Source organism: Papaver somniferum, chromosome 4 (assembly GCF_003573695.1).
Source record: "Papaver somniferum cultivar HN1 chromosome 4, ASM357369v1, whole genome shotgun sequence".
NCBI classification, from domain to species: domain Eukaryota; kingdom Viridiplantae; phylum Streptophyta; class Magnoliopsida; order Ranunculales; family Papaveraceae; genus Papaver; species Papaver somniferum.
Window position 1 is genome coordinate 130,299,538 of NC_039361.1, and position 72,089 is coordinate 130,371,626.

The following is a 72,089-nucleotide window of genomic DNA, read 5'->3' on the forward strand; positions in this document are numbered from 1 at the left end:
GTGAAGTCCAAAATACTGACGGACCCATCACTGGGCTAAAGGGGGCTATAGCCCGGGGAAGATTGATATAAATTTTATTTTTAGGATGAGTAATCTGTATGTTATGAGAATCCAGCTCATTCACTAGCCCTACCTTATAAATGATTTTGGGTCCGTCCCTGGTCCAAAATGAGTTGGAAACTACTTGGGGATTACTTTATGGAAAAATTGTTAGCCTGGAATGCTGCGTGTGTAAATTATTCACACAGCTCATAACCATATTATAAAAAATGTCTACATAATGTTGCATGTTGTTATTTATTTATATGAACAGAATTGTAACTGTAATAGAAGGGAGTCTTTTTCCAGAAAGACCTAATATATTGTTGAAACCTCTACATGTGGTTTATGACTCATATGCTATCACACATATCACTGTACCCGTGCAAAGCATGGGCACATAATTAGTTTTATTAGGCCGGCCAAGCGAAGCAAGGAAGAACTTTATATGTGGTGACATTGTATCAATGTGAAGCATGTTTTTTTTTTTTTCTGAATTTGACACAAAAAAATTGGATTTGGTGTCCATGGTTAGTCTGTTTCATTAGACAAAACTGTCTTTCCTTTTAGTCCAATTACTATAACTCCTGATGTATCTTATTTTTTTTAAAGGTACAATCGACAACCAAACTTTAATATAACATATTTAAAAATCCGTGTCTTGGAATTTTATAAATTTTATCTCCTTGGAATGGTTTTAGAAAAATCTATGCAATGAATACAAACACCAATATCAAAATTTAGAGTTCTTACGAAAAATTCGGAAATGTTTATCATTTTAGGCACAATTTTCAAAATTAAATGTATATCCATTATGGAAACCACCACAAAGGATACATGATACTTTATGTAGCCATATTTTGGTTTATGCATAACTTATTCTCCGTTACAACTAATAAAACGATGTACTCCCTTCGTTTTAAAAAAAATGATACTTTCACTTTAGGCATAATTTTCAAAAATTGAATGCATAGTCATTATGCAAACCATCATAAAGGATGCATAACACTTATGCAGCCATATTTTGGTTTATGCATCAGCTAATCTTCTGTTCCAATAAAAATGATACTTTCATCCCGTATCAGGAAAAATGATACTTTCACTCCTTGTCAGAAAAAGTGATACTTTCGGTCCTTTTTCATTTTTTTACGTCGTGACAGGAAAATGGTACTTTCGTACCGTGTCTGAAAAAATAATACTTTCACGGTGATATTTTTAATCGGCCGCCCCCGCAGCAACGGTCATCTAGTATATATTATGGATACATATCCGTGTAAAATGATTTAAAAAAAAAGAAAAAGAAAATTGGTGTAAGATTTTGGTGTCTTTCCCGTCGTCGGTGGAGGTTTTACGCAGCCAATGAACTCGATCTCTCTGATTTTGCGGACTTTTGGTACTGTTTTATTCCATTTATCAACATGTCTTATTCCCATACCTACCTAACTCTAAATTTTCCAACCTCCCTATTTATTTGCATTTAAAAAAATTAAAGATTTTGAACCAATCATTTTGTCTTTTTGAGGGTCTGGTCAGTTCCACTGAAATGCAAATCAAAGTAAGACTTTTCATCTCAATTTTATAGTAATATATCTAGAAGTCATCGTATTAATTAAGAATGCGCGATTAGGGAAAGAGCAGTGCTATTCCACGCAGCTGCGTGGAGAAGCGAAATAAGCAAGCAACTTATCGGTTGTAGGATCGTTTTGCTAACCGTTCGATCATAACTAATAGTAAAGCTTTTCCAGCCGAAAACAGCTAGCATACTTATATTATGAGAGACAAGTCCTTTCAAAAAGAAATCATTTCAAATTAAGTCCCCTTTCTCTATCAAATCAATTTAGTTAGTTCCCAGTGAATAAAAATTTAATTGATTCGGAGATGAAAGGCACATCAACAAAGATCAGACAACATTAAATCTTATTTTCTTTTGGAAGCAAAATTATTAGTTCTTATTTCTGAAAAACCCATTTGATGGATTTGTAAAGAACATGTTTCTGTTTACTTATTTGATGTCATTCAGGTTCGGAAAATTTGATGGATTTGAAAAGAATAAATTTTATCTGTAAAATTTTCTCTTTACTCTTTTTGCTAAACCATGGATATCTTCTATCTCTCTGACAAAAGCAATACATTCCTTTTCTCCCGTCTTCCCTTTTATCTATAAGATCTCAAACCAGATCAAACAAGATTACTTAGATCCAAATCAAAATCCATCATAATATTAAATAAGTCATCACGTTAACTAATTCCTCAAGGTTACTAGAGGTTTTCTTTAGTCGCACCTTCCTTCGTTCCGTAGTCGGATCGAAAGAGATCGAAAGAGAATGGAAGTTTAACATAAAGATATGTACAGAGACACCAGTACAGAACTACAGATGAATAAGAAAAAGACATGAATTTATTTGAAAAGGACGTACTTTTAATTACAAAAAGTATGCTAGCTATTTATTAATGAAAAAAATTGACTAATGTTAATCCGACGGTTGGTGAGAAGATCCAACGCTTATTAAGAAGTCCGGCACAGCTGCGCGGGACAGCACTGCTCGGAAATGAAAAATAATTGGGGATACTAATTAATATCCCCATCCTATTTCTCCCGCTAAGGGGTGTTTTTTGGGACAAAGATACAAAACTACCCTTTGAATTAATTAAAAAATCTAAGGAATTTACTAAATCACCCTTATATCAAAATACTATTTCCTTTCCTTCTCTCTACCGGCGACCCTTATTCACGGAAAAATAAATAAAAATCTAAACCTAAAATCTATTCCAATTCCTCTCTCCACCGGCGACCCTTATTCTCATGAAAAAGAAATTTGTTTGAAATTCTCTGCGATTGATCATAAAATTATACAACCTCAGAACAACAGTTCTTAAAAGAAACTCCTACCTAGAAATTGAAAGAAAAAAAATACCTAAAATCAACAAGTAAGCATAGTTGGAAGAATTGCTCTTGATCATCATCACTATATTTTTAATCTCCAAACAAGCACTTCCAGAACCCCTATCTAAAATCACAAACTCCATCAGAAAAGTTTCAGCTGTAGCTGTTGTCGGCTTGAATTCATGTTGAAGACCACGCTGTTATTGGTTTAATGTTGAAGACCCTGCCGGCAACAAGAACCAGCATTGAATTTCCTATGAATGCCATGCCGGAAAAATGTTCCGATATTATATCAATGCCGGTACCAAGTAACTAAAGAAAAAAGAAATTTTCTGGATCGAATTTGATAACTGTCGGCATTGTTTATGATGAAACATCTATATGCCGGAAGTGTTGCCGGCATGCTCGTATTTTTTATTCAATGCCGGATTTAGTTTGACATGCAGTTATGTTCTTCGTTGGGTTTACGGAAGGTACTAACTGACATAATGTACTACGAGATAAACTGATACAAACACGGTAAACTTTTGATTGATTCTTTCTTGGTTTCTTGTATGGAAAATTTCTTGTTTGGTCCTAAGCCCATAAGGTTATTTATAGCAGGGTCCAACTAGATTTTACTCTTATTATAAGGTCCAAAGTTATTTGAAAACATGAAAATGATTAATATACCCCACTGTTTAAGTACGTGTAAAATAACATACTTCTACCAAATCGGGATTTTATTTATTTGGAGGTCCAAATTTAATTAAAACATATAAAGGACCATAGATTTGAGTACATAACTGCTACACTGTTTACAAATTTGAATACATATATGCTACACTGTTTACAAATTTGAGTACATATCTGCCGCACTGCTTACGAGGGTTTCTGATTCTTTGGAAGGCGGTCTTGTTATTAAAGACTTCTAAGCACCTAGTACAACTTGCACCAATTCCGTCTACTGTTAGTGAGAAAAAATCCAATGCCCCACTAACTGGTTGAACAATGAACCCTAGGAAAGCTTGTCCCAGCCCATGAGCAAAACCGAGAAGACCATTTTTCCTTGCATTCTCAACAGGCTTTGTTACAACCCCAGACACGCCGAAAGCAAACCCTTGAGCAAGGGCTTCAGTTCCTTGAAGAATACTGTCACCAACCACAGTTATTCTTCTAGACCATACCTGATTCCACGGTGAAACAATGCATTATTTAATCCCCATTACGAGTTACCTTTATTCATCTATGAATAGTATCAAAATATACTAGTTATCTGCTTCATACGTAATTGCAGAAACTTCCCATCTGTTGACAGCTCAGCAAAGCCTTTACTTAAAGAAGCCAATGTTGAGCTTGTCATACCAAGAACATCTACTGAGAATATCAAATGTAAAGGATTATGGATCAGATCCCGCCATATACGGTTGACAATGGCTGGAACAACAGAGCTTTGCCTCATGAACCTATTCCGGTGCATGACCTTTCTTAAATGAACCTGTAATGAAAGAACGGTTTAGTTACCTACATGATATGTTATACAGATACAAATATCATGAATAAGAGTCTTGCAGAACTTATAACTCATTATTCAAGATCCCAAACAACAAAATTTCCTTGTTAGAATCAATGATAAATGAATTAGAAAACGTTTTACATCACATATACTGTAGGATCATACCAATTAATCTCTAATATTTCTTTAATACAATATTAAATCATAGGAAAAATAAAGGAAAACCTTTATGCACTGTAAACACAGAATAACTATACAAAATTAGCACATATTTCAGTATTTCACACACGTACTCATGGATCAAAGAAATAAAAATGTGGCAAAACTCTGAATACAACAGAATCATAAGAAGTTTCTATCAGTACACCATATACGTACTGCGTATTCATGAACTAAAAATCAACTTCATGTAAAGAAGAATTGATGAATTGATGAATATAACATAATCAAAGCACATATTTCAGTATTACACATACGTACTCATAGATCGAATCCAAAGACAATGGCAAAAGTATGAATAAAACAAAATCAGAAGAGGTTCCTATCAGTACACCATATACGTACTGCGTATTCATAAACTAGAAAATCAACCACATGTAAAGAAGAAGTGATGAATCCATGAATATAACCGAATCAAAGAACATGTTTCAGTATTACACATACATACTCATGGATCGAACCCAAAAACAGTGGCAAAACTTTGAATAAAACAAAATCAAAAGAAGTTTCTATCAGTACGCCATATACGTATTGCGTACTCATGAACTAAAAAATCAACTGCATGTAAAGAAAAAGTGATGAATCCATGAATATAGTCGAATCAAAGCACATATTTCAGTACTACACATACGTACTAATGGATCAATCCAAAAAATGGCAAAATTTTGAATAAAACAAAATCAGAAGTATTTTATATCGGTACGTCGTATACGTACTGTCGGTTCGTACACAGTAGCAAACTGTAACGAACCTAAAAACCTAAAAACGTCATGAAAATCAATTTGATCTTCATAATACAATCGAAAAACAAATCAAAAGAAGAAAAACGAACAAAATAATCAAAGAAGATGATTAGAAAACATACCTGGAAACACAAACAAATCTTCTCGTCGTAAATCATAACGATGCATCTTCTTCTTCTTCTTCTTCTTCTAGGTTTCTGTCAGTACATGATATACGTACTGCTGCTTCATATGCAAAAACAAACTGAAACACATCTAAAACCAACAAAATAGAAGTGGTATAAGTATATCTAATAACGAAATGAACAAAAAATATGATTATTCGTCTAGATCTAGTAAATAATCAAAAAATCAAATATGGGGATAAAAAAGCGTAATCAATCACAACAAGGATTAGATCGTGAAACCCTAAAATAAACATTGTAAGAGAAAAATCTCCATATGATTTAATAAAAACGAGAAAGATTGAAGAATAAAATTTGGATTTGTTCAGAACCCATTAGCAGCAGCAGTGAGAAGAAAGAGAAGAAGAAAACGAATATGAAATGTAATGTTCTTCTAGTGTTTATAGACCTGTTAAATAGGAAAGGTTATTTGTGGTATTTTTAAATTTCACACACCTGATCTCGCACGTGTACAGGACCTGGACTTAAAAAATTGGGTCCATTTTTCATTTTTCTTTTAATTATGGACCTCTGGTTATTGGGCTTTAGTGGGTGGACCTGCCACTAACTAATACCACTATAATAGGATCTATAGGTAATTCCTACTTCTTGTATAGTTGTAGAACGTTGAACAATTTGTTGGACCAAAAACATGGCATTCCTATTTTCGTAAATTTAGGGGATTGTTTCTGGATCAATTAGATTGATTCTTTCCTGTTTCATGTTCGGTTTCTTTTTAGCAAACTGGAATTATACCATGACTATTTTCTCAAGGAACGACTTTTTATTGAAAGCACTATTTTGAAACGAATGGTATCTATTATTATGTATTGGAGATCAAACTAGCCAAGACCATTAATGGTACGTTGTGAATGATATTGATGCTTTTAAGTAACTTGCGAATTAGTTTTGTTACTTGACCGAATTGGGAGTGTGCACTTCCAAATCCCCTGTCTAGAATCATGAAATATATCTGAAAAGTTTCAGCCATTATCGGTAATGAATTTATATTGAAGACCCTGTCGGCAACTAGAACCGGCATTGAATTTCCTATGAATGCCATGCCGGAAAACTGCTCTGATATTTTTTTGCAATTTCATATTAATGCCGGTAGTGAGCAAGTAACAAAAAGAAATTTTGTGGATCGAATTTGATAAAAGTCGGCAATGGTTATGATGGAATATCTATGCCAGAAGTGTTTTCGGCATGCTCGTGTTTTTTTACTCGATGCCGGCTTATCAAACTTTAATGTGTAAAAATAGCCCCCTCCGGAAACAGGCTTCCAAAACTGCCACCCTTAATTGAAATATACAGATAACACCCTTTTGGGGTTTTATAGACATTTATACCCTTATTTAGAAAAGGTCCAGACCCTATTGATTGAGTCAGCTACCATCTCAGCAATTAAATCTGGCATAGTCACCTACCAACTCAGCAGAGATATTTATCCCCGTCTTCTTGTTTTTTCCGTCAATTTTTTTTTCACTTCGTGATCTCCGTCTCTCTTATTTCCTTCTTTCTCAATTTTCAAAGTTCCATCGACTTCTTCCTTCCATCAACATCTTCAGAGATTTCTCAGTTTTTCAATTTCGTCTCAGATTCAATCCGCTGCATACCCATTTCGCGAAGAACTAATATATATATATATCTGAATATGGATTGAAAAAAGAAGGAAAAAAAGAGGTATGATTAAGGGTTTAGAATTATCTGTCATCAATTTGAATTGAGGATTCAATTTTGGGTATGTATGAAATGAAAGTTTAATCGATTTCGTTATTTTAGGTAGATAGGAACTTAGTGCGGTTTGTAGAAGAAAAAAGAAGAGCAGAGCAATGGATTGGGAAATTTTGATGTTTTCTAGATTATGAAATAGGTATTTTCATCAACTTCACTTACGATTTAGGGTAACTGAGCACAAAAAAATAAGGTATGATTTAGGTTTTAAAATCTCATTTTTCTGTTCATGTCGTTAGAGTATTTGGAACTGAGACAAATGAAAAATTTTGCGATTTATTCCGTGGAAATTAGTATTTTGCTTCAGTTTTGATTTTGATCTCTTAGGTTTTTCAGAATAGATTTTGTTTTTTTTGTTTTTTTTTTTGTTAAATTAGGGTTCATACTTTCATCACTGTAGCTTGTTGTGAATGAGAAATTTTTATTTATTTGTTTTAAAATTGGGTGTATTATGTTGGGTTTCTCTCTAATTCTTGTTTATCGGATACTAAAGATTTTGTAATACTTGTGGATCATGTGCTCAGAGATAGTTGGAGTTGTTACTTGAATCCTAGTTCAGAGCATTGACGTGGTCCACCTAAGTTTAAGTGCAGGTAAAAAACTCTTGTCATTCATTACATAATTAGTACTCTTCCTTGTTTTCCTATGCTTTGTCATGGCCACCAAAAGCTTCATTGTTTTAGATTCAACAATAGCTCTAAATCATGAATTTGTGGATGGTTGTAACATGTTGTATGAATAACTATTTAACCACTGCTAGCTCTAAATATGGACATTTCTTGGCTTAAATTACAAAATATATTAACCCAATCAACATATAATTAAGATAGAACCAAAATCCCAATTAAGTTACACTAGACTACTGAGTAGTGTATTCCTTTTACCTGCACATTCTCATCCCAACCTGCTAACAAGAGATCGACTTTGTTCCCATTATTTTGTAAATTAGATTTGTTGTATGATTCCAACTTCATCGAATCGATTGGTTTTCTTAGCATAATTGGTGGCCTTTACACGGATGGTATGATGGTGTTTGTTTGATACAACTTCATTCATGGGTGTACCATTTTAGGTTTTGCTATCATATGGTACTTGATATATTGTTTCAAAAAAACTCTCATACGTATTATTGTACACTGCCAATGGATGATATTCATTCAATGTATGATGGCAGTTTTGGAAGCTTGTTTTTTGCACAAGTTGTAGTTTCAATCTAATCTATTAACCTCACTTGCGAATTGTTTATAATGTCATAATAATGTCATGATGAGCATGTAGTTTTAGGTAGATAAAACTTAGTTTTTCTTAATCACTATAACATTGTGTGCGGAGTGTACTTTGAGTAACTAAAGAATATGAATTACTACTATGTTATTACTAATCCTGACTATATTATTTTTGTAGGTTCCAAGTTATGGGTGTAGGAGGGAAGAAGAAGAAGAAGAAGTGTTCTCGAAAAGTGAAATCTGCGATTCATGTGGATGAAACAGTGTTGGATGCCACTGTTGAGGACAAAAGAGTGGTATCTACAGATGGTGTTGAAAGGTAGATAGGTGACATTTAGCCTGTTAAGGCTAACCATTCATTTTATGTGCTGTGTCTGGTCACTTCTTTTTTATTGCTGGAGATTCACATAAGATATTTCCTGAGTATAATAATCAGTAAAGATCGAAGAGCTGAATACTTACTTTTAGATATAGTTTTGAATCTACTTCTTCTAATAGATGATTGTATGGTATAGTGTAATCGTGCCACCGTTGAGCATTCCCTGTCAAATGCTGAAATGTATGCATTAATAGCTATATGTTGTCCACAGGTATGTCCTGGGAAAGGGAGATGATAAAGTAGTTGAGCATGATCACTGGTACCTGGTGGATAACCTCGTCGACTTCAACTCTTATCCTTGGGCTGAAATAGCGTTCAGCAGAACTATTGATAATAGCAATTCTGCCTTAGATTATCAGATTAACGCTAACAAGCCTGTTGGAAGTGAGGTGACTTACAAGAGTCAAGGAATGGCCCATGTCCTGGTGGTAAGAATCAGTTGGGTTGATATTTTCTAGTTGTCTAATTTTTTGTGATTGTTGTTTTAAAGGTTTTCCTTTTTTCACCAAGGTTTGAGGTCTGGAAGTGTTGCCGAAATTGCTTGATAAGTTTGGAAGCAAGACTATTTTTGCAAATTGGCGCCCCCATATGCATAGTGTTACATGCGATTTAGTAATACACCATGAGCCTCTACTTACGATTTTGGAGGAGTCAAAGGTATAAAGTAATAACTACCTTAGTTACTTTATTTTTGTGTTTGCTACATTGTTAATTTGGTCGAGTGACTTTATAAAATTACAGGGTGAAATGTTTGATGACATTATGTGGCATAAAGAAGATGCAAAGCGTTTTGTAATGTTGGGGTTATGTGAAGGTCCCTTGGTAGATGACGAAGAAGAAGTTTCGTTAAAGAATGAAAATGTGGTGGAGAAAGAAGATCCGTTTGAGAAGGGTGAGGAAGAAAATATGTTAGAGTCTGAAAATGTTTTTGTGGATGAACAGGTTCCAGAGGAGAGCAGCATGGATGATGAAGAGGACGAAGAAGATCTGTTAGGGAAATGAAAATGTGGTGGAGGAAAAAGATCTGTTTGAGAAGGATGAGGAAGAAGCACGTGTGGCACATCCTCGCTCCCAACTTGATGTTCTTTGTTCTAGGACATCAACTTCAGTCATTGCTTCTTTCGAGTCTTTTGTGAAAAATGCAATGATTGGTCATACGGAGGATTTGAAAATGACGGTGATTGGTGAAATGAAGGTATTTAAAAGTGCAGTGAAGGGTCAGTTGGAGGAGTTAAGTGTCCAGGTAAGTAATAGCCATAAAACAATGTTGAATCATGTGGAGTGTTTAACTGCCGAGATCAAATCAATAAAGGATAAGATTGGTGGAACCAAGACGTACAATGCATTGTCAAAGACAAAAACGGTGAGTTAATTGGAAATTCATTGTATTAAGATAGATAGAATGTCACATATATTCTGATATTGAAGTTTTATTGAACTGATATTTATGTTGTTTGAACAGGGGACTCCACCTGGAGGACATAACGAAGAAGGATATTTTGATGGTGCGGCAATGCAGAAGCCAGATGTGACTCCTGGCAATGGATCCAACAGTATTGAATTAAATCCACCATATCCGTGCAATCCTCCAAATAAGGAAGTTGATGTGAGTCGAGCTGTTGTAAGTATTTGTTGCATTTCTAGTTTTGTTGCTACATTAGCACGTATATATTTTATACTTTTTTCACAAAACTATCGTGGTATGACTTTTTGACTGTGTCGGATATGTAGGTAAAAAAAAATTGTAACAGCTCAACGGGGAAAAAAAGAAAGCGTCAGAAAAATAAACCATGCACTGGCCCTTCTGCACCCATTATCGTTCTTTCTGATGATGTTACAAAAGGTCAGGGAAGGGCTAGGAGGAAAATAAACCCTGCACCTTCCCTGTTGCCCCCGTATACTCCTACAGGGAAAGTGGCGAAAAAGAACGCAAAAAAGGTTCCGACAAGCGAAGAGCCTGTTATCATGAATTATTTTGAAGAAGACACATTGGATCAGCAAATAACGAAGCAGGATATAGATGATGTGAACAGATTCATAAACCTCGGGTTAGCCTCATCCCTAGTATACCCTTTTGTTTCTGTGTCTTATTGTTTCTCCTCCCTAGTATACCTGTTTGTTTCTCTGTGTTGTTGTATATGTGAAAACTAACAATCATGGTGTTGCCTTATAATGGATCTTAATTTACCACAGTATCAAGGAACATGGCGATAACTATAATGGTGATGGTACATCATTATTGTCTTGCTCTGAGTATAAGCTACTACTACGTTCAACTGGTTGGTTATGCGGTAATGTGAGTCATATTGCATCATTTGATATTGACGATTAAATTTAATAATGAGAACATCATTTGGGTTGTCAGAAGTTTTATGTTTATTGGTCTTCCTGCAGATTATTGACAGTGCATTGGTGCTTTTGCACAAGTCTTATCCTTCTAACAAATCCACTGGTACCTGGTCATACTTTGAAAGTCACTTACCGGTAAGTTTTTGTGCAGAATAGATTGGATATTTTCTACTTATTTATATTATTGCATGAATACATTGTGACTGAGTTGCCTTGCTCGTGAAACAACAACATTTTGCGAATGGTGATTTTGCCCAAGTTGACAGATTCAGACTAGGGTTAGCAGGACGCCGTGGTTCACCACCTAGTGAGCATTTACCCTCTTGGGATAAGGTTGATGTCGTATATGTTGTAGTTTGTATTGAAAATATTCACTGGGTCGCAGTCTCCATTCAAGTAAAGGAGAAGACAATTATAATTTATGATTCTCTTAGACCGAATCGTAATAATCGCTCAAGCAAAATTCACCTGGAAGTCGGTCAAATTCGTGATTATTTGGAGAAAGCATACAACCGCGGTCCATGGTGGTGTAGATATGACTTAAAAAACCCTAAGCAAAATGATACGTGAGTCTTACTTGAAATCTATTTTTATCCTTGAATTTTTAACCTTATATTTGGAGAATTGATCCATATACTATTTATGCAGTAACTCTTGTGGGGTGTTTGCTTTCAAGTTTATCGAGCATATGGTCAGGAAGATTCCTGTTTGTGAAGTCGAAACTGCTTTCGCTACACGTTATCGATGTGAACTTGCGGTGCAGCTATTCAAGAAACAATTTATAGAGGTGAATGGCACAAGTGGTGAATAGTAACCTGTAATCATATGATCTTGTAGTATAATTCCTGGCCAGCATGTTGGTCCCTGTTTTTTGGATGTGTATAGTTGAAAAAGATGTCAACTGTAGTTCTAAATCTAAGTTAGTGGCGATGGACTCTTATACCCTGGATATATCTGTTTATATTTTGTTGATCATGTTATGATCCTTTAGTTGTGTATGTATAGCGGCTTGTCTCTGCTTCTAAAAATTGATGCTTAGATATTTTATCTACTCCATGTTCTTTGAAGGGAGTTAGCAGCATAGTTCATATTTTCATATTTTCATCATGCATATCCTATAATCTCTTTTTCTTTTCAACATGCTTAGTTCGTCTCTATCTCTATCCTGAGAGAGATCATCTCAGGATCCTATAATCTTTTTTTGCTGATTTGTCTCCTTCTTTTGTTGTCTGAGTTTCCTCTACCTCTTCCTAGTCTCTCAGTCTTAATTAACCTAGGACGTGCGACAGAATGATATGTTTTGCATGCAACCTAGTTCTGTCTTCATTTTTCAAAATTAATTGTGGCTTTCTATCCCTTCCCTGGTGGTCTTTTCAAAAAAAAAAAAAACACAAAACCAAGCTTATGCGGGTCCCATGACTACTCTTGAAGTCGGATCCGGGTCGGACTCTCCAGACCCGGTACCAAATACTGATTCCACATCTTTATCTGATAATAATATCTCTATTGCAAGAAGACTATCTTTCTCTTCGCCTTTTTGGGGGGATTCTCTTGAATCCCTAATTTCACCTTCTGTTCTAGTGAGTCCTGAAAGATTCTTATCTAGGAACACCTCTATTTATAGATAAAACCAAAATAATAATGTTTGAAAGCATAGTAGAAAAAAATGGAACACAAAGAAACTCTGCTTTTAGAGATAAAATCCCTTCCTCTAGCTCTTGGATGTGGAAATGTATCTACAAAGGAATAATTTTAGTTGAACAAAACAGTATTTAGAAAATGGGTGATGGAATGAAAGTAAATATATGGGAGGATAAATGGATTTCTGTTTGTGTATTTTCAAGAATATAAGAACCCGGGACGATAAGAACTCGTATAATCCTAGTTAGTAATTCTGCGAAGCATTCCCGAATAGTAAATCATATTTTCATCATGCATATCCTATAATCTCTTTTTCTTTTCAACATGCTTAGTTCGTCTCTATCTCTATCCTGAGAGAGATCATCTCAGGATCCTATAATATTTTTTTGCTGATTTGTCTCCTTCTTTTGCTGTCTGAGTTTCCTCTACCTCTTCCTAGTCTCTCAGTCTTAATTAACCTAGGACGTGCGGCAGAATGATATGTTTTGCATGCAACCTAGTTCTGTCTTCATTTTTCAAAATTAATTGTGGCTTTCTATCCCTTCCCTGGTGGTCTTTTCAAAAAAAAAAAACAAACACAAAACCAAGCTTATGAGGGTCCCATGACTACTCTTGAAGTCGGATCCGGGTCGGACTCTCCAGACCCGGTACCAAATACTGATTCCCCATCTTTATCTGATAATAATATCTCTATTGCAAGAAGACTATCTTTCTCTTCGCCTTTTTGGGGGGATTCTCTTGAATCCCTAATTTCACCTTCTGTTCTAGTGAGTCCTGAAAGATTCTTATCTAGGAACACCTCTATTTATAGATAAAACCAAAATAAAATTGTTTGAAAGCATAGTAGAAAAAATGGAACACAGAGAAACTCTACTTTTAGAGATAAAATCCCTTCCTCTAGCTCTTGGATGTGGAAATGTATCTACAAAGGAATAATTTTAGTTGAACAAAACAATATTTAGGAAATGGGTGATGGAATGAAAGTCAAAATATGGGAGTATAAGTGGATTTCTGTTTGTGTATTTTCAAGAATATAAGAACCCGGGACGATAAGAACTCATATAATCCATCCTCAGTTCATCCGAGTGAGAGACTGATGCAGAACAAGGATAGTCACACCTGACAGTTACAACTTTCAGAAAATATCTAATAGTTATTTTCAGTTTCTAGTTTCAGTTTCTTATCTTGTGTGTCTAATGTGTGTGTTAGCTTCCTATAACTACCTACTAGTATTTAATCTTAGGATCCTGATTTGTAAAACGTTATTGATGATTGTTATTTTAAAAGGAACTAGTTTTCTGTTTGTGTATTTTCAAGTGTTCTATTTGTTGTTCTTGTGGATTCAAAACACAAATATCTTGAGATTGTACCTTGTGTGCAGGATTCAGAACAATGTTTTGTGGATTCATAACACACCTTGTGGATTCAAGGATATTTCTTATCGTTACCACTGCGTCAATTGGATTCAAATAAAGCTTTGATCCTTGTTTCATGGCTTCTAACAATGATAGAGATGGTGGAAACCGCTCGACTGGAGATGTTCGGGAGAGTGCTGCGACGTTAGGGCAGATTGCTAACACTCAAGCACAAATAATAAGGTCTGTAGATACGTATAATCCATCCTCAGTTCATCCGAGTGAGAGACTCGGGTCTAACTCATGTAATATACGAAACCGGGATGATAAGAACTCATATGATTCATCCTCAGTTCATCCGAGTGATAGAATCCAGTCTCACTCGTGTAATATACGAAACCGGGATGATAAGAACTCATATAATCCATCCTCAGTTCATCCGAACGAGAACCTCGTGTCTAACTCTAGTAATCTTTGAACCCGAGATGTCGAAATCCGATAGATTTCATATTCAGTTCATCGAAATGAGAACCTCTGTTTTAACTCTAGTAAACTTTGAACCCGAGATGTTGAAATATGATATATTTCATCTCTATTAATTCGAAATCTGACAATATGAAATATGATCCATATCTAGACGTGGACTAAAATATACACGACATTTATTAATATACTTGGTCATAATGAAGGTTGTTAATACCCCGAAAACACTAATTGAGTTTAGCAAAGAAACACAATTTAGCAAAGAAACACAAACTTCATGATTTGTATGAACAAAATAGGTTTATGTGAACCATTGGATTCTTAATCCGTATGAGACACAATAGATGGTTATTGGCCATCGATTTAGGGAGAAACCCTAAGTGTCGCGAATTTGCCCTAAAGATTCATAGTAATTACAACCGTTGCCACCAATATAAGCAAACCATAACCCTAATTATCACTTTTACCTGGTGTATCCCCTCTCTCTTCATCAGTTCATTTGCAAACGAGAACCAGACCAGCCAAAATATCTCCTCCTCTCTTTGAACTCCACCATTACCAACCATTTAAGCCCTATATGAAAAAACCTCATTAAAATTCATTATGATTATTAACCTTCAACATCTCTCCATTGTGCAGCAGTTATGTTTGATTTTACAAAATCAGCAGGTACAGTTAGGGTTTTTATCAAATTTTTTTCTCTTCTTGATATTTTAGTGGTCGATTTTCTTAATGGGGGTTTAACAATTATTTTTTCTGGTTGGTTTCCGGTAGATCGAACATCTTAAGTTGCAGTTCAGATCTTCTACAGGTAGATCTCAACATCTTTAGTCGCAGTTCATATCGGGTATACTTGATTTTATTCGATTTAGGTGATTTTTACCTTTTGTATAATACTGATGTTAGGTTTGGCTTGTTGATTTTAACCATTTTTTTTTTTGGTATTTTTATGCAGATGCATGGAGTTAGGTTTTAATATGGGATTTATCGGTTTGTTTTTAGGTTAGTTACTTAAATTGAATGCCTTGAACTTTAATTTGATATGAAAGTTATGTATTTGTGTGCTTTTTTTGTTGTTGTTGATTTTGCAGGTTGAGAACCTAAAGAAAGAAAATTAAAAAGAAAATGAATGTGAAGATGAATAGAGAACATAGTTAGGAACATGGAAACACGCCCAACTGAAGCTGAGAAGAAATTGAAGGACTCCAATTTGAAGCTAGTGAATGTAAGGACTTCAACTGAAGCTGAGAAATTGATATGGAAGTTGTGTATTGGTGTTGATGATATATATATTTTGTTTGTTTGTTGTTTTTGAGAAATTGATATGGAAGTTGTTACCTTATTGGAAGGAACTTTGTAACTACTAACTAGTGGCCAGTTTCCTGTTAGACCTGCATATGTATATACTTCCTTATTGGAAGTATATATACCTTATTGCTATATATACTTATTGTGTGATGATTGTTGAGTGCCCAGCATATAGTTACGCGTTGACCAATATATGAATTATAGAAAATATACTATGGTTTTTCTGCTAACAAAGGGATATCTAAATATAATTTTGATGGGTGTTTGACCCCCTTTGAGATGGTAACATTTTGAACATTATGTATGCATTAGTTTTCTTAGAAAACTATGTTGAAGAAGTTGAATTATGGTAGATAAATACCTTTCTATATTTTATGAAAATGTATGTTCGTCTGATTCGAGATGTATTTTGATAGTTTTGTTCTGGATCAAACCTAAGTTGATGGTTTTGTTTGTTGTCAGTTGTGCAGTATGAAGCTCGCTGAATACAAAGGGAGAGCAACAAAGTAGCAATGGAGAACTGCGATATTGTTCGTAAATTTATACTCTGAAGTACTATCCTGCTACATTGCACTTGCACAACAACTTCAGTTACTACCAAGTAAACTGAACAGAAGATAAAAGGTATACTAAATTACCACTCATACACATTGCTCTAAATAAACTTTTTTTACCATAATACTGCAAGAGAAAATGATTGATTTTACTACCACTCCAGTTACATATTAGTCCCCTGTAGAGCAGAATACTTCTTTCGATTAATCAATCTCCTATTAAGTGCGTTATTCTCAGGTCTTATAGAATTAACACATTTGACCAGATCATTGTATGTATGGTGTAATAGATCTCCAAGAGGTGGAAACGACGTAACTGGAAGACCCAACTCAGCTGTTTCCTTTCTTAATCTACGACCTTCTTCAATCGCATCATACCATTCCTCACAGGACATAACTCCATTGGCAGAAGTATCCAGATTTGTTAAAGACATACTTGAAGAACCCTCATCCGCTGGTTTTGGTAGGTTGTTGGCTTGTTGGTTGCTTTGACGTCTTCTTTTTGAAGGAATTTTAGAAAAACATTTTTCCAAACATGATTTGCTCTCTGATCTTGAACCCATGTGATCGAAGTGGGTAGTTTAAATTGTAAGTAATCACTCCTAAGGGTTGGATGCCATATATATATGTATAGAATTGTAGACTGAGAAAGCATCTTCCTACCTCACTCATATCTAAGTTGTTTGATTTTCCTTTTGTTTATAATTTTTTTTTCTTTGTTATGTTAAATGACTCACCCATTTGCTTTGAAATTTGAATAAGCATTTACTTCCCAACTCCCACACCCCCACCTGCTTTGACTTAAAATAAACTACAGGCCTCCACAATAATTTGTCCCTTATTGGACCATTTTTATGCACAATTTTTAATAGTGATAGAGGTAACGGTTTGTCCCCTTATGGCATGGAGGTGCTGTGGCTAATGTGATGAAAATAAATTGGTTTTCACTTTTCAGGTACAGATGAGAGGATTTGAAGGGAATGTTGTCAATGTGTGTAAGCATTACCCAAGAATGGGACAAGCTTTAAATTTGCTTTTTTCTTCTTCCTTATCTCTTTTATTTCTGAAAGGTAACACAACCCGTAAGATGCCAGCAGAAGACTAATTGGGAAACGTGAAAAAAAGAAACAAAAAAAAACTTTTTGACTAATTGTAATTAGTCAAAAACAGCTTGCTTTTTTCTTTTCAGTTACACATGAGAGGTGAACATGAGAGGCGCCAGCTATATTTAGTTGGCATTAAATTCTACATGTTTGCCAACATAAGTATAAATGGACATCATTCAGATTCGTTTGTGCTTAATAATCTCTAGGGTAAAGAAAATCACTGTTATTAGGTACATTTGTTTACAAGTTTTTATCTCAAATCATCTGAAAACAATGGCAGGATCCTCTCAACAGTCTGACGTAACCTCACTTAATTCAACTGCCCGAACAAGAAATCAATATACTACCATATATGGGAGGAATGGTGTTGTGTCGGATGGTGATGAGTTTGTTGACTCTAAAAAACCTATTGCTAAGCGTGTAGTAACTAATTTCTACACAACAAAAAACGGTAGCCAATTCTGTAAGGAGTGGTTTGAGTTAGTAAAGGAGGATCGCCAGTTACGTGAAGAATGCAACAGGTTAAGGATCTCAGTCCCGGAGTCATGTATCATTCCTTATCATGGCAGCGGCGTATGGATCAAGGAAGATAATTTTGGACAGAGTTTGTTTCAAGATCTTTCCCTTGTTGAGCTGATGAATGGTGCAATGAAGAGCGATATTCGAAGACACAAGAACGCAAAACTTGAAAAGAAAAGTGATGAAGAATGGTTTAAGATAATGTCTGATTAGTTTATTTTATATTTGAAGTCCTTTTTATTAGGTACGATGGAACTGTTTTTACTTCTAGGTTGTCCTAGTTATGGCTATATAATTTTCGTTGTTTCAATAAGAAAAGTAAATGAACATTAGCACGTTTAAAAGAGTGCATCACCTAGCTACCAATCACTAAAACAACATGGTAGTAAATGATTTTTGATTCTTGTAATCAGTTCACATGAAACATGCCAGTAGAACTTACAATTAATAAACATAAGATAACTAAGGAATTCCTTTTCAAAGTGTAATTCCCAAATTCAATTACAAAAGACCTACTTTCCGAAATTTAAGGTTTAATATCAAGTCTGAGAAAAACTAATTTACCCTGAGGATGAAAATATGACTAAATCCACTCTACTAATGATGCCGCCTAAACTATTTCAAACAAACATAACAAGGTAAGCAATGTCAGCAACCAAAATCACTCCAGTTCTAAGCCTTTGGACAACGTTTGCTGTTAGCATAATGCCCTGTCTGGTGACACCTTGAACAAGCTCTTTTCTTTCTAGGTTTTTCAATTGCAGACCTTTTCCTCTTGATGCTCCGACGACCAACTTCCGGTGTAGTTTTTGGAGGAAGCACCACCCATTCTGCCACCTCCGCTGGGACATCCCAAGTTTCTGGGCTCAGCACACCATAGATTTTAGGTTCATACATAGATCTCCAAACCGATGTTTTATAATATTCCCCACAAAGGCCTTCTTCTTTTATCTTATATGTCTCACACACTGCAAGTACGTGGGGACACGGAAGATGCTGATAGTCAAACACTTTGCACGTGCAAGACCTTCGGTCAAGATAGACGGTGTGCTGCTCTTCATAGTCACCCTCGTTCACTTCATATTCTTCCCCATCGACATGGCAAGCCACAAACCTTTTTGCCACAGCCCACCGTTCTTTGATTATATCCCGTGCATGTTGACTCAACGGATCTTGCCGATCACGAGCTAGTTGTCTACGTTCGCAGAACCATTCCATAAGGAACCTGCGAATGTAATCGACTAAATGACAGATTGGAAGACCTTTAACATCAGTTATTCTTGAATTGAAAGTTTCACAGGTGTTTGTAGTCATGAGAGTAAAACGACCTGTTCTAGCCTTCACCCTGGCCCACATTTCCGGTCCAAGATCCACTACAGATTTTAAAGCAGCGGGGATCACTAAACCTAGGTCTCTCATAGCAAGTTCATACTCATCATTGCTAAACGCTTTTGCAGCTCTTGTAAATGCCACCGAAGACGTGGCGTTGTGGTAGGTATGTTTGATATTTTCTGCAAGGTCAAACATTACAGGATTGACCTATAAGTACAACATGAAGCATGCATATATATATATATGTCTGAAATGTATCATACAACAGGGTGGATAACAAAACTTGTTTGGACTCTACATATATGCAATATGATGCTATTGATGCTACAAAACTTGTTCTGCCACCTCCGCTGGGACATTATATGCAATATGATGCTATTGTCATTGACTTCATAACTCTATCTAGATACGCACACATAAAGACCTACAGTCTGATAAGTTATACTAAACACAAATCAAGGTTAACGTTGTATCCATTCAGATAACTAACATCAAATCTATTTAAACACAAAACTCGTGTGTTTATAGTATATAAAGTCTTGTTAAATACCTGAAAGATGGTGGATGCAATATACTTGATTAGCACAAGGAAATGCCAACCTTATGGCTCTACCGATCGATGGGTGCCTGTCTGTTGCCACAACAACATCTTCATTCATAGCATACTTATCGCCAAGTACTCAAACTAACTTTCTCATAAACCATTCCCAAGATTCATTATTCTCTGAATCAAAAACAGCAAAAGCAATAGGATAGATCGACTCGTCGGGATCCATTCCAACGGCTGACAGTAGAACTCGTTGGCGTGGCCCTGTAAGATGTGTACCATCAACCGCAAATGCTGGTCTGAAATAGTTTTTGAATCCTTCAATACATACTCCAAAAGCAAAGAAATAATATAGAAAAGAATCATCTGAATCAGTTACAATCTCGGTAACATTACCCTTGTTACGAGCACCAAGCATGTGACTATAACCAACGAGGTGTTGGTACGATTCATCAGGGCTACCTTTGATCAGCTCAATACCACGCTTGCAAGCGCTGTATCCCTGCCGGTAATTGATAACCACTCCATAATCCCTTTTTATGTCCTTAACCAGTTGTTTGGGCGTAAATGCTGCATCTAGTTCTTTGAATTTGTGCTTGAAAAGCTCTGCAATTCCAGTAGCGGCCGCTTTGGTTCTTAATTCAGGGTCAGTCCTTTTGTTGCTTTCACAAGTATGCACATCGTTTGCAACTATGAGTTTCCACCACCCACAAGAATCTAAGGTAACTGATCGCAGACGCCACTCGCATGTCTTCTCTTTGCATTTGGCAATAAACCTATGGCTGTCGGATTTAAAAGCTTTGTACTCAAAATTTCTTTCTACTTTGGCTATTGCAAGTATAAGTTTCAGCTCCCCCTTGCTTTTGAAAGTGTTACCCACACATAGATCATTGTACTTCATATCCTTCGGCGGTTTAAGAATATCCAGAACCGACGCTGGAGTTGTTGTCGCATCATGAAGACATCGGAGTTTCTTGGCTGATGGAGTTATTACTGGTTCAAGACATCTCCTAGCCTTTGGACCACTAGTACTCGCTGAAAAAATAAAACATTCAACATTAGTGTGACTATTTGGTCAGAAAAAACATAATAAAAAAGTACAATAACAAGAGGGAAAAATAAACGTACCTTTAACACCACCATCTCCCTTGATGGTTTCATTCTTGGACTGATAATCCTCACTGGAACACGACGTGAGATTGTTAGGGGTCAAGGGAGTGTGGGTAGGGCTGTCAATGGGTACCCATTACCCGGACCCGGATCCGGTTCCGGGAGAATAGGATCCGGTTCCGGGTCCTAAAATTGGACCCACTAACCAATTAGGACCCGACGGGTAATTATCCGATTAGACCCGTTAATAAACGGTTCCAGACGGGTCTTACCCGGCGGGTACCCGCGGGTAACCGGGTATTTGTGTAAAGGGGTAATTTAGTAAATTTATATGGAAAATTATGTCATATATAAATACTTTACATTTTTGTAGAAAGCAAATCTAGTTCCGGGCCTTCCGGCCTTCTACTCTTCTTCCTACGGCCGCAACTCTTTCTACTGAGTACAAAATCTGCAAGTGTTCAACTAATTTTACTTCTTTTCTCAAAAATTTTCACTTAACATTAGTCCAAGGCATGTCCTGCTAGCAATTACTAGCCTATTGCTGCTGCTTCCCGTTACTATAGTAGAAGAAGTGTAGAACCCTACCTCAGATTTGTAATGGTAATTCATTATTTTCTCTCTGACCTAATAATTTCTAAGCATGTCATCTAATTCTGTTTTGTATTAAAGAGTGATATTGTTAGTTAATACTACGGGTGATGACGAGTTTCAGTATTTTGTATTCAATCTGAATTTAGGATTCTTATAGAATTTGGGGTTTTCCCAAATTTTGTTCCCACTCTATTTCTGTCTAATCCAATAGTTTGATGATGAAATATGGTCTTGATGTTGGAAAATCCATGCATTTTTTTTTACGAGGATCCCAAGTTGATTCTGTTAGATTTGGTATTACGTCTCCTAAATTCTAATTTGATGGCGACATACACAAACAACATCGATAATTTGCCACCAAAAAACACCAGCATACACTCAAAACTTATAACAAGCAAGTATTTTTAGTCACTTCTCTTCTTGTTTACCGTCCACATTCATTTCTTCTAGCTAGAGCTTCTTCTACTGTTAAGCAACCGTTCCCTAGCTAGTCATACCACTCTAAGAACTAGTAAGTTTCATCAGCAAATCACTTAGTTAAATTTTTCATTTGTATTTTGTTTGTACAATGATTCTTGAACTTATGCTTCAAATGATTTTAATTACTCTGTTTGGTAACTTTGGTTAATTTTTCTTTTTGTTTTTGAATTTCGGGAATATTCAGTGGGTGACACTAACAACGTTGAGTCTACTACTAAGACGGTGCTCGTCGATGAAATTCCATCCCTCAAAACATTACCACAGTGACTTCTGCAAAAAAATTGCCTATGTTGGGACAAGGTATGCACCATCGCTTGTAGTTCACAGTTTGTCGATTTCCTGTAAAATTTCTCAAACATCTTCTGAGAAAAAAATTGATAAGTGACAACAATTTCATTTGGGCCTAGTTTATGAAGTTTGCAAAGGTAAATGGGCTGTTTAGGCTTGCATCTAGATTTAGCACACTTTTGCTTTTTCTCATGCGTCCAATTATTGGGCACACTTCTGTTACGTAACACCACGACATTATACAGAGGGTCGTTCAAGTTTAATCATTTGCTTATGTTTGAATATTTACCTTAATGGAACTTGGTTTCTGATCTTTGAATTGTAAGTCTTCTTACTGCATTTACAAGTCTATAATGATATTGTCATCTTTCATAGATAGCACAGGCCAGGTGTTTCTGTTGAGACACTGTGAGCAGTTGAATATCGAGGCAATTTAAGGTAAAATAACCAGCTAACCTTGGAATGCACAAATTTGATTGCGTTACTTTTGATAGATTTTTGGCTACTGCCTATAGTTGGTTCATTTCGGTTGCGTTTAAACTTTAAATCCATATAATAAACATTTGTTAATGTACACTCAAAACCAATCGTTTTGTTCACAAATTTTTGGCTAAGAGTATTTGCAGACATTTCTTCTTATACACACTCCATTAATTCATCATTTCATATTGTAATCATTCCTCTTGCTAGACCTTCAGAAGGTATATAGTTCCATTTGTTTCTTTCATTACCCAAGATATGGCAATGAGCCAATTTGTCACTTTCATCATTTTTGTGTCTTGTATAACCACTGTTGCTGGTCTATGCTTCTTGATTAGATTTTTGATATCATCCATCTTATCAACTGCATTCATCCCTCTTGCATTCCAGGTAATAATTTTAGGATACATTAATCAAACTCAATTCCACAGAGATGGCAATTTGTTTTTGTTGTACCTGTTCTTGTTCACCAGAATTTACTAAGTTCATCTCATGTCTTACCACAATCTCCGCAAAAATCTGTTGGACTTGTTGAGTTTTGCCAGAATGTTGTGCTCCCAAATTGCAGCTTAATTCCATAAGTAGTTTTCATTGCACATTGGATAACAGATATAGTGCTGTTTGGATTCTTCTGTAATAGGCTTGTCTTTACGTAATGTATTTCCTTAAACTTGGTAGAGAATGTGATTTAGTGATAATAACTTTGAGGTGGTTTCTGAATTGGGAAAAATTGGGAATATGATTAACTGTTTTTGTTTCTCTTGCAGGAACAATTGGGAATATGATGGTGAAATCTTTAGTGAACTGGTTGGAACTTGGAACTTCTTTTTGTTATATATAGGCATAGCCAAAGAACATGCGAAGTGCGAACTACATCCTTCTTTTTTGTATATGTACTTGTGAAGGAAACGCATTTATCTTTTGGGGCTTCTACACTTTATAGAATGATATGTCTGTCAACGTTTGTGGTTACAATACGAAAGATTATATTATCCATTAGGGCTGGCGTTACTTGTAGTTATCGGCTAAAAAAATGTCTGCCAACTTTTGTATTTATCATATATAATGGCAGATTCTTACTTATAGCTAGGAAAGTAACTTTGATTTTCCTAAACTAAGGATTCTAGGCTCAAGTTTACTATATTCTGTATGTATGTTAATTTTTCAGTAGTCAGGAGCCATAAAATTGGGAAGTCATATAAGTTTGTTGTTTACCCGATGGGTACCCGGACCCGGTAATTACCCATGACCTTTACCGGGTCCGGTTCTGGGCCAACATATTATGGAACCGGCCCTGGAACCGTTAGGACCCGGAACCGACGCTGATATGTCGGGTCCGGTTCTGGGCCATGTATTACCCGGGAGGACCCAGACCCGTTGACAACCCTAAGTGTGGGGAAGCATCTTGGATCCGCTGTAATCTCCAGTAGTTGTTTTGGGGTCACGGGAGGAATATCTACTTTTACTTCTTCTCCATATTTGATTGTGTAAAAGCTTGGGACTCCACATGTCTGGCCAACATAAAAAATCAACATTTCTTCACTAACAATCTTAATCCTTTGCTTAAATGAGGTTCCCGGGACATCTATGAGGCCATACACATCAAAACAAGGTTTGTGCACGAAACCTAAAATATCCATTGCTCTCTTCTTCACATCCTCAAAAGTGTACTTATCAGGTACCCCCGCAAGATGTGTGATACCTTTGTAGTCATCATTACCTTTTTTGTGCACCCATTCACCATTGCAGTGGATGAGAACAGCTTTGCTTATCATTATGGCGACGACAATTTAGGGTTCTAAAAGCAACTGCATTTCACAAAACATACTATCAGTTAGTGGATGAGAACAGCTTTGCTTATCATTATGGCGACGACAAATTAGCAACTGCATTTCACAAAACATAACATACTATCAGTTATAAGATCATCCTGTATCATGAACCCTACATAAATTAAGTAACCAAACCACAAAATTAAAGATAACCCATACCTCATTTCACTGTAAACTATATAAATAAACATGGATTCGAATCCCCAATACATATTTAAGAACCCTAACTTTGAGTTTGAAATTGAAATTAACCCAAATTTAATATCGAATTTGAAAGAGCTAAAAGTTAAGCTCACCTATAGATCATTCCTTCTCTATCTCAGTTGGATGATTTGCTTTCATCGTGTAGCAGCTGCCATGAAAAAGAAAAAAAAAGATGAAAGAAGGAAGAAGAAGAAGATGAACCGCTAAAAAAAAAAAGAATGAACTTGGGTGGGTTATGTAAGGAAAAGAGGGGTGTAACGGGGGTGTAAGGAAGGTGAAGCGTTAGGGTCCCGTCAAAAAGTAGGGTCCCGGCTTAGATGGTCTTGACCCTAGTAAAAATGTTATCACTTCGTTCATCCCCGTTGTCACCTACATGGCACCTACGTGGTCGAGTTGAGAAAAGTCTTTAGAAAGGTCCTGACCCAGGTAGAGAAGGTCCTCACCACGTTCGTTCTACTTGTCATCTACATGGCGCCTACATGGCACCTAGGTGGTCAAGTAAAAGGTCCTTATACTAAGGTCCTGACCTCCTTCAAAGGGTCGAGAACTTTCAAATCTTATTTAATTCCATTAACAAGATTATTTTATTCATAATCCAAGAATCCAGTATAGGGTCCAGTTAAAGGGTCCTGGAACTTGACAACAAAATATTAACAAAAATTATCTTATTTTAATATTTCTTTCTATTAGAAAACTAGAGTGGGTCCAAAAAGGTCCTGTCAGGAGTCCAGACCCTGTCTAGGGACCCTAAACAATTAAATACCATTAAAAAAATGTGATTTCCAAATTTTCATTTCAAAAAATAAGATTTTTTTAAAATATGTTAGGGTCCAGTAGGGTGTCCTGACATTTTCATCAGGACCTTTGCACTGAAAACCACACGAAAAAACACTTACTTTAAGTTTTGAAAGTTGGAAATAATATTAAACAATTAAGGGTCCTCTAATATCAAGGGCATAAATATCATATAGTGACATTTTTGGTAGATTTGGGTTTAGGATGGCACTTTTGGAAACACATTTCCAAGAGTGGCATTTTTAAGAATTGAGCCGGCTTATCAATCTCCATACAAGAATTAACATGAAGTGTTGCCGGCATGCTCATGTTTTTTTAGTCGATTCAGGCTTTGTAGGAGTGAGAGTAAGGTCGGTTATTGTATTTATCTCTGTTTTATTTAGAATTGACACTGCCAACCACTTTACGTTACTGTCAAGAACAATGCAAGCAATGAGAAAATGCATTCATTGATATGCTCTATGTTTTGTATAATGTGATCTTTGTTGTCTGTCTGATTATTTAAACCTTATTTCAACATGTTCAAAAGATCTCTCAGCGTCTGTTTCGATCTGTAACTCTTTGGTTCCTCTCTATATGCAGTTATCTACCTGATATGGGCCTACACTCCTGAACCTTGCTTCGTTCTGTAGGGATCACTTACTATCCTAGCAGGTATTGACTGCGAATCGACTGGAATGCATTCATAATCTGCTTTCACAGTTGACAATTGCATAAACGGCTCATCTCATCTTTCCAAATTAACATTTGCATGAATGGCTCTCTGTCGGCATGGATAGAACTATGAAGACCCTGCCGTTAAGGAGGTTGCCGGCATGGTATTCATACTTCAACCATACCGGCACTCTGTTTTTCAGGTGTGACAATGGCGGATGCAAGATCAGATGAAGATTCAACATACCATCCTTGTTTTTCGATGACTTGAAAACTCAGTGATATCTCTTTGTTCGCTATCATTACTCATTTTAACCAAATTCATGTTACCTCAAACAAAAAATCTTCTACACTCACCCAAATGAAGTCATTATGATTTATGTTAATCATCATCAAATAAATCTATTAACTTAACTAATTACAATTAGTTGAATAAACCTAATTAATTAGTGAGGGGAAAATTAGGAATTACAATAATTACATGGATAGGGGGTGCCTATGATTTACTATTTAAATCCCGTACTTGTCTTTTTCCTGTATCCCCAAATTAGTTTATATGTCCCCAATTGCGCGTTGTTAATTCATCAAAGCAAAATATATTTTCCTAAATAAAATAAAGTAGACATCCTTTGTGGTTAGGAAAATTTCTTGTTTGGTCATAAGCCCATAATGTTATTTATAGTAGGGTCCAACCGGATTTTATTGTTATTAGGAGGTCCAAAATACTTTGAAACATGAAAAAGACACCCCTGCCCTTCTAACAAAACGTGTGAAGCATCCGCCTTCTCCCGATATCCTATTTCTCCTCTTCACAGAACCAATATCAGAAATCAAAACCCATTTCGAAAAAAACATAAAACGTAAATCAAAACCGTAAATCATTTGATGAAATCTATTGAAACGTTCAATTGAGTGTTTTTAATTGAATCATAGAAAACAAACAACTAAAAAATCATCAATAATCACTCGTATATCATTTATGATACCTAATTTCTTATCTAGGTCAGAAAAATACCTAGATTCCATCTAGGTCAAAAAAAAAAATAGAGAAAATGAGATCAAGAAACAATACGGGGAAGATATTACTGCTCATAGATCGGAAGAAGGTGATTTTGAAGAATCATCAAGACGAAAAACCAAATCCTTGAACAAAAAACAACAACAAAGGAGTATCAGCTTCAAAGAAGAAAGGTACTAGATGTGTTCTATTTCAATTTTCTTTGTAATTTGTGTTTAAGAGACAATGATCCACCAGTACATATTTCACATACTGGTGAAAATCGTGAAAGTTACATGCAACTTGTTATTTTAGGTTTCTAAGACAATGATCCACCAGCACATAACTCTTATACTGATGAAAAAAAAATTATGCTAGAAACAATCATGAAAAAGTAACATGCAGCTTGTTATTTTTGCTTCCAAAGACCATGATTTACCAGTACATATATGCTATACTGGTGTAAATAATTTATATTGCAAAAAATCATTGACGCTTGATATGTTTGGTTTATGAGACAATGACCCATCAGTATATATCTCCCATACCGATGAAATAGGCATTATGATATTTCCATTTATGATTGTATATTTGTTGGACATTATGGATTTGAGTACATATCTCACATACTGATAAAAAAAAAACTATGTTTATGCTTACATATGTGATTGTGTATGTTTTAGACACTATTTATTGGAATTACATAACTTCCATACTAATTAAATAACTACTATTATGCTTTAATATATGATTGTAGGTGTGTGTCATGCACTATAAATTTGCAGTACATAATTCTCGTACTCATTAAACAACTTTGTTTATGCTTTAATTTCTGATTGTATATATACATGTTAGACATTATGAGTTAGTACATATCTCTCATACTGATAAAAAACAATGTTTGAACATCACAGTAAGCTTTTGTATATAATTGTAGGTGTATGAAGCACTATAAATTTCCAGTACATAACATCCATACTTATAAAAAGAACTATATTTATGCTTAAATATATGATTTTGTGTGTTTTAGACATTATGAATTTCCAGTACATAAATGTTATAGTGAAAGAAAACTAGTTAATTTTGCATGTAAGGTTGTCATGAAATCCAGTAAAAAGTTATTTAGATCTTGTCCAACTGCGTTACATACTCATTTTGACAGGAAACCGACTTTTACAATATGATCCAGGAGGTAGTGGTGCCGAGAGACATAGTTCAGTATTGACGGTGGTGGTCTTGATATTGGTAGCACTGGAGTGGAAGATCTAGTTCTATGTTTATTTTTTTTCCTCTTTGTTTGTTTTCTATTCTTCTTTTTTGTTATAATCTTGGACCCTTGATGTAAATTTTGGTTGCTAATCTACCTGCAATGTTGGGGTAAGATAATTTTATATACTCTTATGTTTAACCGTGTAGAAGAACATAAGTAATACAATGAATAATACTATTTTTTATTTAATGATTCTATAGATTTTGATTCCATTATGTTATGGCTTACAAAAACAAAAACTATGTTGATTTTTACAGTATAATCCTATAGTACGTATATGTTGTACTTAAAAATACAAATTTGACATTAAGAAATGTCATGTATTGGTTGTACTAAAAACTAAACTAGATCGATATCAACTAACAATTTATATACTTGAGCAAAAGCTATCAAGTGTTTTTGCCTAAATACAGATTAAATAGATATTCAAGAAATGGGTACATTTGATATATGATGAGCAAAACTTCAAATACAAGAAATGAGTACATCTGATATATACTAAGAAAAATCTCAAATACACAGTAAAAAAAGAAGAGTACATATGATATATACTGAGAAAATTATGCATAATGGCTACACCGAAGAAAAAAAACTGATTGAAAATACTTTCATTCACTTTTGACTCCACGTATTAAGACCGTTCTCCATAATTTTCACAATGTGAACCTGTAGTAATACCCAGTGCTCTTCCAAAACCCCAGCTTAACTTGTTTATCATCGTTGGTGATGTTCCCTGGACAACAATTGATACCAGAGCATTATTGAAGAGAAAACAAAATATTTCAGCTAATGAAAGAAATGAATACAAAACCTATCCATAATGTTAAGAAGGTTATTCTTCACTGTCATCAGTACATATTGACTACACTCATATTTTCAGTGGATTTTAAGCATCCTAACATATATTGCATTCAAAAACACACCTAATTCCATCCAAAACCTTTGCATAATGCTAATATGGTTATTCTTCCTTCCACGATCGTCAGTACATATTGGATTCACTCATATATATACACTGTGACCATCGAATGTAAGCTAAACGAGATTTAGGATTGTGAAAATATCGGCATTAACATGTGCACAAGGTTAAACCTAGTACTCCATAACATTACTCTTTCACAAAATTACTACCCTTGCTAATAAAATTTCTAAAATATTGTAATTCTAGGCGAACCTGTGTATGAAGGCTTTCCGAATACAACTTTAGTACACATTGATCTGTTGTTGCTGCACTTTTAGATCCATGTAGACGGCATCTAGGAGGGAACTACAAGGAATATCTCTCCATGCCTGTAAAGAAAGAAAAAATGCAATATCAGAAACATCTTCAACCTCAAAAACTACAGTATAATTATTATGCACTACTCAAAAAATCAAGTACAACTGCTATGTACTGTATGTTCTATTCTAGTCTCGAACATACTGCGTTGGGTAGTAGTGTGAAGAAGGGTATGCAGTAATTTTTTTTTACTCCAATAAGAAAATCCAATATAGTTGTTATGCACTGCTCAAAAAATCCAGTACAGTCACTATGTACTGTATGTTTTATTTTAGGTTCGAACATACTGCGTTGGGTAGTAGTGTGGAGATTACTAGCATCTGATTTTTCAGTATACCAAATATGTACTCAATATATTCTCAGTAGATCGAATATACCAAATATATACTCAATATATTCTCAGTACATCAAATATATTCTCAATATATCTTAAAGATACCTACCCTTAATAAAAACAATACATCATATACGTACTGATAGCTCATGCAGTGTAGTAAAATAAAAACAAACACAAACCAACAAAATGAAGCTAAAATAATCAGATCTAGTAAAAATTTCAACATAAAGCATCTAATCAAGCATGAAAATATCATAAATACAAAAAAAAATCTTGTTATTTCGATACTCCGCATATGTAGTGTTGATTCACAGCCTAAAATCCAACTGCATGTCAAAATAAATGATGAATCTATAAATATAACTAAATCAAAACACTTATTTTTTTCCAGTACGCCATATATGTACTGCTGGATCATAGAAATAAGTGATGAATCTATGAATAAAACAAAATCAAAACATTTATTTTTAGTATACCATATGTGTACTGGCGGATCAAACAATCTGAAAAAACAAAAAAACATACAAACTAAGTAACTATGAGTGAGTTTATAAGGAAGTGGATCAAAAAAAAACATAAATAAATAAAAGAAAAACACAAAATACAAACCGTCAATTCTTTGAATCTTCTTCTTATACTCTTGTTCTTCTTCTTCTTCTTCCCCGTTTTCCACCATCTCTCCTTCTTCTAATTAAAAACCTAATTCTTGAAATACAAATCAACAATAAAATCACCGAACTCAAAAACTAAATCTCAATCTCTTGAGTTCAAAAACCTAGTGATGAATCTACGTATATAACAAAATCGAAAGAATTTTACATGATACTAAGAAAAGAAAAACTAGGTATTTTTTTCCAGTACAACATATACGTACTGATGGTTCTTACATAACAAACTGAAAAAAATAAATCTAGAACTAATAAAAAGAAACTAGTATAGTCAAATCTCGTAACGAAATAAACAAAAAACGTGATTATCCATCTAGATCTGAACTATTTTCACAAAAATGAACTAACCAAGTATGGAGATCCAAAATTTAAAACATCGAAAAGGACCATACATATGGAGATCACCAACTATGGAAGATGAAGATGATTCAAGTGATTAATGAGTAGCACAAAGATCAAGATGATTTAGATTTAAAAGAAATTCAAAAATGAAAAACAAAAAACAATCAAATATGAAATTGACTAACTTGAAAAGTAGCAATAAGAAAATCGACCTACCAATTACAAGATATGAGTTTGAATTCACGAATTTTGAATTCACGAATCGAGCGAGAATAAGGGTGCACACGGTACGGTTCGGCTCGGTTCTTGTCGAGGCTGAGTACCTGTACCCCCCCAGAGGTCGGTACTGAACTTTTGGACCGGTACCAGTCGGTACCTTTTCAGCGAAAAAACTGACTGCCTTTTCTTTTACCTGTTTTTTACCTGTTTTTTCTATATAACAAATTCTCATTCAAAGCAGCAACTAATAAGTAGCAATATTACTAACAAACCAAACAAACAATGTCTTGAAAATATGGAAAAAAAAGTAGCAGTAGCCACAGACACATACACTAAGTCTTGAAAATGAGAAAATCTGAAAAAAGAACAACTAGCAGTGCAGCTAGTGCTGCAGTAGTCTTGAATCTTGATCTTCTAATCCATGTCAGTAACACTTGTGGTGTCATCAGTGTTGATAGGACCAAGTAACGCTGCAAAAACAAATAATAGCAGTTAGTAACTATTGTACCATTCTTTCCAGTATGAGCCTTTATCACCTTCTTGCAGTAATTGCATCCAGCATCTTGAACATTCAACCTCTTGAAATGATTCCAAATGTTAGAAGTTATCTTACCACCCATTTGAGTAGAAGTAGCTTCTACATCTACTGTTGCTGTCTCTGGCTGTGCTGCTTCATTTGTTGGTTAGATTGAGGATCCAACAATTGTATCTGTGGCAGTGGTAGGTGTAGCAGTTGTAGGTGTAGGGGTATCTGTTCCATGAGCTTGACTTGATTCATCCATGCCAGCTTATTACTGAGAAAACAAATTTAAGTGCTGAAAAATTAAATGAAAACTGAAATGAAACTGAAATGAAAAAGAAATGAAATAAGAACTCAACTGAAAAATTAAATAAGAAACTTGATCCATCTATATTCCATACTTATAAAATGAAGAAGAAATAAGAACTTCATAACTGGACATTGTTCAAGGAGCATTGAGCTCTGTTATAAAAAATAAGAACTGGACATTGTTCTAAGCATAAATGCATAAGTTCTAAGCATAATTTCATTAAGCATAACTGCGTAAGTTACAAATTCTAAGCATTATTTATGTGAGCTCTGTTATGATTAGGATTGCTGGGGCATCTTTTAAAGTGCTTCCACAAGGCAGAAGTTCCATTTCTGAACATGTTAGCCCTATAAGTCCTTCCACAATAATTGCAAGTGGCTTCTTCAACATTTCTCCGAGTGAAATGGCGCCATATTTCCATCACTGACAAGAGAAAAGACTTTTAATGATAACAAAAAGATACAGCAAAAATTACTCAAAACTGAGTATGCAGCATAGCAATTCAAGGAGCATTGAGATAAAATTTAGACACATTTGGTTCATCGAACAACTTATGAAGTAAATGGCATAGCCCATAATTACTATCACACACACATTACACAAGCAAGCTGCTAGATTAAGTAGGAAGCACTATATATGCATGTTAATGTGAAAGAATGAAAGTTGTGTAACTTTTTACACAGACAAATATGAGAAACATTTCAACCATCATAAAATTAAAAACTCAAAACATCATAAAATTAAAAACTGAAAACAACAAAATTGGTTAGCTCCAAAGATCTAAAAGAAGTTAAAAAAACACTCAAACAGTATTAATTAAAAAAATTATAAAAAGCCTAAAGAAATACAAAGTACCTTAATGGGTTTCCTTGTGCTTCTTCCTTGAGTCCTTTCCCTTCGTCTTCTCCCTGACGTGATTGATAACTTACCCTGTGAAACTGAAACCCTAAATTAAATTAATCAAAAGTCCTAGGATCATCCAGAACTGGACTTCATATAGAAATCCATAGTCCTAGGATTAAAATTGGAGAAGAAAAAAAGCAAAAAAAGTAAAAAACTTACACAAATCAAATTATTGAAATCACTGACTTTTTCTCCTTCTTCTTCTGGATCGAGAGGTGTTGTTCGGTGTTCCGTGTTCACTGATTAATGGAGTTCACTTTCAGACTTCAGAGAATCAGAGACTCAAGAACTCAGTTCTCTCTCTATATCAGTCTCTCATAGGGAAGAGTCGAACTCGAAGACGGAAAAGAAAAACGAAAATGAGAAAGAGAGAAACCCTATCGTTAAGGTACTATATATACCCCCCTTAATCTAACGGCTATATTTGTTCAGTACCCCTAAATCTAATGGCTACGAATGGTCGGTTCTTTCGGTCCGGACGGTACGGGACTTATACAGGACCGTGTACCTGTACCTCATCAGCCTCGGTTCCTATTTTCTGGACCGGTACCTGTACCCCGTTCCTCGGTTCGGGACAAATATCGGCTCGGTTCCGCCGGTTCCGGGACGGTTCCTCGGTCCAGCTCGGTTCCTGTGCACCCTTAAGCGAGAATCTCAAAAGATATCATCTCCGGAGCTCTTCTGTGAAACACAAATTGAGATAATGAATAGAAGTGAAAGGGATATGGTTCCTGTGCTTTTATATACTGGAGGGTGTTTTGGAAATTTTTAAAATACGTCGTATTGGTTCCGCACGTGTACAAGACCTCGGATTAAAAAATTGGATCCATTTTTTTGTTTTCTTTTAATTATGGACCTCCGATTATTGGACTTTAGTGGATGGACCTGCCATTAACTATACCACTATATTAATACCTACAGGTAGTTTCTATTTGTGGTGGTTATTTCAAATCTGAGGCAGTGGTGAGAATGATGGATATCTAACATTAAATCATGGGTGCGTGGGTAACAATTAGTTAAGAATCTAAGGAACATTAGTTGTGTTTAGCGGCTGCCGACTCGTATAAAGAGCAGTATCGTATAGATTTATATTAACATATGCATTGCGAATGGATATGCGTTAAATAAAAGTTCCCTCAGTGTTGAACTCTCATCCCTGTTAAAATTATCAACTATCACAACTTACACGTTCTGAAATCGAAGCTTTTGTTTTTTCTTCTTACGTAGTGGGGCATCTTCTTAGCATTGTTTTGAAGTTTTCAAATGTTCATTCATCAATGTTTTTAAGTTTTGAATCATAGTTGATGAAGCTGTATATGCATGTAAAAAACACGGTTTTCACGTTCTAAGCTCGTGCACTGTTGTTGATGACACAACCGGGATTCTCTCTCCTTGGTAATATAAGTATTTTTTGTCTGCTCAACGACTAGCAGTGGCTGTCAACTCCATATTTCTTTCTTTCTCGCAATAAAGAAAGAAAGAAAGAAACATCAAAAACTCTAGACATCTATTTCTAAGTATCTTCTCTCGGTGTAATCTTTTCAAAGATCAGAATCTAGATAGATAGATAGAGAGAAGACTCATGAGTTAATGTTGTTGTTGTAAACATGGCAAAGCTTTTGAAAACACAGATCACTGCTAATCCACTTACCAGATTTCATCAAGCAACTAAGTTTGGAACTAAAAACAAGTATGGGTGCAAAAGGACTACTCAAAATTCAAGATTTTTATCTGGGGCTGGTTCAATCAGAGCTGTGATCAGTAGTAGTGAAGATAAAAATGTAATAACAACATCATCAAAGGTTCTACAGAAAAATGGGTTGGCAACATCATCACCCATGATTGATGTGAAGGCTGCAATTACTATTAGGAAGAAAATGAAAGAGAAACTTACTGAGAAGATTGAAGATCACTGGGAGGCACTTATTAATGGTATTGGTAAAGGGATCGTTATTCAGCTCATCAGTGAAGACTTAGATCCTGGTTAGTTTTAAATCTCAAAAATTATTTTGATTCGACTTTGAAATCTAACTGCATGGATGATTTCGATTTGTAAATAAAATTGCTCGAGATGGGTTTTGGGGAATGCAGCTCAAAGCCGGCTGTAAATTCCGGTCAAGGCTAAATACTGGCTAGAGACCTCAAATAGGAAATTTTGTACAGTATCCCACTATCAATAATGATCGAGTTTCTTCCTGTTCGTGAACTTGTCATTGGTTCTTTTAAAGGAAATTTCCTGTAACTTTTGCCTAATTGTGGTTGAAATGATTAGGTTTAGTCCTGATGTCTTGTGTGAGATAAAATGTTGAATTAGATCCCTCAAAAATCATAAGTTTCTTACTTTTGTTTGTTATGTCTTTCTGACATGGGCTCTCTTTCCACTAGTTGCTGCTGGTTTCTCTAAATACGTATCATCATTTTCTTTTTTTCTGTTGCTGCAGTGACCGGTTCTGGGAAAAGTGTAGAAACATCAGTAAGGGATTGGGCTCCTAAGCGATTGGAGCATTCAAGTTATCTTGAATATGTCGCCAATTTCGTGGTCCCTTCCGACTTCGGTTACCCCGGAGCGATTCTGATTACTAACCTTCATAACAAGGAATTCTATTTGGTGGAAATCGTGGTTCATGGTTTTAGTGATGGACCCATCTTCTTCTCTGCGAATTCGTGGGTTCAGTCCCGAAATGATAATGCTCAAAGCAGAATCGTGTTCAGAAATCAGGTAAGAACCAAATATTATGCTCACTCTCTTTACGAAGATTGGCCAGGAATTGATTACATGATACCTCCACATCCCACGTAGGCTTATCTTCCCTCTCAAACGCCAGCCGGTATGAGGGATCTTCGACGCGAAGACTTGCTTAGTGTTAGAGGCAATGGAAAAGGGGAGAGAAAACATTCAGACAGAATTTATGATTATGCTCCTTATAATGACATGGGTAATCCAGATAAGGATGATGATCTTGCTAGGCCGGTGCTTTCAGGTGAAGGGCGGCCATATCCTAGGCGTTGTCGGACTGGTCGTCCTCCAACTAAATCAGGTTTGTGAGCGTGTCGAACATCTGCAAATTGTCCTTTTCTTCTGTTTGTTACTCTGAACTGGATTCGATTATCATTTTCGTATTAGTCACCTTAGTGTATCGTAAACTCCATATGCTCCAGATCCTTACTCAGAGAGTAGAATAGAGAAACCCCATCCAGTTTATGTTCCTCGTGATGAAGCGTTCGAGGAGATTAAGCAGGCAACTTTCTCTGCGGGGCGTTTGAAAGCTGTGCTCCACAATCTAATACCATCTCTCTCTGCTACTCTGTCGAGCTCTGATAATCCATTTACATGCTTTTCTGAGATAGACAAGTTGTATAGTGATGGTGTTCCTGTGAACTGTGACCAAGAGACAAAATCAATCTTTGACAACTTGCTGCTTCCAATGATGATGAATAAGGCTTTGTCAGCAGGTCAAAAATTATTCAAATATGACATCCCAGCCATTATCTCAGGTATAGTATGACCATTGCTTCTTTTGAATACTGACATCTCTTTTTATGGTTAAGCTGGGAACCAAATGTATTTGGTACAAAACCTTTTTTCTAGCTCACTATTTACATAACTTTGATCACAGGGGACAGATTTTCATGGCTACGTGATAATGAGTTTGCACGACAGACTTTGGCAGGTGTAAATCCCGTTAACATTGAAGCTTTGAAGGTGCTTCTTTGATACTGATCCTTTTTTTTTTCTTGTCAGACGATTTCCCTTCTTCCTTCCAAATGCTTAAGTAAAAAATCTTGCAGGAGTTTCCAATTCTCAGCAAACTAGACCCGGCGGTATATGGTCCTCCAGAGTCGTTACTGACTAAAGAATTAATAGAGGGTCAACTCGGTGGGATGACTATTGAAGAGGTAGAGTCTCCCTCCCTCCCTTCCTCCCTCCCTCCCTCTCTCGCTCTCCCCTTCTGTCTCAGGTTTCTGTTGATTCATAATGCAGGCAATAGAGAGCAAAAGCTTGTTTATGCTTGACTACCATGATATGCTATTGCCTTTCATCAAGAAAATGAACTCATTGCCTGGGAGAAAAGCTTATGCTTCTAGAAGTGTTTTCTTTAAGACCGAAACCGGTCTAAATCCAATAGCGATCGAACTTTCACTCCCCCCTACACCTTCTTCACCGAATAACAGACGTGTCTACATTCACAAACATGATGCGACAACGTACTGGATATGGAAACTCGCCAAAGCTCATGTATGTTCAAATGACGCCGGAGTCCATCAACTGGTGAACCATTGGTACCGCCATTCAGTATTAGTACACCATAATTCGGAAAAACTTTTCTTGTTTCTGTATAGTCAGTCTACGTTATATATGCGAAACAAGTTGAAATTTGGTCTTTTCAGGTTGAGGACTCATGCCTGCACGGAGCCTTACATTATTGCTGCTCATAGGCAACTTAGTTCAGTACACCCCATCTATAAACTCCTGCACCCTCATATGCGATACACATTGGAAATCAATGCACTGGCCCGGCAGAGTTTGATCAATGGAGGAGGGATTATTGAAGCTTGTTTCAGCCCAGGAAAGTATTCAATGGAGCTGAGCTCAGCAGCTTACAAGAATATGTGGAGGTTTGACATGGAGGGACTACCAGCAGACTTGATTCGGAGGTAGGCTTTCTGAAAAAATTGTAGTATGTCTTTTTTGCTTAAAGTAGTTGCAAAATATGCAAGTGCTTTGGTCAATTCAACTCTGTATATTTGATGGTAAACAACAGGGGAATGGCAGAAGAGGACCCTTCGATGCCCGGTGGCGTCAAACTCGTAATTGAGGACTACCCTTATGCGTCTGACGGACTTCTAATTTGGTCTGCCATTGAAGAATGGGTAGAAGCTTACGTTAATCATTTCTACTCCGACAATCACAGCATCTCTTCTGATGTAGAACTCCAAGCTTGGTGGGACGAAATTAAGAACAAAGGCCATTCTGACAAGCGAAACGAACCCTGGTGGCCTAAACTGAAAACTAAAGAAGACTTATCCGGCATACTTACAACAATGATCTGGGTAGCTTCAGGACAACATGCAGCTTTAAACTTTGGACAGTACCCCTTTGGAGGATATATGCCAAATCGTCCTACCCTAATGAGGAGATTACTTCCTGTTGAAGAAGATCCAGATTATGACTGCTTCCTTCGAAACCCACAACTAGCTTTTCTATCTTCGATTCCAACTCAACTCCAAGCCACAAAGGTAATGGCGGTCCAAGACACGTTATCAACTCACTCCCCTGACGAAGAATATTTGGGCCAGATTCATCTTTTACACTGTCATTGGATCAATGACACTGAAATTTTAAGGTTATTCCAAAAATTCTCAACTAGATTGGAGGAAATAGAAGAAATAATAAAGGCACGAAATTGTGATGCAAGTCTCGAGAACAGAAACGGTGCAGGTGTTCCTCCATATGAACTGCTACTTCCACTTTCTGAACCGGGAGTAACTGGCCGTGGGGTCCCAAACAGCATTTCTATCTGAACATCTTATACACTCGGCGAGGTGTCGTTTTCTCTGCTGGTGCTTGTCTGTGAACTTTGTCTAGATTTCCATCTATAGCTATGTTGATTGTAACCTGTAAGTAATATAATTGGCGTAAACAAAAAATGCACGTAGTAAGTTATTCTGAAGTTTGAAGTTGGGGTACTCACATTGTTATCCGAAAATTACAGTCAAAATATCGGAACCTATACTAAATTCGATCACCACGGAATGAAACTTGCCCATGATTGATGAAGATATTCCTAGTACATTAGCCAAAATGGTACTTTGCAGACATTTACTTTCAGTTAGTTCCTGAATTTGTTTGAAACGGACAGGATGGTCTCTGTTATACCTGAGTCCGAATCATCAATTGCGTGTTGGCCCTGTTAAATGGAGAAGTGGTTGGAGAAAGACTTGGCATCAAACAGCGGAGTCTGTAATTCCTCTACATAAAAACAGAGTTTTAAAAAGACTTGGCATCAAACAGTGGAGTCTGCGATTCCTCTACATTTTTTCGAGCGCTCTCATTAACCGGAATTTAGCCCCACCAATTTTGTTTAAAGGAAGTTTATTTGACGTGGCCTAATGGAAAATGTAGAAAATATTTTCTGGTCCACGAGATTTTTTTTGATGGAAAACATATTTTTTGTTGCCTAAAGGAATCATCTCGAAAAATACATTGTTGTCAAAAATACATTCAATCAAAAATCGATCATATATTCATGATTTCATCGTAAAAATCAAAACTAAATCAATGATGCATCAATCACTGAATTGATCAATCGCATAATTAATGTATAAAAAATGTAAAAAAATCCAATGTCCGGTTACAGTTTTCAGAGTCATTGTTTTCCTAACTATACAATTTCATTCTATCAATTAAAACTAAAAATAAGATTACATTTCCGATTATAATTAAAAAGAAAAAATCCAATTGCTTGAGGATACTGACCTCTCAATCCGACGTTGTCTCTTTCTTGCCCATAAACTTTTTAGTGATCCTAGCTAAATGTAAAAATTTAAAGAATTGTTAGAATCTAAAAGAAAAAATTGAAGCAAAAACTAAAACATAAAGCGACCAATACAAAAACTAGCATACAAGAATTTAATCAATAACAAAATAATAAACCTCATTTTCATTTCTTTTTCTTAATTATGTTCATACCATAATTAAAAATAAAATAAGTCTAAAAAAAGAAAAGAAAAGATTTCTAATTTTGATATGTAATATATTTTCTATACCAAAATATTTACAACCACTAATTAGGATGATTTTTCCCTAAATCGAGATTTTTTTCCCTGGTAATTCTGGGCTTGGATGCTCTCTATATAAAGCACCGGAGCAAAGGCAAAGTGTCACCATTTTCATGTTGTTTTTCTTTCACTAGGGTTTTGCTTTTTCATTTATTTTTTTCGCTAGGGTTTTTCTATTTTATTTCTCAGTTTTTCAATTAATAATAATGGTGATTTTTGATTTGCAGAATTCTCAGTATGTTGGATGGATCAACGCATGCGATGATGCTGTTTTTGTTTTGTGGTATTTGTGACTGGAAAAACTCAAGATAGCCTTTTCCTTCAGAAACAACTTATAGGTTTTTTTTTATTTCCAGAAAATGATGATGCAGAAACGCAACGTATAGATCTGGTGATTTTTTGTTTTTTTTTTTGTTTGTTCTGTTCTGTTTTGTATTTTATTTTATTTTTTTGTTATGGTCTCTGCAAGGTTCCATTATCAGTATTAGAATCAAGAGAAAAAAAATTTAAAAGCGCCCTAATCAACTCCTAGATCCCCGGGAACCAGCATTTAACCCGCACCAAATGTGCAAGTTTCTTCTTTTATCGTGCTCCGGTGAGAACATTATAATTCAAGCACCAAATGGTCCAGTTTCTTCTTCTTACTTCCCACGATGAGCGGAGAGGACAATATAATCCAAGATCAGTAGAAGAGGTATTTATAAGAGAATAAGCGCCGGAATAATTCAAGATTTTGTTATTGGTATGCTTCTTTATCTACCCATTTTAACTTTTTTATTAAAAGGAAATCTTATTTTAAATTATTATTTTTTGTTTAAGTTGAGATTTGTTTATTTTGTGGTCATAGATGTTGAAGATTGTTTACGCAGTGAGATGTTTTGTGGTTATATATGATGAAGAATTGTTCGCCATCTTGGTTAGGGTTTTCTTCTTTTCCCGCTCTTTAAATATTTAAAAAACTGATTTTGTTAACTGATTTTTTTTTCCTAAGATTCCACAAGCCTATAGGTGTTGATGGCTGCGGTAACGGCACGGGAGGTCATGAGAATCGATACTAATCATATTTGGAGCTTCGTGGTAATGATAATTGACTTATGATGTTGTGCATGCGAGGTATAGAATAGTGAAATTATCTTTTTTAGCATTCTTAAGATTTTTTTGTTGATTTTCTATGTTGCAGTTGTTGGTGATACTGTTAAGGATTTCTTCGAATACAACTGAACTAGATGCTCTCTAATTTCTCAATTTGGGTTCTTAGTTATTGGGTTAGATATTAAGGAGTTCGATTATATTTATATTTATGTTTGTTAAAATCTGCGGGCATCCAACTCAAAATCAATTGGCAATGAGTGGAGCGTCCCTTCCATATTATATTTAAGTTAATTAAGCGGATTCTAGAAATGTGTGATTATTGTCCTTTCACACGCTCCCTCACGTGTAAGGCCAGTCACTCAACCTACCACGTGGACCTACGTACGAGTAACCAGTCAATCGGTAACAGGTGTACAGGTGAGTGATTAAATCGGAGGATAACACCTCGGCCAGTATCAGCCAACACTCTGGGTGTACAAGTGACAAAATCGGTTAAACACTTCGGCCAGTAACTCAACCTACACCCGGCGTACGCAGGTCTGGGTCTGGGGCTTAGCTCTGATACCATATTAAAGTTTGTGGGCATCCAACTCAAAACCAATTGGCAATGAGTGGAGCGGCCCTTCAATATTATGTTTAACTTAATTAAGCGGATTCTAGCGATGTGGGACTATTGTCCCTTCACAATGTTTCAGGTTGTAAACTCTATATGGCACCATGGCATATCAAAATATGCCTTTGGAGAACATATAATAACTAAAGCGTTACGTAGTGACTTTTTACCAAGTCGTCAGCGCACCATGTCATATGGGCAGATGAAGTGTGCCAATAATTGTTTGCACAGACGACTATTTTTCAATAAAATCGATTATATGGCTAGGGTATATGGCATGGTCCATGATAATTGATAATTGTTTGTGAAAAGACAATAATCTCACATCGCTAGAATCCACTTAATTAACTTAAATATAATATGGAAGGGACGCTCCATTCATTTCCAATTGACTTTGATTTGGATGCCCGCAGACTTTAATATGGTATCAGAGCTAAGCCTCAGACCCATACCTGCGTACGCCGGGTGTAGGCCGAGTTACTGGCCGAAGTGTTTAACTGATATTGTCAGTTGTACACCCGGGGTGTAGGCCGATACTGGCCGAGATGTTACCCCCGATTTAGTCACTCACATGTACACCTGTTACCGATTGACTGGTTACTCGTACGTAAATCCACGTGGTAGACCGAGTGACTAGACTTACACGTGAGGGGTGTGTGAAAGGACAATAGTCCCACATCGCTAGAATCCGCTTAATTAACTTAAATATAATATAGAAGGGTTGCTCCACTCATTATCAACTGGTTTTGATTTGGATGCCCGCAGACTTTAACATTGTTATATAATGGTACCATTTAATCAATGGTACACCTTAAGAACTATATTAATTGATGACCATGAGTCGTTGATAATCCGGAGATTTGAATTACGATACTAAATGTATTTTTTATAGTGGTAGGAGCAGATAAAGAAAAAAATTAAAATGGATCGATATAAATTAATCCTTTTTGACTTATGCATGCGAGGTATATAATGGTGAAATTATATTTTTGGAGCTTCGTGGTAAAAGAGAGATGCTGCTTTAGTATATTTGTTAATGATGATTGTCATTTCATTTCAAATTCAGTTGTTAGTGGTAGTCTGCCTAATTTGATGTGTGCACAATTACGCTGTTGGATATAACAATATCGCCTGATGTGCTTTATCTATGATTACGGTAAAATAAGCTCATAGCTATACATAAATATTGGAATTCATCTGCCCTGCTTGACTGAAAGAGATGGATAAAGAACAATTTTTTTTTTTTTTTTTTTGATATTGGAAATGAAACAACATAACTAAACAACTCTGATCATCCTAGGGTAAGACACACCCTGAATTTCAGCAACAAGATTATTGACTATTTCTACTGGTGGGTTATTAAACCACACCCCCTCTAAAAGTCTCTCAGAAGCTTTCTTGGACAGAGTATCAGCAACATAATTGGATTCTCTATATTGATGAACAAAGACAAGGTCTTCAAATTTCTCCTTCAAATCAGCAATATCCTAGACAAGAGCCTTAAGGTACCATGGTGGTATAACCTCGCCACTGCATAGTTGAATAGTATAGGTTGAATCGCAATCAACTTCAAGCTTTGTGATTCTCAATTGGACAGCAAGAAGCAGACCTTATCTTGCATCCCTTCAACCACATTGCTCCCATTACTATAGATGAAATTTGCAAAGCCTGCCACAAAAGAACCAACAACATCTCTAACCACCCCTCCAATACCTGCAAAACTAGAGTTAGACGAAGCACCATCCGTGTTCAACTTATAGTATCCAGGATTAGGGAAATTCCACTTAACAAAGATTTCACGCATACAAATAGCTGTCACCTCCTCCTGAATAACAGTGAGATAATATTCTCTTGCTTTCCTGGTGGCGAAAGCAAGAGTCTTTAGAGAAACAAACCTTTTCTTTTCGTGAATTAATCTGTACCTACTATTCCATATACTCCACAAAGCATGAGGTACAATGTAACACCACCTAATACTACCCATAGAAACATCCATAGAAAGTAACTGTTTTAAATAATTAGGCGACACCACATCCAAATAAATCTTTGAACCCGTCAGATCATGCAACTTATTCCATTTAATGTAACATAATGGAACATGAGGTTTTCACTATACATCTTTTTAGAATGTGCATCCCTATAAGTATGATTATTCCCCGAGTGTAAATTTGTGCACCATTTCAAAACCGGGGTGCACATTCCGGTCTCTCTCATTGGCCGATAAAACCTCCAAAACCACCACTTTTTTACTTTACTTTTCTTTCCGTTTCTTTTAAGAGTTACGAAACATAAGAATCTTTTCCATCGTCTCTTCCAAAATTCAATTCATATCTCTGTTCCATATCGTTCATTAAAATCAAGCTTTCTCCATAATTATTCTCCATCTTCTCTAAAATAACCTTAATCCGCTAATTTATCAAGTTTTCCCCTTTTGTATAAATAAGATTGATTTGGCAAAAATCCTTATAGATTGAAATTCTGATTGATTTCATCTGATTGATTATTACTAGTAGGGGTTAGAGGAAAAAGCGCTTTCAAGGTTTAACCCTGGAACAAAAGGATAGAAATAAAATCAACCTATGGAGCAATGTGCACAAATTTGGACAGACTAAAGATTAACACAAATTTCATTATAAAATTCATACTAGTCATCATCATAATACAATTGGCTTTTGGATTCACTATTATTTGACAAGACGGATCAAAAAAACCTTAAAAAAAAAATAGATCCAATGATTTTAACACCAAGTAATCATAATGAAATATTCCTCTATTTTCAAATTAGGCTGTTTGGAAGTGATTAAACACCGGCAATATCCTAAGAAGCAAAAATATTAAATGTTGACGACATGGAAGTAATATGTCTTGAAATCCTTTTGCTTGTTCACCGTGTATAAATTGCAGAGAGATGGAGGCACAGAGAAGCGGATGAGAAAGGAAGAAGAAAACATATCCATGCAGATAACTAAAACCGCTCAGAATCAGTTTGGGCCAATGAGAGGGCGCACCACCATTTTGAAGGGGTGCACAAATTTACACTCATTATTCCCCTCCACAAGGAAATTTAAATACGTCCGTTAGACTCCGGATCATAGACAAAATCATGTATGCATGGTGACCATTAGAAGTGGTGACTAACTTCATTTTACTTTGGGTTAATATTTATGGATGCAGTAATAATGTCGTTTCTGCATAAATGGAATCTTTCATGGTGTGTTTCCGCATAATGAAGGATAAACGTGTCGTTCATAAGAGACATCATCGACAAGAGATGACATAGGAGTGATGGCAACAATGTGAATGACTGCTGGTAAAATAACTGGGGGGAAATTAGCCCTTCCAACGTGAGATAGTCATCTGGTTGTACCTAGACTAGATTATTCTAGGAAAATTATGGTGATGTAGGACAAGTGCTTATATCCGTCTCAGGTTTTCCGCTTTGCCAGTACAACTTTACATGTGGTAAGGACTAGCATGGCCATCTTTAACTGATTTGGGATATGTTGGCTTATATATGTCCTAGGTCTCATGGGAGAGAAAATTCGGGCATTCGAATATATTCAAGCATGATTTTGAAAACAATTGTTGGCCTTGCAATTACCATTGCATCTGCAACAATTACCTTAACCAAAACATTAACATCCTATAATAGGGATTATTTGGAGAAAATAAAAGGAAAAAAATACATATATATATTTTTTTTTCACAAAGGTTGATTTTTATTTTTTTCTTTTTATGAAGTATAGTAATGTTGATAGTAGTCGTAAAGACTTTATAAAAATTTGATCAAGATTGTTTGTTAACTGAATCCGAACATTGATTTTGTGTAGCAGCAAAAGGATGTGGAGATGTTAGTTCCACATTCATATTTCCTTGATGATCCTTACCCTATGGCAAAACGAATTGGGTTACCAATATCTTTCGCCTAATTTTTCTTTACTAGGTAGCTCAAAAAATGCCTTTTAAAAAAGTCCCATTTGTGGTCTTAGATTCATTCATTTTCAAAAATTTCAAAAAATATTAATTCAGTGACACTATAATTGGTTTTTTAAACATTTGTGCGACTAAATTGGGACAATTTTTTATTTTAAAATACAATACTCCATAAAATAGGTTTCTTTTACGGAAATGATTTATATCTGGTGGGTTATACTGAGTGAGAGAGTAGGGTGAGACCCCTTCCAACCCGAAGCTTTAGCAGGGGGCACTATACATAAGTAATTAACATGAATGCACAAGCACACATGCTATGATGGTATAAATAAATTAAGATGAATGCAATAAATTCACAGGTCTAAAATACACGGCATATTACAATTCACAAGTTAAATACACTTGATATATAAGGAGTTATTAATTTATTATATGTTTTGATAATTTTCATTTTAGAAAATAATTTTAGGTTTGTGTGGTAGGGAGAAATGAAACCAAAAGGTCATTAAGTTACTAAAGAATCTAAATCACTGCACGATTTTCATTTTATATTAATAAAATACCAACAAAATTTCATGATATAATTGAGATGAGAAATCTATAAAAAATCAAGCAGTTGAGCGGGATATTTTGAAATATATAGTGTTCTCCGATCTCGATAACACTTCTTCTGGTGTACTACATCGAAGAGTTTAAGGACTATCGAAATTTTGAGAAGGATTGGAGCAACATAAGTTTTAGTCAATATATGAAACTAAAATGAATATTGTAATATTTGATGATTTTGGGCTTGCAAGTCCACGGCATTTTAATTATTTTTCTTTCAATTGCATTGATTTTTTATGGGTTTTTTAAATGTTTCATTAATTTTAAAGGTCATTATCTAAATAAATATTTTATTAAAGATAAAGTTTAAAACATATTTTTAGTTTTAAAGGTATTATCTAAATAAATGTTTTTAGTATTTTATATACGGGAACGGGTGGCAAACTAGTACTCCTAAAAATGAAGGGTAAGTGATTTTCCTGCTGTTTGAAGGTAATGATCCTGAAGGTTGATTATGTTGCGCTGAATTTTACTTTCAATTTTATGAAATACCTCCAGTAAAACATGGGTAGTTGGAGGGTTTTCACATGGAAGGAAAGGCGTTACAATGATACCTCTAGAATACAAAACAAAGTTTGTCTAAGAGCATGTTTTTTTCTGCTGACTCGGTATCTGGATCTGACTCGGCCTCCGACTCGGTCCGAGTCAGATGTCGGATCGTTTGTTTTTTTATTTTGAGTCAGATCTGACTCAGACCCGTTTGAGTCAGATCTGACTCGCGATCTGAGTGAGACCTAACCTCTGACTCAAACCCGTTTGAGTCAGGTAATAAAATACCCCCGACTCATTGGAACAAACCACTGACTTATATTTTTGAGTCAGATGAGTCAGATCTGACTCAAAAAACAAACATATTGAGTTAGATCCAGATGAGTCAGGTGATTTCAGTCAGATCCAGATGAGTCAGATCCAGACGAGTCAGGAGAAAACAAACATGTTCTAAGCTAAGCTAAATAAAGAGCGACAGAGATTTGTATGTGAAGGAATCTACGGTAGTGGTTTGTTCAACTTAAATATTGTAAGTAATTTATTAATTAGTGTTTCACTAGTCGCTCATAATAAATGATCTATATTAATTAGTGTTTCACTAATTTCTCATAATAAATGATCTATAAACGGGCACTAACTCAGCTGGTCATTCCTGTTTCCCAAAGTTTCATGCGTTCCAGGAGGTCCCAGGTTGGAGCCCCCAATGGCGTGATATTGCAGGAATTAACATGAAAGGTAGAGTTAGCTTGCCCCCCTTGTGACACAATCTCAGCCCCCATCCGTTTCGGCTCCATTGGCTAAGTTACCCATAAGGCTCGCTGGTAGGCTAGCACGGCAACCTGTTCAATTAATGTAGTAGTACGTTGTTGGAGCTTAGTTTGTTAGGCTTCCAACTAGTTAATGTAATACTATTCATCAATTAATAAAAATATATTTCAATTACAAATGTTGTCTTAATTAATTTAATAAATATTTATTTCCATTAACAAATAATTTGATAAAAACAAAATATCAATAGACATTTGTGACGGTAGTGGGTGGAAGTTCCTATAAAGTGGTGGAGGCGGAGACATTAGTGGTGGTCAGGGGCGGAGCAAAGCCCAATTACAATTATTGTTGGACTTTATTTTATCATGAAATAGATACAAAGTCCATTTTGCACCTGTATCCAACTTGCCAAAAAATTTTGCTCCCCTTTTCTCAAACTCCTGGCTCTGCCCCTAGCGGTGGTGGAAGAAATAGTGGCGGTGGGTGTTGGTGAGTGGTGGCGGAAATATTAATTTTGAGTCGTTACAACACATATACCATCGTATTTTTAAAGATGCGGTTGGCTGTTTTTAGCGTGATTGATAAAGGCAGGTATATGACAAAGTGTTCGTGATCATTATTGGATCGATCACCCAGATGGTACCCCTGTTATCTTTGGTACCATATTATATAATATCACGATTTTTTAATGTTAGAATGAAATTGATTGCAGTATATAGAAAATATGTAACAAAACTAGTTAATTAACGACCTTTTGTTCTATCTAAACCTCATACACGGCGTTCGCGATTGAAAATTAGAATTACGTCCAACAACCTACAAGAGGTGGGAGGCAGTGGCGAACTTAGAAATTAACATTGAGGGGGGCTACTTTCTTTTTAAAAGAAACATGTAAATTTTGGTTTAAAATACTATTTATAGGATAAAATTAAGGATATTTTTAGTTATTAATAGAATTTTAAGGAGGGCTACATCTAGGTTAGTCAATCATTGGCTCTGCCACTGGGTGGTGGTGGAGGAAAAAAATGGTTTTATACGGTTTTGTGGTGGTGACGAGTATTGGTGAGCACTAACATACTATGTTAGTTCCGTAACACCAAAAAACGTGTAATATTATAAAATATATAATGTGGTTGATCAGTTTAATGTTAAAATAAACTCGGTTAAAACACTGACAATTAAAAAATACTGGAATCAATTGTAATGTTGTTTACCAATGGCAGACGAGCGATACAAATCAAGATCAGAACATATGAAATTACCTATTATCTAGTCGACCATAATGTTCAAGGAAAATATTTAGTTGGTGTCCCAATCTTTTTGGTTGAGTATCTGATAAAATTACCCCCATTAACTACTAAATACCCTGTCACTCCTCTCCGGTTTTTAATTATTCTTCTCTGCTCCGAATGACCAAAACCATCAGTACTTCCGACAGACGACCATAACTCACTACCACTACAAATCAGCACCCCTTCGTTTTCTTTTCACCAGCAATGCAAACAGTCTCATCACAACCACCACGACCACCGTAACCAGCCCCACCACCATCAAATCTCATGAAAATCCAAATCTTAAGAAAATCAAGATTAAACACATACATTCCAGTCCGAAGTTAATTGGTAGTAGGCTAGTGTCTGTAGCAACTTAATACAGTTTGGTGTTCAAATATGGACTAGGTCCCAAGATTTTTCTGCATTTGCGGTTTCCTCGTTAACAAAATTTCTGGTGTCTGTATTATTTCTTTTCCGCATTATATTGTTTATCTTTATAATTGAAATATCACAGGTTCTATGTAAATCAATCAAAGTAGATATATCCATTCTTGTTTGTTGGATATGACTTGATTGATTCTTCGATATTGATCTTTGGAATCGTTTAAGTACTCTCACACGTAAATTAGGTTCACAGACTTGTCTCTGTAAACATTCTGATTGTGAGAGAAATGGATATAACTCTAAATATTATTCCTTGATTGAGATTCATTAAGTAGAACTCTCGGAATTGTATTTAAGTTTGTCCATACATGTTGCCTAAGAAAAATTTGGTGGTGTATTTTGGTACCCCGCGTTTTTAATTGGTATCAGAGCAGGCAAACACGGAAAACCTAATAGTTTGTTTTTGTTTGATCCTAAAAGTGCACTCATATGGGAAACTAATTTTGGAAACTTTTTATGTTAACCTGTAACGTACACCAGAATTCCTTAAAGATTCACAGTTTATTTTGCTCACGACTTTCAGTCTCACAGGATGATCTCAATTCATTCAAGATTCCCAATATCTTTGTGGATAATAAAGAATCAATATGTAAATATAAAGAATCCTACACCAAGGATTTAAACAAGAATCGTCCTGTTAAAAGTAATAAGCTATGTTGTCTTAAAAGATTGTTGACCATTATTTTTAAGGAATGCGACAAAGAGGGATTTCTAGACGAAGATATCTATATAGCTTTTGAAAAACTTTTAAGATCTTGGAACACCTTGGATTGATTTTGATAAAGGTTAAGTCCGTACGATATTCTGACAAAAATAAAGTTTTCTTTCCGTGTGAAGTATTCGGGCATGTCAAAAAATCTTGCATGTTTACTGCAATGACACTGACTGCTCCTGATGATTAAGGAAGACCATCTCATGATCACAACTATAAGGAAGAAACAGAACGAGAAGATTGTTAGTTAGAATTTTACTCATCCAACTTCTTGTTAACAAGACCTTGGCATCACCCTATCATGTAATTATCTCTTGATATGGGGCAAGCAATAGTAAAGGTTTGTGTCTGTTTTTAATAAGCTTAAGTTTCTTGATATATCTATCAAGTTTTTGAGATCCTGACAACTTGGTAATTGACTCTGGATAAAGGAAGGATTTTTGTAATTAATCTCGATAAAAGTAAGACATCACATATTGTTGAGCTGACTCCAATCTCATGAAGTTATAAGGTCAAAAAAAAGTTACAACACTTTTAATCCTGTGAATATTAATATCTCCTATGCTCTGAAACTTTTTCATTGAGCTAAGAATAAGATCTACCGTCTTATTATATTGATATTATTAAATGGCAACTATTAGATTTTGTCTGGAAATCATAATTTGATATGAATGTGTATATCAAAAGGAATATGTTGGTTTCTCTTCAATTCATGGGTTTCAGTACTCGAACCGGTAAAAGCCCATTAGAGTGTATTTAAAAGGGTACGTGTACTCCCACTTTCCTTCTTCTTATTCGTGTTCACAAACGGGAATTGATTTTGAGTTAGGGTTTCCGAACCGGTGCGATGTCATCGTGAATTGAAGGTTGTTTCTTCATAATTTTGTTCTTTTTTTCTTAATAGCAAGAAGGCTTGTCAAAGAAGGAGTTTTTATTGAGAAATCATCTGCAAAGGAGCCTTCTAAGTAGGATCGATCTTTATTAGGCCTGTAAATATATGTCTGATATCCGGAATCCGCTTTTGAGTATTTGAGATCCTATAGGATTTTATCCGTTTTATCGGATATTTCTTCCTTAATATATAGGAATCGGATTAGGCTCCATCCGAATTGTTATTATCCGATAGAACATGGATTTATTTGTGATTTACCCTAACCATATTTGTGATTTACCCTAATATCCGATATGAAATGTTTGAGAAATTGAACCTTAAAGTTCAATTATGAACATGTTTTAAAGGGTTTTTAACATTTTTTGTCAGAACCGGATATTATCGGATAAATATCCGATAGCTTAGCCTATCAAAATCGATATTTGATTTTTTATATCCTATAGGATATTATCGTATATCGAATATCCGATAGCGCTTAACCTATCGGATACAGATTTCTAAATATCTGACGGATATTAATCCATTGACACTCCTAATCTTTATAAAGTATGAGAAGAACTAAAGGCGTTAGTAAAAAGTCTAAGGAGGTCTATGAACTCGATCTAAAAGAGGAACCTAGAATCATCTTTCTTAACAAAGATTGTTATGAAACCTATGACAGAATTCATTCTAGAGAAGAAATTGGAAGAAGGGTTTGTTCCTTGTAGTGATTTATCTTGTTTTGATAAGTACAATCTTGGTAATATTTTTAATGGTTTTGGTGAAGGATTTGACACACTTACAAGGATATTTTATGCTAACATATTTGATGTTGATCTTGAGAACTTGTGTTTTAAGACCATGATTGAAAGATACAAGATTAAATCGAGAATTAATTTCGAAAATCACCAATCTTCATGCGGGTGATTTTTGTTTTTCCTAGACCAAAAGGAGAAAAGCCGTCTTGTGAAACCATTTCTCTCAAACTTCGTGGAAAGAGTTTTGGTTGGAAGGGAAAGTTTCCTATCGAAGAGCTTAGCATGGCTTTTAAGGTCTTTGGAAAGTTTGGTATTCCAAACATTTGTCCCTCCATGGTAGAAGATGCTCGTTGGAGTCGTGACTTTGCGGAGTTAGTTTACTTTTTTGAAATGGGTACTCAAGGTCTTGACATATGTGGATGGATTATTCAACAAATGTCGACAATGACCTTATCCAACAAAAAATTGGATTTTCCTTGTCTCATCGAATACATATGTGGAGAATTCTTCATTGGTCCGAATGGAAACTCTATTCAAACTTCTATTTTGGTTTTTGGAAGTACTTTCAAACATATGAGAACGAACGAGTGAAAAAGAAAAATGACATCTATTTCATCTCTTGACGGTTCTTGTGATCTAACAACCTTGAGTCTTCTTCAAAGAGTTTACAAGGATGTTTGCAATATCAAATCCAAGGTAAAAGGTATGCAAAAAAAAAAGTGTGCTTGCTACAAAATTTCCCGATATCAAGAACGAAATAGACAAGATTCAAGCTTCAACTATGGGTGATTCCAATGATGAAGAAAATGAGTAACCCTTACAATTTATGCTTCTTTTGTAACTAATTTCTAGGAAACTTATTGTGATAATTTATTCTTACTTTTGAGAAGGATAACTAGGGTTTGGCATATCAAATATTGTGATTAAACAAACTATTTCCAACGATTTTCGTCTTGCATGTTTTTAGATTTATATATTTAAATTCTAGAGTTTTTGGAAGATGAACTTGCAGTATGTAATAATTATTGGTTAAGTATATTGCAAAAGTCTCATGAGATATATGTGTCCTTTACTTTTTGTAAATTGAACTGATATCTCATACATGCTCAAAAGTTAAATCTGTTATTTTATTTTATTATAAGCTAAAAATAGAAAAACTTAGTGAGAAATTATCGCAGTATTGATCTACTCGTAATCACACTACTGTGTTATTACTGCACTACACAATCCGTAAGATTTTCTTATGTTGAGTCGTACCGATTAAAATAATCTCTTTGTTCGTAACTGGCATTGAGATTAATTTAAGTCGATGTTTAGGATACAAATCCATGTAATTTTTTAATGTCCGACAAGATCCTTCTTTTTCATTAAAGTAAGGTCACTCATGTTGTTCTCCTGGGAATGACATCAAATAGGAGAGAGTTCTTAAATGAACTTGTGCTTAATTGCTATATCTTTCTGGGGTGTGTGGCTATGGAAATTACAGAGGATATTTGTATCTTAAATCTCCTAAATGAGCGCTAAGTATTTCATAATATGTGATATCATCTAAATAAAGTTGATATGTAATTCCTTTAAATCTTCAAATATCTTTTGGTTGTATTCATTACGATCCAATGATTTTCGTATCTTTGCTAGTTTTTATTGACAAAAAGGGGGAGAATTAATTAGTAGTTTCGCTCTGCATACGGATCATTAGGAGGTGAGGGGGAGGGGGGGAGGAGTGGAATCAATATCTATAGGTTTCACCTTTTATGCAAAAGATGTAAGTATTGATTAAGGGGGAGAAATATATCACCATAGTATTACTTCAAAGTTGTGATACAATTGAACTTAGGAGAAGATAATAATACTATGTTTCTGTATAACGAAGATTGAGAATATTTGTTTTCAAAGTTGTTATCACTACGGATCTTCAACAACAACGATGCTGAGTTGAACACGTTCAGAATTATTGCAACTTGAAGTAACGAAGAATTCAAGAAGTTGAAGAAACCAAGAAAATCAAGCATGATGGATTCAATGAGTTTTTGAAGCTTTATTTTTAACCATATGCATTGACAGTTTTGCCAATAAAATTGACAAAGGGGAAGACTGTTAAAGCATTTCTCGGTCAAACCCACAAGTGTCACTATCTCAAGCTTATTAAATTTAGTAATCAAAAGTATACCTTTATTTTTATTCTACAATTAGTTAAGTTTCAGATTAGGATAGAAGTATGTAGTTGAGAATCGGAAATCACTGCGTTCTACCGTAGCTTTTGGAGAACTTCTTCAACAAAAGGTAAGTGAAGACTGAACTACCTATTTCTCAAGTTATATTCATCCTTCTATCTCTGAGACGACGTCGCCTGACTAATTAGACTATCGTAAGAATATCAAGAATTTCGAGTCAAGTTTATCTTGGTAATTAGTTGTCGAAATATATATGACTAAGCTTAATGAACATTTGTTCATACTTGATGAATTTCGGTTAAGAACAATTTATCGTTTACAATCTAAATTATGATTCAAGATTATCATTCAAAAATAGCCTGGAACAATGATGTGTGTCGTTGATGTTATTTGGGAATGTTTCGAATTGATTTAGAAAGAAATATAGAACTACTGTAAATCTGGATACATGACACCACACATACCAGTTTCACAAATTGGAAAAATTGTTATAGGTCCGGAACCGCAGTACATGTACCCAGTACACGTACCGGCATAGCTATATGTCGACAGTGACTTAGTGGTACGCATATCCGGTATCCGTACCACAAAAAGCTGTGGTTTTGTACACATACCTAGAATTGTACACATACCTAGTATGCATACCGAAAAAGAACTGTTGGTTTTGAAACTGGCGTGGTATCCATTCCCGGTATACAATCCGGAAAAGTTATGTAAGTTCCGAAACTTATATTTGCATTAAGGGTACACATAAATGGTACATGTACCATGATAAATATAGTCACGAACAAGGAAGAGTACACGTACCTGGTACACATACTTTCCCTGTCGAATATTTTTAGATGCACATAAAATTATTTCTGTAAGATAATTACCATTTGAATAAATTTCTAAAAACAACATATAGATATGATTGATCACATTATAACCTATGGTTGTGATTCAAGCTTAAAGTCTTAAGTGTTATATGAAAATGATTAAGCTTATAGTTCAATCGGCTAGTTTCGGTTAACCGTCAATGAGTAATGTCTTTTTACACGGTTCGTTTACGGTTCATCCTAACCAGAGTGTATATCTTGAAATGTTAATCCATTTCAAAGATTCATCTAACGGTGGATATTGTTTGCTTGGTTCCAATCTATCTTAGATTAAACCTAAAGAAACCTACACTTTGAAAGTTTATATAAGGGGAACCTCAAGCAATTAGGATCTATGAATCCCAAAACTATTCTTGTGTGTCTTAGTTGTAAACTAGAGTCATCCTCTTCATAAAACCCTTTTAGGGTTTAACGACTAAAAATAATTCACAGGGATTCGTGAAGCCAGGTCCAACTATCTTTTATCTTGATAGTTCGTGTATCCTGATCTTGTTTGATTCTTGAACTACTCACTCAAAAAAGATAGATGTTGTTGATGGTGGTTTTTAGCTTAAGGTTAAAATCGTAAAACCATACATCAGACATGACATCACTACGACAACTAGCGTATTTATTGAATCAATCAACATGCCTACGTAAGAATTACCAGGGTACCTTTTTTTTTATATACATGTGTCATGTTCCACGGCAGAACTCTTAATATTGACCGACATCATCTTCGTACATACCAAAGCCTAATTATCACGCCACCGTGCCAATGGAAAGCCATGCCAGCCACGTCTTCGCGCCAAGTCATGCCGACCATGCCAGCTGCACCACCGTACCAATGGAAAACCATGCCAGCCACGTCTCCGCGCCGAGGCATGCCGACAATGCCAGCCGCACCACCGTGCCAATGGCAAACCATGCCAGCCACGTCTCGGCGCTAAGGCATGCCGACCATGCCAGCCGTACCACCGTGCCAACGACAAACCATGCCAGCCACACCACCGTGCCAATGGCAAACCATGCCAGCCACGTCTCTGCGCCAAGGCATCCCAACCATGCCAGCCGCACCACCGTGCCAATGGCAAACCATGCCAGCCACGTCTCCACGCCAAGGCTTGCCGACCATGCCAGCCACGTCTCCGCGCCAAGGCTTGCCGACCATGCCAGCCGCACCACCGTGCCAACGGCAAACCATGCCAGCCACGTCTCCGCGCCAAGGCATGCAACCCATGCCAGCATCACCACCGTGCCAATGGAAAAGCATGCCAGCCACGTCTCTGCGCCAAGGCATGCCAACCATGAAAGCCGCACCGCCGTGCCAACGAAAAATCATGCCAGCCACGTCTCCGCGCCAAGGCATGCCGACCATGCCAGCCGTACAACCGTGCCAACGGATAACCATGCAATCCACGTCTCCGCGCCAAGGCATGCCAACCATGCAAGCCGCACCACTGTGCCGACGGTAAACCATTCTAGCCACGTCTCCGCGCCAAGGCATGCCAACCATGCCAGCCGCACCACCGTGCCAATGGAAAACCAAGCTAGCCACGTGTCCGTACCAAGGCATGCCAACCATGCCAGCCGCACCACCGTGCCAATGAAAAACTATGCCATCCACGACTCCGCGCCAAGGCATGGCATCCACATCTCCGCGCTAAGGCATGCCGACCATGCCAGATGCACCACCGTGCCAATGGAAAACCATGCCAGCCACGTCTCCGCGCCAAGGCATGCCGACCATGCCAGCCGCACCACCGTGCCAATGGCAAACCATGCCAGCCATGTCTCCGTGCCAAGGTATGCCGACCATGCCAGATGCACCACCATGCCAACGAAAAACCATGCCAGCCACTTCTCCGCGCCAAGGCATGCCAACCATGCCAGCCACACCACCGTGCCAATAAAAAACCATGCCAGCCACGTCTCCGCGTCAAGCCATGCCAACCATGCCAGCCGCACCACCGTGCCAATGGCCAAGTCATGCCAACCATGCCAGTCGCACCACCATGCCAATGGAAAACCATGCCAGCCACGTCTCCGCGCAAAGGCATGCCAACCATGCCAGCCGCACCACCGTGCCAATGGCAAACTATGCCAGCCACGTCTCCGCGCCAAGGCATGCCAACCATGCCAGCCACAACACCATGCCAATGGCAAAGTCATGCCATGCCATCCGCACCACCGTGCCATTGAAAAACCATGCCAGCCACGTCAACGTGCCAAGGCATGCCGACCATGCCAGCCGCACCACCGTTCCAATGGCAAACCATGCCAGCCACGTCTCCGCGCCAAGGCATGCCGACCATACCAGACGCACCACCGTGCCAATGGAAAACCATGCCAACCATGTCTCCGCGCGCCAAGGCATGCGGACCATGCCAGCCGCACCACCGTGCCAACAAAAAATCATGCCAGCCACGTCTCCGCGCTAAGGCATGCCGACCATACCAGACGCACCACCGTGCCAATGGAAAACCATGCCAACCATGTCTCCGCGCCAAGGCATGCGGACCATGCCAGCCGCACCACCGTGCCAATGGCAAACCATGTCAGCCACGTCCCCTCGCCAAGGCATGCCAACCATGCCAGCCGCACCACCGTGCCAATGGCAAACCATGCTAGCCATGTCTCCGCGCCAAGGCATGCCGACCATGCCAGTCGCACCACCGTGCCAATGGAAAACTATGCTAGCCACGAATCCGCGCCAAGGCATGGCATCCACATCTCCGCGCTAAGGCATGCCGACCATGCCAGCTGCACTACCGTGCCAATGGAAAACCATGCCAGCCACGTCTCCGCGCCAAGGCATGCCGACAATGCCAACCGCACCATCGTGCCAATGGAAAACCATGACAGCCATGTCTCCGTGCCAAGGCATGCCGACCATGCCAGAGGCACCACCGTGCCAACGACAAACCATGCCAGCCACTTCTCCGCGCCAAGGCATGACGACCATGCCAGACGCACCACCGTGCCAACGACAAACCATGCCGGCCACTTCTCCGCGCCAAGGCATGCCAACCATGCCAGCCGCACCACCATGCCAATAAAAAACCATGCCAGCCACGTCTCCGCGCCGAGGCATGCCGATAATGCCAGCCGCACCACCGTGCCAATGGCAAACCATGCCAGTCTCGGCGCTAAGGCATGCCGACCATGCCAGCCGTACCACCGTGCCAACGACAAACCATGCCAGCCACACCACCGTGCCAATGGCAAACCATGCCAGCCACGTCTCTGCGCCAAGGCATCCCAACCATGCCAGCCGCACCACCGTGCCAATGGCAAACCATGCCAGCCACGTCTCCACGCCAAGGCTTGCCGACCATGCCAGCCACGTCTCCGCGCTAAGGCTTGCCGACCATGCCAGCCGCACCACCGTGCCAACGGCAAACCATGCCAGCCACGTCTCCGCGCCAAGGCATGCAACCCATGCCAGCATCACCACCGTGCCAATGGAAAAGCATGCCAGCCACGTCTCTGCGTCAAGGCATGGCAACCATGAAAGCCGCACCGCCGTGCCAACGAAAAATCATGTCAGCCACGTCTCCGCGCCAAGGCATGCCGACCATGCCAGCCGTACAACCGTGCCAACGGATAACCATGCAATCCACGTCTCCGCGCCAAGGCATGCCAACCATGCAAGCCGCACCACTGTGCCGACGGTAAACCATTCTTGCCACGTCTCCGCGCCAAGGCATGCCAACCATGCCAGCCGCACCACCGTGCCAATGGAAAACCAAGCTAGCCACGTGTCCGTACCAAGGCATGCCAACCATGCCAGCCGCACCACCGTGCCAATGAAAAACTATGCCATCCACGACTCCGCGCCAAGGCATGGCATCCACATCTCCGCGCTAAGGCATGCCGACCATGCCAGATGCACCACCGTGCCAATGGAAAACCATGCCAGCCACGTCTCCGCGCCAAGGCATGCCGACCATGCTAGCCGCACCACCGTGCCAATGGCAAACCATGCCAGCCATGTCTCCGTGCCAAGGTATGCCGACCATGCCAGATGCACCACCATGCCAACGAAAAACCATGCCAGCCACTTCTCCGCGCCAAGGCATGCCAACCATGCCAGCCACACCACCGTGCCAATAAAAAACCATGCCAGCCACGTCTCCGCGTCAAGCCATGCCAACCATGCCAGCCGCACCACCGTGCCAATGGCCAAGTCATGCCAACCATGCCAGTCGCACCACCATGCCAATGGAAAACCATGCCAGCCACGTCTCCGCGCAAAGGCATGCCAACCATGCCAGCCGCACCACCGTGCCAATGGCAAACTATGCCAGCCACGTCTCCGCGCCAAGGCATGCCAACCATGCCAGCCACAACACCATGCCAATGGCAAACTCATGCCATGCCAGCCGCACCACCGTGCCATTGAAAACCATGCCAGCCACGTCAACGTGCCAAGGCATGCCGACCATGCCAGCCGCACCACCGTTCCAATGGCAACCATGCCAGCCACGTCTCCGCGCCAAGGCATGCCGACAATACCAGACGCACCACCGTGCCAATGGAAAACCAGCCAACCATGTCTCCGCGCCAAGGCATGCGGACCATGCCAGCCGCACCACCGTGCCAACAAAAAATCATGCCAGCCACGTCTCCGCGCTAAGGCATGCCGACCATACCAGACGCCACCGTGCCAATGGAAAACCATGCCAACCATGTCTCCGCGCCAAGGCATGCGGACCATGCCAGCCGCACCACCGTGCCAATGGCAAACCATGTCAGCCACGTCCCTCGCCAAGGCATGCCAACCATGCCAGCCGCACCACCGTGCCAATGGCAAACCATGCTAGCCATGTTCCGCGCCAAGGCATGCCGACCATGCCAGCCGCACCACCGTGCCAATGGAAAACTATGCTAGCCACGAATCCGCGCCAAGGCATGGCATCCACATCTCCGCGCTAAGGCATGCCGACCATGCCAGCTGCACCACCGTGCCAATGGAAAACCATGCCAGCCACGTCTCCGCGCCAAGGCATGCCGACAATGCCAACCGCACCATCGTGCCAATGGAAAACCATGACAGCCATGTCTCCGTGCCGAGGCATGCCGACCATGCCAGAGGCACCACCGTGCCAACGACAAACCATGCCAGCCACTTCTCCGCGCCAAGGCATGACGACCATGCCAGACGCACCACCGTGCCAACGACAAACCATGCCGGCCACTTCTCCGCGCCAAGGCATGCCAACCATGCCAGCCGCACCACCATGCCAATAAAAAACCATGCCAGCCACGTCTCCGCGTCAAGGCATGCCAACCATGCCAGCCGCACCACCGTTCCAATGGCCAAGTCATGCCAGTCGCACCACCGTGCCAATGGAAAACCATGCCAGCCACGTCTCCCGCGAAAAGGCATGCCAATCATGTCAGCCGCACCACCGTGTCAATGGAAAACCATGCCAGCCACGTCTCCGCGCAAAGGCATGCTTACCATGCCAGCCGCACCACCGTGCCAATGGAAAACCATGCCATCCACGTCTCCGCGCCAAGGCATGCCAACCATGCCAGGCTTACCACCATGCCAATGGCCAAGTCATGCCAGTCGCACCACCGTGCCAATGGAAAACCATGCCAGCCACGTCTCCGCGTAAAGGCATGCCAACCATGTCAGCCGCACCACCGTGCCAATGGCAAACCATGCCAGCCACGTCTCCTCGCAAAGGCATGCTAACCATGCCAGCCGCACCACCGTGCCAATGGAAAACCATGCCAGCCACGTCTCCGAGAAAAGGCATGCCAACCATGTCAGTCGCACGACCGTGCCAATGGAAACCATGCCAGCCACGTCTCCGCGCAAAGGCATGCTAACCATGCCAGCCGCACCACCGTGCTAATGGAAAACCATGCCATCCACGTCTCCGCGCCAAAGCATGCCAACCATGCCAGCCGCACCACCATGCCAGCCGCACCACCGTGCCAATTGCAAACCATGCCAGCCACGTCAACCTGCCAAGGCATGCCGACCATGCCAGCCGCGCCACCGTTCCAATGGCAAACCATGCCAGCCACGTCTCCGCGCCAAGGCATGCCAACCATGAAAGTTGCACCACCGTGCAACCGGAAAACCATGCCATCCACGTCTCCGCGCTAAGGCATGCCGACCATGCCAGTCGCACCACCGTGCCAATGGCAAACCATGCCAGCCATGTCTCCGCGCCAAGGCATGCCGACCATGCCAGCCGCACCACCGTGCCAATGGAAAACTATGCCAGCCACGACTCCGCGCTAAGGCATGGCATCCACATCTCCGCGCTAAGGCATGCCGACCATGCCAGCTGCACCACCGTGCCAATGGAAAACCATGCCAGCCACGTCTCCGCGCCAAGGCATGACGACAATGCCATCCGCACCACCGTGCCAATGGAAAACCATGACATCCATATCTCCGTGCCAAGGCATGCCGACCATGCCAGACACACCACCGTGCCAACGACAAACCATGCCAGCCACTTCTCCGCGCCAAGGCATGCCAACCATGCCAGCCGCACCACCGTGCCAATAAAAAACCATGCCTGCCACGTCTCCGCGTCAAGGCATGCCAACCATGCCAGCCGCACCACCGTGCCAATGGCCAAGTCATTCCAACCATGCCAGTCGCACCACCGTGCAAATGGAAAACCATGCCAGCCACGTCTCCGCGAAAAGGCATGCCAACCATGTCAGCCACACCACCGTGCCAATGGAAAACCATGCCAGCCACGTTTCCGCGCAAAGGCATGCTAACCATGCCAGCCGCACCACCTTGCCAATGGAAAACCATGCCATCCACGTCTCCGCGCCAAGGCATGCCAACCATGCCAGCCGCACCACCATGCCAATGGCAAAGTCATGCCAACCATGCCAGCCGCACCACCGTGCCAATGGTAAACCATGCCAGCCACGTCTCCGAACCAAGGCATGCCAACCATGCCAGCCGCACCACTGTGCCAATTGCAAACCATGCCAACCACGTCAACGTGCCAAGGCATGCCGACCATGCCAGCCGCACCACCGTTCCAATGGCAAACCATGCCTGCCACGTCTCCGCGCCAAGGCATGCCAACCATGACAGTTGCACCACCGTGCCAACGGAAAATCATGCCAGCCACGTCTCCGCGCTAAGGCATGCCGACCATGCCAGACGCACCACCGTGCCAATGGAAAACCATGCCAACCATGTATCCGCGCCAAGGCATGCCGACCATGCCAGCCGCACCACCGTGCCAATGACAAACCATGTCAGCCACGTCCCCTCGCCCAAGGCATGCCAACCATGCCAGCCGCACCACCGTGCCAATGGAAAACCATGCCAGCTCCGCGCCAAGGCATGGCATCCACATTTACGCGCTAAGGTATGCCGACCATGCCAGCTGCACCACCGTGCCAATGGAAAACCATGCCAGCCATGTCTCCGCATCAAGGCATGCCGACCATGCCAGCCGCACCACCTTGCCAACGACGAACCATGCCCGCCACGTCTCCGCGCCAAGGCATGCCGACCATGCCAGCCGAACTACCGTGCTAATGGTAAACCATGCCAGCCATGTCTCCGCGCCAAGGAATGCGGACCATGCCAGCCGCAACACCGTGCCAAGGCATGCAAACCATGCCAGCCACGTCACTGTGCCAAGGCATGCCGACCATGCTAGCCGCACCACCGTGCCAATGGTAAACCATGTCAGCAACGTCTTCGTGCCAAGGCATGCCGACCATGCCAGTCGCACCACCGTCCCAATAGAAAACCATTCCAGCCACGTCTCCGCGCTATGGCATGCCGACCATGCCATCCGCACCACCGTGCTAATGGAAAAACATGCCAGCCACGTTTCCGTTCAAAGGCATGCCAAGCATGCCAGCTGCACCACCGTGCCAATAGCAAACCATGCCAGCCACGTCTCCGCGCCAAGGCATCCCAACCATGCCAGCAGCACCACCGTGCCAATGGCAAAGTCATGCCAACCATGCTAGTTGCAACCACCGTGCCATGAAACCCCTGGTAGCTACGTCTCCGCGCCCCGGAATGCCCCCGCCAGCCGCACCACCGTGCCAATGCACCGCCAGCCCGTCTCGCGCCCCGGCCTGCCGACCATGCCGCCGCCCCCCGTGCCACCGTGCCCAAACCTGCCCGTCTCCGCGCCAAGGGATGCCAACCATGACAGCTGCACCACCGTGCCAACGGAAAACCATGCGAGCCACGTCTCCGCGCCAAGGGATGCCAACCATGCCAGCCGCACCACCGTGCCAATTGCAAACCATGCCAGCCATGTCTCCGCACCAAGGCATGCTAACCATGCCAGCCGCACCACCGTGCCAAGGCATGGCATCCACATCTCCGCGCTAAGGCATGATGACCATGCCAACCGCACCACCGTACCAATGGCAAACCTTTCCAGCCATGTCTCCGCGCCAAGACATGCCGACCATGCCATCCGCACCACCGTGCCAATGGAAAACCATGCCAGCCACGTCACTGCTCCAAGGCATGGCATCCACATCTCCGCGGTAAGGCATGCCGACCATGCCAGCCGCACCACCGTGCCAACGGCAAACGATGCCAGCCACATCTCCGCGCCAAGGCATGCCGACCATGCCAACTGCACCACCGTGCCAATGGAAAACCATGCATGCCACGTCTCCGCGCCAATGCATGCCGACCATGCCAGCTGCACCACCGTGCCAACGACAAACCATGCCAGCCACATCTCCGCGCCAATGCATGCCGACCATGCCAGCCACGTCTCCGTGCAAAGGCATGCCGACCATGCCAGCCGCACCACCGTGCCAACGGTAAATCATGCCATCCACATCCCCGTTCCAAGGCATGCCGACCATGCCAGCCGCATCACCGTTCCAACGGCAAACCATGCCAGCCACATCTACACGCTAAGGCATGCCAACCATGCCAACCACACGACCTTGCCAATGGAAAACCATGCCAGCCATGTGACCGCGTCAAGGCATGCCGACCATGCCAGCCACGTCTCCGTGCAAAGGCATGCCGACCATGCCAGCCGCACCACCGTGCCAACGGCAAACCATGCCATCCACGTCTCCGCGTCAAGGCATGCCGACCATGCCAGCCGCACCAACGTACCAACGACAAACTATGCAAGCCACGTCTCCGCGCCAAGTCATGCCGACCATGCTAGCCGCACCACCGTGCAAATGGAAAACCATGCCTGCCACGTTTCCGCGCCAGGGCATGCCGACCGTGCCAGCCGCACCACCGTGCCAACGGCAAACCATGCCAGCGACATCTCAGTGCCAAGGCATGCCAGCCACGTCTCCGCGCTAAGGCATGCAACCCATGAAAACCGCACCACCGTGCCAATGGAAAACCATGCCAGCCACGTCTCCGTGCAAAGGCATGCCGACCATGCCAGCCACATCTCCGTGCAAAGGCATGCCAACCATGCCAGCCACACCACCGTACCAATATCAAACCATGCCAGCCACGTCTCCGCGCCAAGGCATGCCAACCATGCCAACTGCATCACCGTGCCAATGGCCAAGTCATGCCAACCATGCCAGCCGCACCACCGTGCCAATGTCAAACAATGCCAGCCACGTCTCGTGCCAAGGCATGCCAACCATGCCAGCCGCACCACCGTGCCAATGGCAAACCATGCCAGCCACGTCTCCACGCCAAAGCATGCAACCATGCCACCTGCACCACCATGCCAAGGCATGTAAAACCATGTCAGCCACGTCTCCGGGCCAATCATGCCGACCATGCAAGGCGCACCACCGTGCTAATGGAAAACCACCATGCCAGCCACGTCTCCGCGCCCAGGCATGGCATCCACATCTCCGCGCTAAGGCATGCCGACCATGCCAGCCGCGCCAATGAAAAACCATGCCAGCCACGTCTCCGTTCAAAGGGATGGCAACCAGCCGCCACCACCGTGCCAATGGCAAACAATGCCAACCATGCCAGCCGCACCACAGTGCCAATGGCCAAGTCATGCCAACCATGCTAGTCGCACCACCATGCCAGCTACGTCTCCGCGCCAAGGAATGCCAATCATGCCACCCGCACCATCGTGCCAATGGCAAACCATGTCATCCACGTCTCCGCGCTAAGGTTTGCCGACCATGCCAGCCGCACCACCGTGCCAATGGAAAACCATGCCAGCCATGTCTCCGCGCCAAGGCATGCGATCATGCCAGCTGCACCACCGTGCCAATGGTAAACCATGTCAGCCACGTCTCCACGCCAAGGCATGCCAACCATGCCAGCTGCACCACCGTGCCAATGGAAAACCATGCCATCCATGTCTCCACGCCAAGGCATGGAATGCACATATTCGCGACAAGGCATGCCAACCAAGCCAGCCGCACCACCGTGCCAATAGAAAACCATGCCATCCACGTCTTCGCTCCAAGGCATGCCAACCATGCCAGCCACAACACCATGCCAATGGCAAAGTCATGCCATGCCAGCCGCACCACCGTGCCAATGACAAACCATGCCAGCCACGTCTCCCCGCCAAGGCATGCCAACCATGCCAGCCGCACCACCGTGCCAATGAAAAACCATGCCAGCCACGTCAACGTGCCAAGGCATGCCGACCATGCCAGCTGCACCACCGTTCCAATGGCAAACCATGCCAGCCACGTCTCCGCGCCAAGGCATGCCAACCATGACAGTTGCACCACCGTGCCAACGGAAAACCATGCATCCACGTCTTCGCGCTAAGGCATGCCGACCATGCCATCCGCACCACCGTGCAATGGCAAACCATGCCAGCCATGTCTCCGCGCCAAGGCATGCCGACCATGCCAGCCGCACCACCGTGCCAATGGAAAACTATGCTAGCCACGAATCCGCGCCAAGGCATGGCATCCACATCTCCGAGCTCAGCTGCACCACCGTGCCAATGGAAAACCATGCCAGCCACGTCGCTGCGCCAAGGCGTGCCGACAATGCCAACCGCACCATCGTGCCAATGGAAAACCATGACAGCCATGTCTCCGTGCCAAGGCATGCCGACCATGCCAGACGCACCACCGTGCCAACGACAAACCATGCCAGCCACTTCTCCGCGCCAAGGCATGCGACCATGAGACGCACCACCGTGCCAACGACAAACAAAACCATGCCGGCCACTTCTCCGCGCCAAGGCATGCCAACCGCCCCCACCGTGCCAATAAAAAAACCATGCCAGCCACGTCTCCGCGTCAAGGCATGCCAACCATGCCAGCCGCAGCACACCGTTCCAATGGCCAAGTCATGCCAGTCGCACCACCGTGCCAATGGAAAACCATGCCAGCCACGTCTCCACGAAAGGCATGCCAATCATGTCAGCCGCACACACCGGTCAATGGAAAACCATGCCAGCCACGTCTCCGTGCAAAGGCATGTTACCATGTCAGCCGCACCACCGTGCCAATGGCAACCATGCCATCCACGTCTCCGCGCAGGCATGCCAACCATGCCAGGTCTTACCACCATGCAATGGACCAAGTCATGCCAGCGCACCACGTGGCCAATGGAAAACCATGGCCAGCCAGTCTCGCGTAAAGGCATGCCAACCATGTCAGCCGCACCATCGTGCCAATGGCAAACCATGCCAGCCACGTCTCCGCGCAAAGGCATGCTAACCATGCCAGCCGCACCACCGTGCCAATGGAAAACCATGCCAGCCACGTCTCCGAGAAAAGGCATGCCAACCATGTCAGTCGCACCACAGTGCCAATGGAAAACCATGCCAGCAACGTCTCCGCGCAAAGGCATGCTAACCATGCCAGCCGCACCACCGTGCTAATGGAAAACGATGCCATCCACGTCTCCGCGCCAAGGCATGCCAACCATGCCAGCCGCACCACCATGCCAATGGCAAAGTCATGCCAACCATGCCAGCCGCACCACCGTGCCAATGGCAAACCATGCCAACCACGTCTCCGCGCCAAGGCATGCCAACCATGCCAGCCGCACCACCGTGCCAATTGCAACCATGCCAGCCACGTCAACCTGCCAAGGCATGCCGACCATGCCAGCCGCGCCTCCGTTCCAATGGAAAACCATGCCAGCCACGTCTCCGCGCCAAGGAATGCCAACCATGAAAGTTGCACCACCGTGCCAACGGAAACCATGCAGCCACGTCTCCGCGCTAAGGCATGCCGACCATGCCAGACGCACCACCGTGCCAATGGCAAACCATGTCAGCCATGTCTCCGCGCCAAGGCATGCCGACCATGCCAGCCGCACCACCGTGCCAATGGAAAACTATGCCAGCCACGACTCCGCGCCAAGGCCTGGCATCCACATCTCCGCGCTAAGGCATGCCGACCATGCCAGCTGCACCACCGTGCCAATGGAAAACCATGCCAGCCACATCTTAGTGCCAAGGCATGCCAGCCACGTCTCCGCGCTAAGGCATGCAACCCATGCAAACCGCACCACCGTGCCAATGGAAAACCATGCCAGCCACGTCTCCGTGCAAAGGCATGCCGACCATGCCAGCCACGTCTCCGTGCAAAGGCATGCCAACCATGCCAGCCACACCACCGTACCAATATCAAACCATGCCAGCCACGTCTCCGCGCCAAGGCATGCCAACCATGCCAGCTGCATCACCGTGCCAATGGCCAAGTCATGCCAACCATGCCAGCCGCACCACCGTGCCAATGTCAAACAATGCCAGCCACGTCTCCGTGCCAAGGCATGCCAACCATGCCAGCCGCACCACCGTGCCAATAGCAAACCATGCCAGCCACGTCTCCACGCCAAAGCATGCAACCATGCCACCTGCACCACCATGCCAAGGCATGTAAACCATGTCAGCCACGTCTCCGGGCCAATCATGCCGACCATGCAAGGCGCACCACCGTGCTAATGGAAAACCATGCCAGCCACGTCTCCGCGCCCAGGCATGCCGACCATGCCAGACGCACCACCGTGCCAACGACAAACCATGCCGGCCACTTCTCCGCGCCAAGGCATGCCAACCGCCCCACCGTGCCAATAAAAAACCATGCCAGCCACGTCTCCGCGTCAAGGCATGCCAACCATGCCAGCCGCACCACCGTTCCAATGGCGAAGTCATGCCAGTCGCACCACCGTGCCAATGGAAAACCATGCCAGCCACGTCTCCACGAAAAGGCATGCCAATCATGTCAGCCGCACCACCGTGTCAATGGAAAACCATGCCAGCCACGTCTCCGTGCAAAGGCATGCTTACCATGCCAGCCGCACCACCGTGCCAATGGAAAACCATGCCATCCACGTCTCCGCGCCAAGGCATGCCAACCATGCCAGACTTACCACCATGCCAATGGCCAAGTCATGCCAGTCGCACCACCGTGCCAATGGAAAACCATGCCAGCCACGTCTCCGCGTAAAGGCATGCCAACCATGTCAGCCGCACCACCGTGCCAATGGCAAACCATGCCAGCCACGTCTCCGCGCAAAGGCATGCTAACCATGCCAGCCGCACCACCGTGCCAATGGAAAACCATGCCAGCCACGTCTCCGAGAAAAGGCATGCCAACCATGTCAGTCGCACCACAGTGCCAATAGAAAACCATGCCAGCCACGTCTCCGCGCAAAGGCATGCTAACCATGCCAGCCGCACCACCGTGCTAATGGAAAACGATGCCATCCACGTCTCCGCGCCAAGGCATGCCAACCATGCCAGCCGCACCACCATGCCAATGGCAAAGTCATGCCAACCATGCCAGCCGCACCACCGTGCCAATGGCAAACCATTCCAACCACGTCTCCGCGCCAAGGCATGCCAACCATGCCAGCCGCACCACCGTGCCAATTGCAAACCATGCCAGCCACGTCAACCTGCCAAGGCATGCCGACCATGCCAGCTGCGCCTCCGTTCCAATGGAAAACCATGCCAGCCACGTCTCCGCGCCAAGGAATGCCAACCATGAAAGTTGCACCACCGTGCCAACGGAAAACCATGCCAGCCACGTCTCCGCGCTAAGGCATGCCGACCATGCCAGACGCACCACCGTGCCAATGGCAAACCATGTCAGCCATGTCTCCGCGCCAAGGCATGCCGACCATGCCAGCCGCACCACCGTGCCAATGGAAAACTATGCCAGCCACGACTCCGCGCCAAGGCCTGGCATCCACATCTCCGCGCTAAGGCATGCCGACCATGCCAGCTGCACCACCGTGCCAATGGAAAACCATGCCAGCCACATCTCAGTGCCAAGGCATGCCAGCCACGTCTCCGCGCTAAGGCATGCAACCCATGCAACCGCACCACCGTGCCAATGGAAAACCATGCCAGCCACGTCTCCGTGCAAAGGCATGCCGACCATGCCAGCCACGTCTCCGTGCAAAGGCATGCCAACCATGCCAGCCACACCACCGTACCAATATCAAACCATGCCAGCCACGTCTCCGCGCCAAGGCATGCCAACCATGCCAGTTGCATCACCGTGCCAATGGCCAAGTCATGCCAACCATGCCAGCCGCACCACCGTGCCAATGTCAAACAATGCCAGCCACGTCTCCGTGCCAAGGCATGCCAACCATGCCAGCCGCACCACCGTGCCAATAGCAAACCATGCCAGCCACGTCTCCACGCCAAAGCATGCAACCATGCCACCTGCACCACCATGCCAAGGCATGTAAACCATGTCAGCCACGTCTCCGGGCCAATCATGCCGACCATGCAAGGCGCGCCACCGTGCCAATGAAAAATCATGCCAGCCACGTCTCCGTTCAAAGGGATGGCAACCATTCCAGCCGCACCACCGTGCCAATGGCAAACAATGCCAGCCACGTCTACGCGCCAAGGCATGCCAACCATGCCAGCCGCACCACAGTTCCAATGGCCAAGTCATGCCAACCATGCTAGTCGCACCACCATGCCAGCTACGTCTCCGCGCCAAGGAATGCCAATCATGCCACCCGCACCACCGTGCCAATGGCAAACCATGTCAGCCACGTCTCCGCGCTAAGGCTTGCCGACCATGCCAGCCGCACCACCGTGCCAATGGAAAACCATGCCAGCCATGTCTCCGTGCCAAGGCATGCCGATCATGCCAGCGACACCACCGTGCCAATGGTAAACCATGTCAGCCACGTCTCCACGCCAAGGCATGCCAACCATGCCAGCTGCACCACCATGCCAATGGAAAACCATGCCATCCATGTCTCCACGCCAAGGCATGGAATCCACATATTCGCGACAAGGCATGCCGACCAAGCCAGCCGCACCACCGTGCCAATAGAAAACCATGCCATCCACGTCTTCGCGCCAAGGCATGCCAACCATGCCAGCCACAACACCATGCCAATGGCAAAGTCATCCCATGCCAGCCGCACCACCGTGCCAATGACAAACCATGCCAGCCACGTCTCCACGCCAAGGCATGCCAACCATGCCAGCCGCACCACCGTGCCAATGAAAAACCATGCCAGCCACGTCAACATGCCAAGGCATGCCGACCATGCCAGCCGCACCACCGTTCCAATGGCAAACCATGCCAGCCACGTCTCCGCGCCAAGGCATGCCAACCATGACAGTTGCACCACCGTGCCAACGGAAAACCATGCCAGCCACGTCTCCGCGCCCAGACATGGCATCCACATCTCCGCGCTAAGGCATGCCGACCATGCGAGCCGCGCCACCGTGCCAATGAAAAACCATGCCAGCCACGTCTCCGTTCAAAGGGATGGCAACCATTCCACCCGCACCACCGTGCCAATGGCAAACAATGCCAGCCACGTCTACGCGCCAAGGCATGCCAACCATGCCAGCCGCACCACAGTGCCAATGGCCAAGTCATGCCAACCATGCTAGTCGCACCACCATGCCAGCTACGTCTCCGCGCCAAGGAATGCCAATCATGCCACCCGCACCACCGTGCCAATGGCAAACCATGTCAGCCACGTCTCCGCGCTAAGTCTTGCCGACCATGCCAGCCGCACCACCGTGCCAATGGAAAACCATGCCAGCCATGTCTCCGCGCCAAGGCATGCCGATCATGCCAGCGGCACCACCGTGCCAATGGTAAACCATGTCAGCCACGTCTCCATGCCAAGGCATGCCAACCATGCCAGCTGCACCACCGTGCCAATGGAAAACCATGCCATCCATGTCTCCACGCCAAGGCATGGAATCCACATATTCGCGACAAGGCATGCCGACCAAGCCAGCCGCACCACCGTGCCAATAGAAAACCATGCCATCCACGTCTTCGCGCCAAGGCATGCCAACCATGCCAGCCACAACACCATGCAAATGGCAAAGTCATGCCATGCCAGCCGCACCACCGTGCCAATGACAAACCATGCCATCCACGTCTCCACGCCAAGGCATGCCAACCATGCCAGCCGCACCACCGTGCCAATGAAAAACCATGCCAGCCACGTCAACGTGCCAAAGCATGACGACCATGCCAGCCGCACCACCGTGCCAATGGAAAACCATGCCAGCCATGTCTCCGCGCCAAGGCATGCCGACCATGCCAGCCGCACCACCGTGCCAATGGAAAACTATGCTAGCCACGAATCCGCTCCAAGGCATGGCATCCACATCTCCGCGCTCAGTTGCACAACCGTGCCAATGGAAAACCATGCCAGCCACGTCTCCGCGCCAAGGCGTGCCGACAATGCTAACCGCACCATCGTGCGAATGGAAAACCATGACAGCCATGTCTCCGTGCCAAGGCATGCCGACCATGCCAGACGCACCACCGTGCCAACGACAAACCATGCCAGCCACTTCTCCGCGCCAAGGCATGCCGACCATGCCAGACGCACCACCGTGCCAACGATAAACCATGCCAGCCACTTCTCCGCGCCAAGGCATGCCAACCATGCCAGCCGCCCCACCGTGCCAATAAAAAACCATGCCAGCCACGTCTCCGCGTCAAGGCATGCCAACCATGCCAGCCGCACCACCGTTCCAATGGCCAAGTCATGCCCGTCGCACCACCGTGCCAATGGAAAACCATGCCAGCCACGTCTCCGCGAAAAGGCATGCCAATCATGTTAGCCGCACCACCGTGTCAATGGAAAACCATGCCATCCACGTCTCCGCGCAAAGGCATGCTTACCATGCCAGCCGCACCACCGTGCCAATGGAAAACCATGCCATCCACGTCTCCGCGCCAAGGCATGCCAACCATGCCAGGCTTACCACCATGCCAATGGCCAAGTCATGCCAGTCGCACCACCGTGCCAATGGAAAACCATGCCAGCCACGTCTCCGCGTAAAGGCATGCCAACCATGTCAGCCGCACCACCGTGCCAATGGCAAACCATGCCAGCCATGTCTCTGCGCAAAGGCATGCTAACCATGCCAGCCGCACCACCGTGCCAATGGAAAACCATGCCAGCCACGTCTCCGAGAAAAGGCATGCCAACCAT

At 41.2% G+C, this 72,089-nt stretch overlaps 2 protein-coding genes and 2 long non-coding RNA genes across 4 annotated transcripts; 2 read left to right on the forward strand and 2 right to left on the reverse strand.

Annotated features, from left to right (window-relative positions):
• Positions 1 to 18,870: 18,870 nt before the first annotated feature.
• Positions 18,871 to 20,189, reverse strand: LOC113273132. The gene is made up of 2 exons (XM_026522899.1): positions 20,081 to 20,189; positions 18,871 to 19,709 (listed from the first exon to the last, which is right to left on the reverse strand). Exons 1-2 carry the CDS (start codon positions 20,187 to 20,189, stop codon positions 18,871 to 18,873), a joined length of 948 nt encoding a protein of 315 aa, XP_026378684.1.
• Positions 20,190 to 32,697: 12,508 nt separating this feature from the next.
• Positions 32,698 to 33,692, reverse strand: LOC113274256. The gene is made up of 3 exons (XR_003322903.1): positions 33,519 to 33,692; positions 33,312 to 33,394; positions 32,698 to 32,879 (listed from the first exon to the last, which is right to left on the reverse strand). It is a non-coding gene; the product is annotated as an uncharacterized LOC113274256 (long non-coding RNA).
• A 907-nt stretch (positions 33,693 to 34,599) lies between these two features.
• Positions 34,600 to 39,140, forward strand: LOC113276569 (lipoxygenase 6, chloroplastic-like). Its single transcript, XM_026526190.1, has 9 exons — positions 34,600 to 35,342; positions 35,801 to 36,078; positions 36,160 to 36,397; positions 36,519 to 36,854; positions 36,977 to 37,062; positions 37,149 to 37,256; positions 37,342 to 37,640; positions 37,749 to 38,015; positions 38,123 to 39,140. Exons 1-9 carry the CDS (start codon positions 34,967 to 34,969, stop codon positions 38,880 to 38,882), a joined length of 2,748 nt encoding a protein of 915 aa, XP_026381975.1. The 5' UTR covers positions 34,600 to 34,966; the 3' UTR covers positions 38,883 to 39,140.
• Positions 39,141 to 40,263: 1,123 nt separating this feature from the next.
• LOC113274257 lies at positions 40,264 to 42,193 on the forward strand. Its single transcript, XR_003322904.1, has 3 exons — positions 40,264 to 40,881; positions 40,987 to 41,216; positions 41,320 to 42,193. It is a non-coding gene; the product is annotated as an uncharacterized LOC113274257 (long non-coding RNA).
• The last annotated feature ends 29,896 nt before the right edge of the window (positions 42,194 to 72,089 follow it).

Coding starts and splice junctions, on each gene's coding strand:
- LOC113273132 (XM_026522899.1), bottom strand. CDS start 20,189: ATGAATGAAGATGTTGTTGTGGCAACAGACAGGCACCCATCGATCGGT. Junction 19,710..20,080: donor TTGCATCCACCATCTTTCAG/GTATTTAACAAG, acceptor TTGACCTTGCAG/AAAATATCAAACATACCTAC.
- LOC113276569 (XM_026526190.1), top strand. CDS start 34,967: ATGGCAAAGCTTTTGAAAACACAGATCACTGCTAATCCACTTACCAGA. Junction 37,257..37,341: donor GTGGGATGACTATTGAAGAG/GTAGAGTCTCCC, acceptor TTCATAATGCAG/GCAATAGAGAGCAAAAGCTT. Junction 38,016..38,122: donor CCAGCAGACTTGATTCGGAG/GTAGGCTTTCTG, acceptor GGTAAACAACAG/GGGAATGGCAGAAGAGGACC.